General features: G+C 35.6%; 1 protein-coding gene and 2 long non-coding RNA genes across 3 annotated transcripts in view; all 3 read left to right on the forward strand.

The window, feature by feature from the left end:
- LOC18426465 (thionin-like protein) overlaps positions 1-142 on the forward strand; it is a 12,188-nt gene extending 12,046 nt beyond the window's left edge. Inside the window, exon 2 of the mRNA XM_088871155.1 lies at positions 1-142. This exon is cut by the window's left edge and continues 486 nt beyond it. The gene's annotated coding sequence lies outside the window, so the exon portion shown is untranslated.
- A 10,729-nt stretch (positions 143-10,871) lies between these two features.
- Positions 10,872-27,921, forward strand: LOC148781350 (uncharacterized). Its single transcript, XR_016058832.1, has 3 exons — positions 10,872-11,137; positions 26,356-26,521; positions 27,661-27,921. It is a non-coding gene; the product is annotated as an uncharacterized LOC148781350 (long non-coding RNA).
- A 4,738-nt stretch (positions 27,922-32,659) lies between these two features.
- LOC148781351 (uncharacterized) lies at positions 32,660-52,855 on the forward strand. The gene is made up of 2 exons (XR_016058833.1): positions 32,660-32,890; positions 52,052-52,855. It is a non-coding gene; the product is annotated as an uncharacterized LOC148781351 (long non-coding RNA).
- Positions 52,856-72,089: the final 19,234 nt, after the last annotated feature.

The raw sequence follows: 72,089 nt of genomic DNA on the forward strand, positions 1-72,089 counted from the left end.
GACCTTACTACCGAAAACATCATTAGGTTGAAAGACTCCCCAACCAGTGCGTAAAGGAAGGGCAATAATGGGTTCCATTGGCGAAGGTCTCTTGATGCTTTGAAATACCCACAAGCTTTCTTTTGTCAAAAAATAAAAAATAAAAAAACAAGGAAATTCCACAAGCATTGCCACTGATAAAAATTGAATAATGAACAAAGAAGAGGCAACCCTTAATCCATTTTCATAAAGAGCCAAAACCCATGAACGGTAATGTATCATCCAAAAAATCTCATTCCACTCTGTCATACGCCTTTTCAAGGTCAATTTTACACAGAATACCTTTACTTCCCTTAAGTCTAGTGGAATGGATCACCTCTTGCGCCACAAAGAATACGGTTCAGATAGCGCTTTGGACGAACACAAATGTCCCATTTCTTTTTTTTCCCAACTGGCTTCAATAATATTGATTCCTTTTTGTAAATCTTATCCAAAATCAATCAATTTTTTTGCTCCTACTTCCTCTCACCTGAAATTGGCTTCTCTTTCTCTCAAGTTTATCCACCAAATTAACTGCTTGACCTGGACTTGCTTGCCTATTGGCATGGAGCTTATCGTTGAACCATTGGTTTTGATTCGCATGAAGGAGAGAGTTAAAAGAGTATTAAATTATTGGTTTTGATTCGCATGCAAGAGAGAGAGAAAGTTGGAGAGAGAGGGGTAACCATTTCCATTTTCCTTCTTAAGAGGAGGGAGTTTATACTCTCTTTTTTTTTTTTTTGGAGAGAGAGAGGTTTTCTTTCTCATGCTTTTTGAAACAATAGTGGTATTTCATTCAAAACCATGGCACCAGAGATTCCTCCTTATTTATAATAAATTTGTTGAACATAGTTGTATTATTTTTGCAATCGTTGTATCATCCTCGAAAGCCCCATGACTTTTTGCAGACATGAAATCGTAAAGCTTTAACCCGCAAAGAAATTATGAAGAATTTGATGGGAATCCCCTTTAGGCTTTGGATGCACCACAAGGCAAGACAGCAAAAATAAATGGAAATTTTTCCTAGGAAATTCCGGCTCGTTTGGATCATAGGGTAAACAAAACATCGTTTGCAGCGTTGAACTAGGTTTTTTTACTTGTCATCTCAATACTCAGCCGCAGATAACCAGAGATAATCAGATGAAGAAAACCAGAGAGAGACCAGGTAGGTTTCAATGACCCCATTTTTTTTCTTTTCTATATTTGTGATGGAGAAATGATTCAGTGAAGTTAACTTCATTGGCTCTTATGTCCCCATGCTTTCTACGAAAATTGCATGCACTGCATGCTTTCTTTCTTTCGGGTAAATGATGCAATGCATGCTTTCAAAACCTCCACAAGACAAGTTTCACATCAAACTGATGGCCGAGTCCCCTCTTGAGAGAACTCCATTATCAACTTGCAGCGATTTTCATGTCTCATCAGAATAGATAAAAAATGAGCAAAGAGTCGCATGTAGGTGGTAATACAATAATAAAGTCTGGTGAGAAGATCATCTAGAAAAGCCAACAAAAGGACAATTGGGTCCACAGTGTACAAACTAATCTAAGAGTAATTTTACGTACAGATATAACTAAATAAATAAAGTATAAAATAGGTCAATTTTGGCAAAAAATTACGAGAAAGATCGTTTACCGTTAGACTTTTTTAATTTTTTCCCTAATGCCTCCCAAGCTAGGGATAGTATCCCCTGGCCGGTTTTAATTTTTTAATTTTTTATTTTTATTATAGTTTGTTTTGATTATCAGGGTCATTCTTATGTTTTAAGACAGTTGGCGACCGATCCAAGGTTTCCATCCATCGATTACCCAAATTATGGTGTTACATCACATTATAGGTAATACGAGGATGGAGATCTCGGATTGCTTCATTCTAGTTAGTAGTTTGGGGTCCCCATCCGCGGACCGCCCACACTATGGTATTCAACTACTGTATGTAATGTGTTGTAATACCACAATATGAGTCGGTCGAGGATTCGAACTTTAGACCGTTCACCAACTATCCCGAAATTAAAAATAAACAAAAAAAATTAAAACCGGTCAGAGGAGATGATCCCCAAACCAATGGGCATTATGAAAAAATTAAAAAACTTTATAGTAAATGACTTTTCTTGCAATTTTTGCCCAAAATTGACTCATTTTGTATTTTATTTATGAAATAAAGTTTATATAAAACCGAGGCTCTAAACAACCAAATTACAGTCTACCCCAAAAATTTCATTAGAAGAGGTTATTTTGATGCTCAAATGTCTTCAAATTGATCATCTCGACATCAAGATGTATGGACATGAGAAAAAAATGGATTTCAAGTTTTGAAAATAGTCCATCTTATAACTCATTTTTGGACAAGTCAATTTTCAAGATTTTTAAGTGTCCATAAATATGCTATATCTACATTACTTTTGAAGCTTTAAGTTTTATAATTAAAGATGAAAATATATTGTAAGGCTATCACAAAGATTTCCTGCATTGAAACTACATTTTTCGACATTATTTAAAAATACGCTTTACTTTGATTGTTTAGAGCCTCGGCTCTATACAAACCGCACCCTTTATTTATTTATCGTGTGTCCCTGGGTAAATTGCTCTTTGGTTTTTGTGGTTGAGATTTGTTGAAGAACACAGATGACACTTCGCTTTCTTTGTCACTTTTGGTACACCATTCAATTTGAATCGTACGGTCTTCTACTTTCATGATGGAAAGCACTAGAGTTGGAGACGATAGTTTGATGTTTGGGAAATTACGAGAAATGTATTTTAATTTTCAATTAATTGGAAAAAAAAATACCTATCAACTTTAATAGACTTTGTCTAATCATTTTTTCTCAATTTTGACATTTTTTTTTACTAAAATAATTTTTACGGTAGTCATATTACCATAATGACTATCAAATTACATTACTTAAAATACCGTAATGATAGAGCTTTCACGGTAATACGACTATCATGAAAGTTATTTTGATAAAAAAAATGTCAAAATTGAAAAAAAAAGGAGTGCAAACAAGATTTATGAAAATTGAAGTTTTTTTTTTTTTTTTTTCAATTAGACAAAAATTAAAGTATATTTCTGATAATTTGTCTTAATATTTTATGAGTGCATGAGATTTCTCAAAGGTTTGCAACTAGCAGTTCTAGATTGCTTTGATCTATCCTTTCATATTTGCAAGAAATCAAAGCGGTATGTAATAAATAGTTATGATCTGTTTGATGTTTACGAGTATCTAGAACTAAGAGTTTCAAGCTGCTTTGATTTCTTATAATGAGTGGCCCAAAACTTATAGCTCAAACTAAAACTAATAGTTTTAAATTGGGAATTTTTAAAGAAATAACAAAAAGGACCACAAAATGGCAGAGCATAAAATATAAAATACAAAAATATTTTTAAATACTACTAATTTATAAGTTATATTAAAAAATCAATAGAGTGGTTAAATAAAAAGTGATTTATGTATGGACTAAAAAATTGGTAAAATATGAAATGCTCCACTTATATGCAGAAATTACAAAGAAAGTTAGTCAACCCATTTTATTTTTTTTTCAAAATTGCCCATATATCAACCCGAATTTTGATTATTTTTTTAAAGTTGTTTTTAATTTTTTCGTTAGTAGTACATTGTCTTAAAGCTTAGGGCACTACCCTACTAATGAAAAAAACTAGAAACGAATTAAAAAAATCAAAATTCAAACTAATCGAAAAGCAGTTTTGAAAAAATAAATAAATAAAATTCAACCAATCTTCTTTATAATTTCCAATTATAAACGTATCATTTTATATTTTACTTCAAATTTTAAGATTAGTACGTAAGCCACTCAAAACCACCTCACATGTACCTATTTAAAAGATAAGGTTTGCATGACGAGTCAACGTTATACTAAGGAACCTCAAAAACCAAGCTTATAGAGAGAGAGAAATAAATAAAAAACCCTAAAATGTAGGACTTCAAAAAAATAAAAATAAACTATAAAAAAAGAAAAGTTAATAAAAGATCGACATTATATATATAAAGGTGCGCCTAGAAATCCATAGGAATGGTTTATTTAGACCTTGGAAAACTATCTAATTGATAATCTGGAAATAGATCTGTATGAACATTAAAAAAAAAAGATTTCAATTTCCAAAATAGCATATTTTGCCACATATTATCTGGACCGTTTATTTTTAAGATTTCATATGTTTATATATCTGCTTGATTTGAACCACTTTTAAAATTTAAAATTTCATAATTAGAGGTAAAAATAAATTATGAAACCATCCTTAAATTTTCAATACTAAAAGTTCGTCTTGTAGTAAATTTTGGAGGAGCGCCTTACTTTGATTATTTAAGGTTGCAACCTTGTGCAAACTACACTTTAAACTAGTCTTAGTCAAAAAAAACAAAAAGAAAAAAAATGAAATAAACTCTCCATGTATTAAAAAAAAAAAATCTCAACATTCAATAGAGATCATCCAATTTTTAAAAAGCCATCTTTAAGATTCACAAAACTCAAATATCAATTTTTTTTCTTCTTTTAAGAACAATATGGTAATTCTTACGCGGTTTCCCGAAATTTAGAATAAAATAATAGTCCTAAATAGAGTAGATACAGAATATGCTCCCATGGGAGCATACTATATGAGCTCATAAAATAAAGTAACTTCCCACAGATTTAATGAAAGAAAAGGACAAGACCTCTTTCCGTTCCCTCCCGGACAATCTCACCATAAATATCTCTCTCTCTCTAAAAAATCACATGGATCCAAGCAAGTCTCATGAGCATCACAAAAGGTTGAAGGCTGTTGTGAATTTGCAGGAGAAAATGATGATATAAAAGATGATCATAGTCCGAGAAAAGATCAATCTCTATAGCGAACTCAGAGCGAACTCAACAAGAACGTCGAGAAGCACATCAAGTCTCAAAAGCCCAAAGAAAAATTTGCTCCAAAAGTGCGAGTGTGATGGCTTGCCTCTTGCGATTACGAAGCAGAAGAAGGTCCATGCTTCCTCTTTATGGATCATTGATCAGATCGAGATATTGGAGAAGCTATTTCCAACATAGGCCCTTTTTTCACTCTCCTTTTCTTACTTATAAATATTTTGGTTAAGTTCTTTCTTTGTGTACATGGTTCTTTGTTTTGTCACTTGATGATAGCCCTGACATTTTCAAAAACTTCTGCCATGACAATTATGGAGAAGATGTCTTGCTCCACCTATGATCACTATGGGCCCTTCGACTACTCAAGAATTGATATAGTGGAAAAAGGGGCACTGAGATATTAAATTTAGTTTCTTTTTCTTGTAACTACCATAGACCTTTCAAGCAATAGTCTCTCAATTTAGTTTCTTTTTCTTGCAACTACCATAGACCTTTCAAGCAATAGTCTCTCAAGAAAGATTCTTGAATCACTGGTGAAGCTGATTGGCTTGTTTGTGTATAATTTATCCAGCAACCACTTGATCTGAGAGATTCTTCTGAATATTAATAGATTTAGAGATTTATAGTCTATGGATTTATCAAAAAATCCCTTTCCAGTAGCATGAGGGTTTGGGAGCTTTGAACTTGTCATACAGCAAATTATCAGGACCAATTCCCTGTGCTGGTCATATGAGTACATTCGAGGCTTCTAACATATTATGGAAACCAAGATCTTTGTGGTCCTTCTCTTCCTAAAAAGTGTGATGGTGATAACATAGTTCCAATCATAAATGGTGAAGGGCATTTGAGAAGTAGTTCGCGAAAGGTTTCATCATTTTGGATGGGTATGAGCTTGGGGTTTCGGATGGGATTTGGAGGCTTGTTTTCGGTTCTAGCAATTAAAAGGAAATGGAAAAATGCAGTCCTCAATAGTCATGGACCTCACAGCTGAGACTTTGATCACAAGATTGCAACGTTTGTTAGGCAGAAAAAAGCATTGATTAGGGAGGCGCGCTCTTGGGGCTACTTGTTGGAAGTAGGAGCTCAGAAGTTTTGTTTTGAAAAGACGAGGTTTTTGTGTATTTTTGTTTGGATCAATTGGTGCATGTATTGGCGAGGTTTTTAGGTTTGGTGTATTCTAGGAGTTAGGTTTGGTCAGTCTTGGATCTAGGGAGAACTCCTCCTGATTTTTTTCGTCTTGTACTTTTATATTTACGAGTTTTGCTCCACTATCTAATGAATATTACTCTTACCGTTTCAAAAAAAAGATTTGAATAATAATAGTGTTGGGTGAGAAATTTTATTGCGTGCTTGTTTGTTTGGAGGTAAGAAGCTTTACCCTCTAAACTCTACCATTTGAATCAATGGCAAAACAACCTCTCTCTCTCTATCTAGATGTGCAGTTGGAGTCGAAGTAGGCCATAACTGTTACGTTATTGCTTTGCGGAGCTCACATGTAATAGCCATGGTGTTCCATTATACTTTGACAACTTTGATATGTGAACAGGCATTATACGCGGGAAGGCATGAGCTGGCGGGGGCAGAGGAAGCCCCAAAAGATCAATATGGAATGAGTATTATCTTGAGGACGAACTTGTAAATGCCTGACTTTTATAGGTACTTTAGAAATTGTCACTAGTCCAATGTTTTTTTGTTTTTTGTCCAAAAATAAAATACAAGATATATTGACAAAAAAATAAAAATTACTTCGACAAGAAAAAAAAAGTTACTTTCACAAAAAAATAAAAGTCACGACAAAAAAATAAAAATTATCTTGACAAAAATATAAATTTTTGTCAAAAAAAAAAAAAAAAGGTTACCTTAACCAAAAAAAGTTACTTTGACAAAAAAAATAAAAATTAGGACAAAAAAATAAAAGTTACATGATCAGCACTTTCGTCTTATTTTTCTTGTCAATAAGAGGGATGTGCGCCCGACATTAACTTATATGATAAAAAAATTAAAAATAATAATTGGGTGATAGGGCCCACCACACATTTCTTTCATCAAAAAATTTAAATTTACTTATCAAAAAATCAAAATAAAGAGACTAATACTATTAGATTATTATTATTTCATAAGATTGTTTTATTATATGTTTAATATTAGACTATTAGCTAATTAGAATTAAAAAAAAATTTAGTACTAGCTCAAAAGATATTAATAAAAGCAAAAAATAATACTAATATTAGTTTATTAATATATATCACTTAAGAATTTATTTTTAAGTTAAAATTGCAAGAATGAATTTATTTATTTATTTTTTAACTTTATTAAAATATGATTGTAAATTTATATTTTTAAATTCTATATTTCTATTCACACTAATTATTATATATTAGATTTATTTATTTGTGAGGATCATACCCTTGTTTTTTGAATCACATTTATTATAATATTGTAATTAATAATTATACTAATTACAATGATAACCAAGTCTTATATTTTATTTATTAATTTATTTACATTATAAATTATGTAATGTATTATTTTTTGTTATAGTTGTAAATTAGATTTTTTTAAATTAGATGATACTATAAGATGAATTTCAAATTTATTCTTATTTGTATAATAAAATGAAGATAAAATAATAAAATAGAAACCAATAATTCTAATTTCAATTTATAATATTGTATTTAGTTAGGTTTTAATAGATGTTTGATGATAATCTTCATACAGGGAAAGAACATCTTAATATTCACATATTGATGCAAAAAAATAAAAGTTATTAATGTTGTACCCTCATTTGTTATTGGATTCCTAAAAAACAATATCTATAATGATTTTTAATAATTTTTTTGAATTTTTTTTAAAGCTGAATTCAACTGATTCAGTCGATTCCCGATCCAAAACGTCAACTGAACGATCCGGATGGGTCTTTGGGGTGCCCGATCCGGTTTTAAATCACTGGTTAAAACTATTAAAGTGTATTTTCTAGAAATCATATTAGCTTTGTTTTTCTTCTTTTGTTTTATTGCGTGTGATGAAGTGAGGTTATATTTGTAATCGTACAATGAGAAGTTCTGGAACTAATACGTGGTTAGTAGTTATTGTTGTAAATAGGCTATAATTAGTAGTTATTGTTGTAAGTGGATAGTTATTGTAGTAAATTTGATTGTAAAAACTTCTATTTAAAGAGAGGTATGTGGTGGTAAAGTGGGTTTCACGTATCAAGTTTTTACTTTTATGTACCTTTTCCTTTCAGCTCACCTTGATTATTATTCTTATATCTCTTTGATGGTGAGTCTTGGGTTAGTGTGACATTGTTAAACTAGTGCAGAAGTGGATTGTATCGGTATTGTAGCATTCATATTTCTCCACATGGTATCAAACTAACAAGGGTAGTGGTGATATTGTTTTGACGCCCTTGGTGAAAAAGATCGACTTTTTTATTTTTATTATTTAAAACGAATTCAGATGGAACCTTTGTAACAAGAATCTTTGTTCAAAGATCTCTCTTTTTTATTCAAAAAAGCTCATTTTTGAGGCACGAATGAAGTGACACACTATTCATTGGTTAAAGAGGTAGTGCATTCCCCATGTGAGTTATGCAGCCATTCTTGGTGGGATTTGAAAATCTTCTTAGTCAAATGTAGTGCATTCACAAGATTGTTTGGCCTATCAAATGGTTGGATTTTCAATTTCAGGACGTGATGGAGATAATCGCATTACACTTAAGAGCTAAGCTTGTTCTCACTTGCAGAAATCACTTTTAAGGAGGGAGTGTTAAAATGATTAAAGTGCATATTTTAGAAATCACATCGATAAGTAGGGATCTATTATTGTAATGACTATTACAATTTTGGGTTACAAAAAAATTATCTCTCTCCAAACATTAGCAAAAACATCATCATAAATCTGCTCTCTCGATTGAGCAAAACTAGCTATCAACCTCATCTTTTCCGTGGGTATATCATTACTGAAAAGAGAACCGTGAGCGCAATTAATAAACTTTCTCTCTCTAGAAGTAGAAACTATAAACCCAAAACTTTACTGGAAAACTGTTTTTCTCTCATAGGCCATATCAATCTCTTTTAGACACATCTCTCTTGGAGATCTCTTTTCATGCTATTAGAAAGCTAATCCGAAAAGAGCAGGTATTATGACTTTTTTGACCCCCTTATATAAAAATCCCTGAAGGCATTTTCACCAAAGACTATAATACTCTCAATCTTTTGAAGAAACATAGGATCACTGATTTTCGCTACTACCTAGTGTAACATTATGTGCTCCCTCTATAAAGGCCAAGGGAAATGACATTTTTCAAGTAATATTTATTTTTCAACAAATTTGCTTCAATTACACACCATGTCACTTTCAAAGGTCGACCCCAAAGAAATTGGAGGGAGCCTTCCAAGTCTTAAACATGAAGTTGCACTCCAAAGGCCCGGATAATTGTTGGGTTTATGTGGCCTTCAAAGGCTTTATGAGTGATTGTGAAGAGACATTTGATACAGTGGATTATGGACTCAGTGAGAGTGTGGTCCTTTATAGACCATACCATGCAAACAAGGTCTGCACATACCTGATTGTGCTTAACGGTCTAGGCCAGTAGGGTTGAAAAAACTCATATTGCGTGAGCATAGAAAATAAATCGAGAAGAGTTCTAGTGGGTTATCCCTTGATGAGGTCGGACTATACCTGGGTAAGAGAGCCGAGGGACTGTGTGACCCTTGTGTGTGATGGTGGCCTATGGATACGGGGGCTTAAGCCTCATCCTTGTACTATCACATGATATACATATTGATAGACCGTTCAAGAAAGCGAGCAAGCCACATTTTAAGGTGAAGCATATGCATGTGCAAGAGATACGCCTATGTGCCATAGAGCTGTGGTCGCATCAAGTCTATGTGATCTTGGCTCGTCTCTAGGGGAGAACCTGAAATCCACTGACTGGGATTGCAATCCCTTAGTTCATCGTCTAAACTTTGGTGACCCACTAATGAGCCCCTGCTTGGACTGTGGGTAATGGGCAACACTGGGTCAGCATGATAAAGCAAGCGTGATCTGTAGTCCACAGTTGAAGGTAGAGTGCCCCATTATTGATTTAATTCATTGACCATATGGATCATTTTCCTATCAAATTAATTTAATTATGTTTTTTTATGGCAGATATTATTTTAGAATTATTATTTGAATTTTTATAAATCCCTAGATATTTTATTTCTGAAATTTGGGTTTATAAAATTACAGATATTGTTTTTTTAATGATTGAAATATTAAAATAATATTTTAAAATTTATTATTTTTAAAGATATAAAATTTTATGGAGGCTCAGTGCATGTGGGCCCACTATATTTTAGAAGGTGAGGCCCATTGACACGCCACCTTTTGAGGGGAGGTTTATCCCATGGGTGGCACCTCCCCATCTTTATGGGATTTATTAATATATTTTATTTTAAATTGCTTTGAGTTGATAAAGTGTTTTATCTTTAAGAGATTTGAGTAAAATCTTCTAGAAGTGAGTAAAATCTTCTAGAAGGCCTGATAAAGCTTATGGATATATTTTAGATGAATACAATATTTTTAATTAATCAATTTTTATTTGATGGGATAGTGGTCAAAGGAAAAGAGAGATAATGGCTCATCACATTTTATAATATTGATGGCCCATCTATAAAATAAATGGCTCAGATTTCTCACCCCACAAGCTACACTTAATCGACAGTTCAGATAAAATCTTATGAGACAAGCAATGAAAAACTTGGACCCAATATTATCTTTTCTCTCACAAAATTTTCTCTCTCCTCCCTCTTATGAACCCTCTCTCGAAAAAAAATTCTCACGTAACTCTCTCTCTCTCCTCCCTCTCATGAAAAAAAGATCCTCACGACATTCTCTCTCTATCATTCTTTTCTCATGCAACTCTCTCTTTTTCCTCACCCAACTCCTTCTGTCTCCTACTTTCTCTTATCTTCTCTCCCTCTCTTATTTTATCTTCTCCACGCCCCATTATATAAAAGGGGGGCTCACGCCCCATTCTCAAACACCTTTCTTTCTCTAGTTTTTGGGGCTTTGATAAAAAAAATTAGAAAGGAGAATTTTTTCTTGAAGTAATTTTTGGGGATTGATCCTGAAGAGTTTTGGGTGAATATGAGGGTCCCATTGAAGAGCATTCGAAGAGCTTGGCTGAAATTAGCTTTCCCAGTTGAGATTGAAAGAAAACCGTCGATCCCGTGCCATCGAATGGTAGTGACTCGGTGTGGGATGTAATAAGCCCGGTTGAGGTAATATCTGGCATTCTCTTTTGATTCTTGCATATTTAATTCTATAGTCTTTCTATTCTCAAGCACAAGATTTGTGGTTATTTTATTTAGTTAAAGAATATTGGTTCAATAGTATCAAAGTTCTTAAGATTATGGGTTGGTAAATGTTTATTTTATTTGAAGCAAGAGTTACTGTAATAAGACTACTTGCAAGTGATATTTGCCAAAGAAAATAAAAGAAAAAGGGTGAGAAAAAAAAAATCCCCGTTAAAGATCACACTAGTCGAACTTTCATTAGTATCAGAGAAAGGTTGATATTTGATGTCATTAAATGTGTTTTTTCTTTATTGAGTCAAGATCAAACTTGGAAATGAGATATGAGAAAGCTAATAATCTTTGTGGTCAAGTAATATACCCCGGTTAAGAATTATTGAAATATTCAAAACACCAAAAAAGACACTCTGCAAAAAGGGTATTCTGTACTATTTTGGAGTAGTTATATGAATAAGATAATGACGTATTTCTCTATTATATACTTCAATGACTTTGTGTGTCTTTGAGAGTAGGATCTATCTACAAAATTTCAGTAGGAGATCCTAAGGGAATTGAGAGTTATGGACTCATGAATGAAGGGTGTCAGTTTTGTCCCTACAAAATCTAAGAACTATCTATTGAATTCCGTAATTTTTCCCGTCAATGATATGCTTTTGTTTCTTGCTGAAATTTTACTATGACTCATAAAATCAAGTGTTTTGTCTCATAAAATCAAGTGTACTTTCAAACAAAAAAGGTTTCATCAAGAAATTCCTTGTGGTTTAAAAGATATAATCGATTTATTAAAAGGTCCGCAAGTGCTATTTTTTGCAACAAAAATTATTTTCATAACTTGGAAGTCAAGATTTTATTTTTATGCTTAACATAATATTTTGTGGCTCACACTAAGTTTTTAGACTTCAATTTTGAGTCTAGTTTCTAATGAAATTTATTTGAGAGAGAAATATCTACGGGAAGAGGGGAATATTTATTTTGGATTGAAGAGAGGTCATCCTAAATTTTCTGCAATTATGGTATTCTCTTTATTGAGACTTAAATATAATTATCAAGTTTACTTAACAGAGTGATATGAAGCTTGTGGAAGTATATGTGCTACTATTATGTGTCTACTTTTAAACAAAATTTGTTTGAAAGGAAAACTCCAAAAGGGTAGAGAGAATATTGTAGACACCCCATTTTAAATCTAACAAATTTTATGATTTTCTGAACCCTGAGGACCACATTATCTTAGTAGACCCAATTTAATTATCCCAAAACTACCCAAATCCTATTCTAATTTGAAGTAGAGCCCAAGATCTTTCCAACGGTCTAAGAATCGTCTGAATCGGACTAACAGATAAAATGATATAACAAATGACAATTTAGTCCCAGTGAGACCTAACTGTCAGGCCTCGGGCCGGGCTGTAACGAGCCCTACAGGCCTAGGAGCTGGCTGATGACACAGTCAACGCATCTGTTGATGCAATAAACACGTTTTTTTTAATTAGATAATGTTATAACTTCAAGATAAATCCAAAAAATTCTAAAAAAACTCTAAAAAACTTAGAAAAAATCACCAATTGAATCTTATAAATACTCCATCTCCCTAACCCAACCTAAAAGGAGAGAAAAAAAAGAGACAAAAAAAACCTTAGAAATCCTCGAAATTAGAAATATAGCCAAAAAATTTCAAATATTAGAAAAATCCTTAAACAATTCCTAAAAATTTTGGAAAAATACTCAAAAATTTCAAAAAATTAGAGAAAATATCAGAAGTCATATTCAACCTCTAGAGATCCCAAAACCCTTAGAAATCTAAGGAAATTCTCCTCTAACCTCTGGAGATCCCAAAACCCTTAGAAAACTAAGGAAATTTTCTTCCAATCCCAAAAAAAGCTTAGGTAAACCCTAAAATTCTCAGTTTTTCCCTTTGCCTGAGGAACCCTAGATCTAGGTCAAAAGAACCTTAGATCTACCAATTCCAGCAAGCAAATGAATCCAAAAAAGGAGATGGTGGCGTAAATTAGAAGAGCGGCCAGATCCAAGCTCGAAACTCTAGGTTTTGGGTCTTTAGAGGTAAATATATCTTTCTTTGCTTAATTTAGTTTGTTTTTCATCATTTAATTATCTGCTTTACTTTATCTTTTCTGAAAACTAATTCATCCTTAGATTTAATTAAATTTAGAATCGTTTTTAGGTCAAATACGGATTTGGAGCTGACGCTGCCAGTGGACTCAGAAAAAGACCAGATCCGTATAGATCTGAGATTTTTCTGAGCCCATAATTAAAGAAACCTCACTTTCTCCACTTTTTAAAAAATAATACAGTTTTTGCTAAGATTTGAGTAGATCTCATCACAGAGATCGGCACAGATCGGAGTGTGAACAATTTGGCGCCCACCGTGGAGCTATTTCGAGCATGATCCAAGCTTCAAAATAAGATTTTTATTCACTATTTTTCACTGTTTTCAGTCACAAAAAGTCCCAAAAGTTGGCTGTTACCAGAATCTAGGGTTTCGGTGCTCCGAAACCCTACTTTTTCTAAAAGACACTCCCAGTGTCGCCCAAATTCAAAGGTCTCAGAAACCTTTGAAACTTTGTAGATCTGTTCTATGGACTCTTTTGTGACTGCACAAAAAATTTGAGATCAAAATAAATTTTTTAAAAATACAAAACAATTATTTTCAATTCAATCTGGGCTTTTCAATTTTACTTTTTTTTAATTTATTTCATTATAAATATTTTTATTTCTTGCTTCTTCCAAGATTAAAGTAGTCTTATTTCATCAAGATTAATAAGATAAAAAAATAAAAAAATAAAAAAAATAATGTTTTGGGCGACACCAGCCTTGTCACCCACCCTGCAAGGCCGACACCACTGGTGCTGCCTGGGCGCGACAGCACCCGTGTCGCCCAACTGCAAGTGTCCGAGAAATATTTTGGGACCCCACAGGACCATTCCAGGGACTTTTGGCTTCATGTTGACTAATTTTTTCCCTAAAATAAAATTTTAAAAAATATAAAAAAATATTTTGCTTCAGATAGATCTATTGCCCTTTTAATTTTATTTTAGTTCGTTAATTTTGACTGAAATCATATTTTCTTGCTTAGTTTAACTGTGTTTCATCAAAATTAAAAAGATAAAAAATAAAAAAATACATTAGGGTTGCTTACCCCTCCAAACTTAAACCCACTCTTGATCCGAGCCAAGACTTGTGCACCATCTAGTCTAGGTTCTAGCATAGGGCTAAGCTTAAGAGTTGCCTCTAGGGCTAGACTAAGCTTACTCTAGTTCAAGGTCTTAACCAAAATCCATTGAGTCTAGTAAGTCTAGGTTCTAGTCTAGTCTTAGCATAGGTCTTAGCTAAAGTTTTTGCCTCTAGTGTCAAGCTAGGTTTGCCTTAAGTCGTCGAGTTTAGATCTTACCTAAGTCTAGATTTTAGAATCTAGCCAAAAGGAATCACCATGTCAGTCACTCAAGGCAACCATGATGACTGCTCCACAGTCGACTCTAAGCCTAACCTGCCCCAACCTAGGGACCAATATGCTGCAATCCCTTGGAGTTATCAACAGACCTCAGGACAATCCATTAAACGCTTAAGTCTTCAATTAGAGGCAGAGTCTCATGCATCCACTCCTAATCCTGAGATTTGTATGACCCGAAAAGTCGGATCTGACAAAAAAACCTTGAATATTCAGGGAGTCCGACCAGGCGTCGTCCTACAAGGGATTTTAGGCAACCAAAGTAGAAGTCGAGTGAGGGAAGAAATTCATGCAACATCTAAAGCCAATTCTCGTAACTAGAACCAAGATAACTCTGAGGTGCAGCGATCTCAAAACCAAGACCCACCTAGGTCTAGGGGATCTAACCCAACCTCGAGCCACCATAGTACAACTTATGGTGTCCTGAACACTATATGAACCAGAGGTGTCGACTAAAATCGACCCTTAGGCGAGATAGGCGTCCAAACTGCCCTCAAAAGTCTAGTTGACCTAGGTTACACTGTTCATGCCCCAGCTTAAGGGTCAATCCTAAACCAAGTTAGTGGTATAGGTCAACCCTTAACACAACCAAGTCAGCTGATTCTTCAATCGGTCCATCTAGTTCATCCGATCCAGCAAACCGTGTAATTTCTGCAACCGATGGCAACACCTATGGGTCAGTACGCCCCTCAGGCACCAATGTATCAAACTTCCTCAGTGACTGCGGCTCATCAATCTCAGGCCCATGCAGGCCAACATATACACGTAGTTTCTACTTATCAGTCTACAATTGGGAACCCACCAACTAGTGGGCCTACTGCCATGCCAAATAATCCAAGAAGGCACATTAAAAGCAATGCAGGATTTTCTTGTAAGAATGGGCATGCATGAAATTCTACCCCCAAATGCCTATGTTCATGAAACCCTTGAAGGCATGAAAGACCTTCCCCTGGGATTTATCCTCCTAGAATTTAGAAACAAGTTCAATGGGAAGAGCGATCCAGATACTCAAGTCAACACGTACCTCCTCTTCGTTCGGGCTTTGCGAGACATGCCTAACCAATTGAAGGCCATCTTTTCACAAACATTGATTGGTGAGGCCTTGAACTGGCATCGAAGAATAATGTCCGTTCGACCACACATCACTTCAGACGAAATATTCAACCTATTCATCTCTCACTACTGCGGGGTCGACACCAAGACCTCTCTCCCTGGCCGAACTCAGTGCAACAAAACAAAACCCAAGAGAATCCTTCGAGGATTTCATCGGTCGATTCCGTGAGGTGGCAATACGGGTCATAGAATGTCCACTTACAAACCCAGCCAAGATCTCCATAGTCTTAGAGAATGCTGCCCCCGAGTACAGGACCTTCTTCAGCCAAGGTCTTATCCCCCACTCTTTCGACTCCATGATCAAGCGGGTGGTGCGACATGAAAGGGCCAGAGGCACACCCCTAAGCACCAAGCCCGACAACAAGCCAATAACAACTCCCCAAAATATGAACAAAAACAAGGGGAATGCTTAGGGTCTGGTTAATGAGATCGTCGTTAACGGATTGGCCCAAGGTTCAGCTGGTCAACGCAACAATTAGAATCAAAAGCGAAGGGGTTAGCCTAGAGCTAACGCTCAAAATAATAACCAAAGGCGAGAGGATAATTTCATCCCTATCAAAGACCCATTAGAAAAAGTGTTGAAATTACTCTTGGCTAAGAATATGGTTTATCTCCCACCACCATTTGAACCACCTTTTCAAGTCATAGATAAGAGCAGGTGGTGCAAATGGCATCAAAACCATGCTCATGATACTCAAAACTGCATATATTTGAAACGGATGATTCAAGGGTTAATCAATAGGGGGGACATCACTGTCGCACCAAAAAATCAACTTGTCGAAGTGCCTAATTAAAAGATGGGTATCTTCACAAATCCTTTCCCTAAAAATATGGTCACAACAGTCGAAAAGCCGGGAGCTCAAGACAAATAGAAAGAGAACGTTGTCATTCACAAGATTGAGTGTGAAGACGAAGAAGATGATTCCAGTCAGTTCATATTAGCTTGTGATCATCACATTCAAGAACCTGAAGAAGATCTTTTGAGCCTCCTAGGAGGAAGCCTTTCATATCCAAACCTCGATAACCTTCTCAAATGGGACCGATATGACGAAGATGACACACTAGAGATTGATATGGTCACGACCAATGAAAATGCGTCATCTTCCAAACAAGGAGCCAACACCCCAAAGTCTCCGATTACTCTTGCAAGGGCTGATCCTATTGAGCTTCAAGCTGGCGAGGTCGACTCTTTAATTTGAAGAGGCCGAGTGTTCAAACTCATTCAATTGATGGTCGATACTCTCGATGAAAAAATGAGAAATACCTCAAAAACCAAACAACCAGTGGGGGACGTAGATCACGAGCCGAACAATGAAATTCAAGGATCTGCAACCACCTACGATCTACCAGCTGATCTCGGGAAGATCCACGCTCAAATCTCCATCTTGGAGCTACTCGCCAATTCGCCAGCACATAGAGCCCAGATCGAGGAGGTCTTTGTCAAGACACACATCCCGAGCAAAACATCGCCGGATGCGTTGGGCAGAATGATCAACCAGCTGATGACACCAACACCAATCGCGTTCACAGACGATGACATCCCAGTTAACTTTAACCAATTTCATGTCCAACCTCTACACATCACCATCTTCATGCAAGGATATGAGATACGAAGAGTACTTGTTGATAATGGGGCATCATTAAACACATGCCCTATGAAAACAGTGAAGCAGATAGGCAAAAGCCCAGATGACTTCGAGCCATGTCAACTAACTATTGCTACATACGACGGAACCAAAAGACAAGTTGAAGGCATACTGCCTCTCACACTCAAGATCGGCCCTACCGTCCAAGTGATAAAGTTTTATGTCTTGGACATAAAACCTTCTTTCAACATGTTGTTAGGAAGACCGTGGCTGCATGAAAATCTCGTGGTCACCTCTACACTCCATCAATGCCTCAAATTTCCAACTAAAAACGGCGTCGCAAAGGTATGTGCTGACCCCCTGCTTTTCTTGGTCCTAGTATACATAACGGGAAGCTAGTTGTGAGAGTCGAGCTCGGAGAAATCTCTCTCGCTTCCTTCAAGCAAGCCGATTGTTCCACCTTACGCCTAGAGGCCGGCGACCCTGTCCCTCAAATTTTGCAAACTTCTGCATGGATGGATGACATTATCCAATATCAACATCGATACGGTTTTGGGTCCCTCAAATCTTGGCATATGCTCTTTTCCCAAGGCTTGGGTAGTCAAGGGCAAGGTGTGACAGAGGCAATTTTTGAATCATTCGAAGCCAAAACTTAAAACAGAGATCGAAGAGGTCTCAGGTGTTCTCTCACCTTATTGCAAAGCCGAATGAAGCCTTCAAGCTATCGAAGCTATATATCTGGAGGCATTCAAAGCCTCGATCCTCTCGATGCCCGTCCTTCAAAACGGCCTAAGGTGATCCTTGAATTCGCAACGGGGAATAACTCTTCTTCCACATCTCAGAACATACAAGAACTAGGAATTGAAAACCTTTTTGCTGACCTGGATTTGAAGGTATGCACAATCAACTCTATGCCCGTCCTTCAAAACGGCCTAAGGTGATCCTTGAATTTGCAACGGGGAATAACTCTTCTTCCACATCTTAGAACACACAAGAACTAGGAATTGAAAACCTTCTTGCTGACCTCGATTTGAAGGTATGCACAATCAGCTCTAACACAGCCAAGCGTACTCATCCATCGATTTAAACCCATGAACAAAATTGGTCAATCACTCCCCTATCTCAAGAATGGCTGAAAGCATACCAACGACACCTTCAAGTCCCGGTGCAAGAAAATGGATAGGCGTATGGTGGCCATCTAACCACCCTACATGTCCAGTCCTCAACATTTCTCTCGCGAGTTTCATAAGGGACACCTCTTGTGTTACTTCAAAAACCATTGAAAAATCAAAACATGAAAAAACTAATAATAATGGAAAATAACTTTCAGAAACGGTGAACACTCAAGATAGCCCGATAACGGCGCACAATACCCAAGATGACGAATTGGATGAACAAGACGAAGATCAAAAGAGCCAAGAGATTGAAGAAATCTCTCAACCTGAGGAACTCACTTCCCATGTTGAGCAATTCAAGAAGAGGTTCGATGGAGACCCAACGGATATCATTGAAAAAACGATCAACATAAACTTAAGAACTGAGAAAGACCCAATGTTAACCAAGATTGGAACCTCCCTATCTCCTGAGGAGCGAGAAAAAATGATTTCTTTAGTCGACAACGCTGCGAGGTACGAGATGTTGTCATTCATGGATGGCATTTCAGGTTACAACTATTTCTTCATGGCAGAAGAAGACCAGACTAAGACTTCGTTTATAACACAATAGGGAACTTACTGCTACAAAGTCATGCCCTTTGGCCTAAAAAATGCAGGGGCAACTTATCAGCGGGTAATGACTAGCATCTTCCACGACTTAATGCTCCCCATCATGGAAACTTCGTTTATAACACAATAGGGAACTTACTGCTACAAAGTCATGCCCTTTGGCCTAAAAAATGCAGGGGCAACTTATCAGCGGGTAATGACTAGCATCTTCCACGACTTAATGCTCCCCATCATGGAAAACTATGTCGACGACATTCTGGTCAAGTCAAAGACCTGGCCTGATCATCTCACCAACCTAAGAACCATTTTCAAAAGGCTCTGGAAACATCAACTCAAACTCAATCTGCAAAAATGTGCCGTTGCGGTTGAATCCGAAAAATTATTAGGCTTTATAGTAAGCCAAATAGGCATTGAGGTGGACCCATCCAAAATACGAGCCATCATTGAAATGCCCTCTCCCCGGAACATCAGAGAAATTCGTGGGCTGCAAGGTCGCATACAAGCCATAAGGCGTTTTATCTCACAACTAGCAGACAAATGCGCACCGTTTAATAGACTACTCAAGAAAGATACCCCATTCATTTGGCATAATGAGTGCCAAGGAAAGTTTGATCAAATCAAGGAGTACCTTACCAAATCTCCCATCCTTAGTACTCTTAATCCAGATAAACCCATGTTCTTATACATGTCAGTGAGAGATAAGACCATGGGGGCAATATTAGGACAATACGATGACCATAGAAAAGAACAAACGATATACTATATCAGCAAGACTATGGTGGACTATGTGACAAGATACACGGATGTGAAGAGCATTGCTTGACACTTATGTGGGTCATGTAGAAGTTAAGACACTATGTCTTATCTCATTCAGTTAAACTCATCTCAAAAATATACCCACTCAAGTACCTATTGGAGAGACCAGTCCTGAACGGAAGTTTGACGAAGTGGAAAATGCTATTGAGTGAGTTTGATATCGAATATGTTACTCAAAACTCGATCAAAGGACAAGTCATTGCTGATCACTTAGTTGAACACGTACTGCCAAATAACACTCCCGTCAACCCGGATCTCCCTAATGAGAACCTCTTATCAATTGAGGAATCAATTTCGGAGCTATACTTCTATGGTACAATGAATGAATACGGATCAGGTATAGGAGTCATACTATGCTCACTGGAGAAGATTTTAATTTCGACGGCCATTAAATTGAATTTCTCATGTGCCAATAACGTTGTTGAATATGAAGCCTTCATAGTCGGGCTCGAGAATGCCATGGGAATGAAAATCCAACAAATACGAGTGATTGGTGACTCCTTATTCGTCATAAACCAAGTTCAAGGGATTTGGAAGGTGAAAAAAGAAAATCTCAAGCCCTATCAAGAAAAGTTGGAAAAGATGATCTCATATTTCAAGAAAGTCACTTTTCAGCATGTAACTAGGGAAAATCATCGGTTCGTCGACGCCCTTGCGACCCTCGCTTCAATAGTTGATATTCCTCCAGAAATCACCACGGTGCCATTCTATATCAAGAACCAACATGATCCTTCCCTAGCAAGGATCGAAGAAGAAATAGAGCAAGAAAATGAGAACGATGGGGAAGTATCTCTCGTGGCTTCAAATGCGTTAGTTAAGGTAAAACCATAGTTCCACGATGTTTTGTCCTTGCTGAAAGATGGGTTATACCCTGAAGGAGTCACCAAAAAGGATAAAAAAAGCCCTTCGAAGGTTTTCTATGGGATTCTTAGTAAGAGGTGATCTCATGTTCAAAACGTCCTTTGATGACATCATTCTACTGTATCTTAATCAACCAGAAATTGACCAAGTACTGACAGAGTTACACAATGAAAGAGGTCATTCCGGCGCAGTTGCCTTAGCTCGAAAAATCAGGCACCAAGGCTATTACTGGAACATCATGGCTGAAGATTGTTGGAAGTTCGTAAAGAGGTGTCCCAAATGTCAGTTTTATGAAGACCTCTTCTATCCATCGTCCGTACCACTTAACTTAACACCGTCTCTATGGCCCTTGGCCATGTGGGGTCTTGATATCATCGAAATGATCTCACCGAAAGCCTCAAATAGCCACCGTTTTATATTAACGGCTACAGAGTACATCACTAATTGGGTGGCGCCCTCATGATTTGTCAAAATTGAGGGACAACATGTTGCCCATTTCATAAAGAACAATATTGTATTCAGGTTCGGTGTTCCTGAGTCAATCATTACTGACAATGGATCCAATCTCAAAAATGAAAAGGTCTCTAAGGTGTGTAAAAAATTTGGGATAACACAGAAATTCTCCACACCTTACTACCCTCAACGAAATTGACAAGCAGAGGCTACAAACAAAGGACTTATCAGAATTATAGACAGAATAATAGAAAGTGGAAAGATTGGCACGAAAAGCTAACTGACGCGCTATGGGCCTATCAGACAACCAAGAAGACTCCTACTAGCATGACCCCGTACTCATTGGTATATAGTAAACAAGCAGTGTTACCTATTAAAGTTGAGATATCGTCTCTCTGAGTGCTTATTCATAAATATTCTCAGATGAAGAACAAAAGAGTGAAGCACGAATCGTTGCTCTCGTTAATTTGGATGAAAGACGACTACGAGCAACACAAAATATTGTTGCCTACTCGCGTAGAATTGAGAGGGCATACCAAAGTAAAGTTGTTCCTCGACATGGTACTCAAGAAAATCTTCCACACTTCGGAAAATCCACACCCTTTAGTCAAGTTCAAACCTAATTGAGAGGGGTCATTCGTGGTCACCCGAGTGCACACAGGCAATTCGTACAAGATCAAGAATCAAGAGGGGTGAGAGCTCAACGACCCCATCAATGCGATGTATCTCAAAAAATACTACCCGTAATGAGCTCAAAAGAGTGGTGAAAACCTGAAAAAGTATCATTAAAAAAAAAAAAAAAGGACGTGGTGAAAACCTGAAAGGGCATCACAGGTAAAAATAAAAAATAAAAAAAATAAAAAAAGTAAAAAAATCCAAGAAAGAACTTCTAATTCAAAAACACTTAAAGTACAAACAAGTACTTACAAGTTCCAACAATACGGCACAAGCAGACCCTGAGGAAGAAGGCTCTTTTTAAACTCTGCAAGTTCCCAACATAACCAACTCAGAAAGATGTGGGAGCATGATATGAATAGAAAACTGAAGTGACTTCGACAAATCCTTGAAGAACATCGAGACCTCTCTAAGATGGAAGCTTAGCGAGAATCGAGAGAACTCTTCATGGACCGGTGAAGCAAAGGCTGAAAGCTCCAAAGGTAAAAAGACAACTTCGAGACTTTTGAGTTCTCACGATCCCACAAGAAAATCATGTCATCATCTTTAGGTAATATATAATAAAGAAAATGACCACCAAAGTGGCCACAAGTGGCAAAACTGTAAGGCCCGTCCCTTTTAAAAGCGTTTTTTCAATTTGATTATTAAAACCTTCCATTTCCAAAACCCTTTTAGAAAGGAGTTCCTCCATGACTACAAGAGGTTCAACTGTCAGTCGATCTGGCCTCGTTCTCGAAGCCAACTTCCTACGCTTGTTATGAAGGCTTGAAACTAGCCAAGTACTCCATGGTTGTATGAGTATAATTACCAAGTACCATATATCGGAGATGGATGAACCTCGCCAATAAAGATATTGGCTAGTCTCAGAGCATTTTTCTATGAACTAGATCTCTTGAGGCAAAATGAGGCAAGCTCATCCCTGTGTGTGCGTACGATGTCCCAAAGTCTAATTCATAAAATGTCAAACTCGTGTGATGTAACAGAGTCGAGATAGGATAAACGTCAAACTCGTGCGACGTAAAAGAGCCAAGACAGGATAAGCGTCAAGCTCGTGCGACGTTAAACAGCCGAGACAGGATAAACGTCAAACTCGTGTGACGTAAAAGAGCTAAGAAAGGATAAACATCAAACTCGTGTGATGTTAAAGAGTCGAGCAGGACAAACGTCAAACTCGTGTGACGTTAAAGAATCAAGACAGGAAAAACATCAAACTTGTGCGACGTAAAAGAGTTGATACAAGGACTGTCCAGCCTCGTATGAACTGAAAGGTTGGTGTATCCAGCGCACAACCACCATGTTCAATAGAAAAACGTCAACTCGTACAACGTAAAAGAGCCGAGACAGGGACCGTCTATCCCTGTATGATGTGAAAGGTCGGGTGTATCCAAGGCACAACCACCCTGTTCAATAGAAAAACGTCAAACTCGTGCGATGTAAAAGCGTCGAGACAGGTATTGTCTAGCCTTGTATGACGTGAAAGGTCGGGTGTATTCAGAGCACAACCACCCTGTTTCAATAGAAAAATATCAAATTCGTTTGACGTAAAAGAGCCGAGGCTGGTGCCTTCTATCCCTGTATGATGTGAAAGGTCGGGTTATCCAGAGCGCAACCACCATGTTCTATGGAAAAACATCAAACTCATGCGACGTAAAAGAGCCAAGGCAGACACCGTCTAGTCCCGTATGACACAAAAAGGTCAGGTGTATCTAGGGCACAACCACCCTATTCGATGGATTCCGTCTATCCTCATATTGACGTAAAAGGGTCGGGTGTATGATCCATCGCTGCATGACGCTAATCTTCTTAGAGGGCTCAATGGTTGCAGGAGTTAAAACTGCTCAATGGTTGCAGGAGTTAAAACTGCTAAACAACCTTGTTTTTTGAAATATCTCTCTCTTTTCAAACTTTTCACTATATGTCTTGTGTTTTCCAAAATATTTTATTTTCTTTGTAAAAATCGTAACATGTCTTTGCTCCGGGTTCTATTTCAAATCTCCCCCTCCTTTAAAAAATTCTAAAAAAAAAGTCTTAAAAAAACGAAGGAGCTTGGACACCTGTATATGATGATTACCGCGTTACCGCAATTGCCGCATTGCTGCCTCGTCTCTCACTTCAGATTCGATCAGACAAGTCTCTTCTTATAAAAAGCATTTTCTTATAGACAGCCTTAGGAAACCCTAAAGAGATCAAACAAAATGCCAAGGTTAAAAATTCAAACTACAAACCCTGAAGTTAGGTGGCATGGCTAGAAAATCTAACTCGTGTTTCAAGCTTGTGTAACTTACCGACATCTCATGCCGAAAACCCTAGAAGGAAAAATGTTCTAGGTGGGTGAGCTCGGTGAGCGCACTGATTTGGAAGAATAATTGATGTGCCCCCAGATCACGTGACCTCAAGAAGAAATTTAAAATGTATGTTTTATCTTTGACGTTCACCTGCCCCTCGAAGGATATGGAACGCCAAAATGTCTACTTCTTTGCCATTCACCTGTCCCTCGAAGGACAAGGAGTGTAAAAAATGAGCAACTGTAGACACCTCATTTTAAATCTGGCAAATTCTATGGTTTTCTAAACCCTTTAAATTACATAATCCTAGTATACCCAATTTAATTGCCCCAAAACTACCAAATCATATTCCAATTTGAAGTAGAGCCCAAGAGCTTTCTAATAGTCAAAGAATTGCCTGAATCAGACCTACGGATAAAAAGATATAACAAATGATAATTTAGTCCTTGTGAGACCCAACTGTCGGGCCGTGGGTCGGGCTATAATGGGCCCGACAGGCCCTGACATGGGTTGATGATGCAGTAAACTCATTTGATGATACAGTAAATGCGTTTTCTTTGATTAGATAAGGCTAAACTTCTAGATAAATCCAAGAATTTCCGAAAAAAACTCAAAAAAAATTTAAGAAAAATCACCAATTGAATCTTATAAATACCCCTCTCTCTAACCCAAACAGAGAGAGAAAAAAGAGACCAAAAAAACTTAAAAATTCTCCAAATTAGAAAAATAGCCCAAAAATACAAAAAATTGGAATAACCCTTAAAAAAATCCTAAAAATTTAGGAAAAATCCCAAAAAATTGGAAAAAATCGCAAAAGTCATATTCAACATCTAAAGATTCCAAAACCTTTAGAAAACAAAGGAAATTCTCCTCCAATCTTTGGAGATCCCAAAACTCTTAGAAAACTAAAAAAATTCTCCTTCAATCCCAAGAAAAGCCTTGGTAGACCCTAACTAAAATTCTCAGTTTTTCCCCTTACCTTAGGAACCCTAGATCTAGGTCAAAAGAACTTTAGATCTACCAATTCTAGCAAGCAAAGGAATCCAAAAAATGAGATGGTGACGTAAATCAGAACAGCGGTCCGATCCAAGCCCAAAACTCCGGGTTTCAGGTCCCTAGAGGTAAGTTTATCTTTCTTTGATTAATTTAGTTTGTTTTTCATCATTTAATTATCTGTTTTATTTTATTTTTTCTGGAAACTAATTCATCCTTAGATTTAATTAAATTTAGAAGCGTTTTTAGGTCAAATAGGGATTTGGAGATGACGCTGCTAGTGGACCAAAAAAAAGACCGGATTTATATAGATCTGGGATTTTTATGTGCCCATAATTTAAGTGACCGCACGTTCTCTACCTTTGAAAAAATAATATAATTTTTGCTAATATTTGAGCAGACCTCATCACAGAGATCGACGCAGATCGGAGTGTAAACAAACATACAATTTAGCTAGACAATATTCATCATGAAATTCTACAGTATAAGTTATTTTGTGATGTGTATGTCAACTTATTTATTTCTCTGAAAAAATATATTATTTGGGATTCACACCATGATATTAAGATTTGATTTTGAATCTAGTTTTCAACACAAGAGATTTTAGGTAGAAATTCTTTGAGATTTGAGGGAAACAATTTTTTTGTTGAGAGATGCTCTGCCTGATTTTCTGCTGAGAAAATTGCATTATGATGTAAAAGTCATTAAAAGGTAGACTCACTAAATGGTGTGATTTAAGGATGGAATTGAGCATTATTTTATATTATTGAGCCTATTTTAATACTCAAAAAGGATTTGGAGAGAAATTGAGAGATATCATATTTTTATCATAGGACACTCTTGTTCTATTCTGTAGTAAATCAAAAGATGTGGCATGTTAATGAACATCTTTGGATTCCTAGTAATGGAGACATTTTTAGGGCTGATTTAAAAGGGGTTTTATAGTGTGTCATGCATATGGTTTATTATAATAAAACTTCTGAGAGAGGTAATGCAGAGTTGAAAGGTACGACACTCTATATGAAGAATGAAGAATGTTCGATCTGAGAATAACAGAAAGAATGAGAAACACAATACCTACAAAAACATTTTGGTTTCTCTGAAATGAAGGGATATATAGAGAGGCTTGGGGGTAGTAAAGAAAAGTTAAAATATCAGTGGGAGAATCAAATTTGTGATATTTGAAATGATGGGATAAAAAATACGTTTTTCTTTACAGTGTGATACAAAGAAGAATCCAAGTGCCTTAGAGATGGACACATCGTGACATGTGAAAGTGAAGACCAATAGATTCTTCATCAGTTGTGTGCTCTTCCAAGATCGCCAAACGATTGTAAAAGTAACGGAGCAAGAAAGCTCAAGTACCACACTACATGGTTTTTGAGGTATGAAAGCTATCTCATATTACATGGTAAGGTCATATAGGGAAAGAGGATTCAGTAACTTTTTATATGCTTTGGCTAATGGTTTTATGAATATGTTTGAAGTATATGGATATTGAGTGAAAAGTGCTAACGAATTTGAAAGATCTTATTTATGAATAACATGTGTTATAGTGCCTCTTTTTACTAAGAGTACAAACTACTTAAGGTAGTCATATACATGGAGATGTTAAGTATGAGATACGAGATATGGATATAGCTCATTCAACTATGTAAGCATAAAACGAGTGTTCTGATAGAACTTGGTCTTAATAGCCATCCTCCCAATAATGTTCAATAATATGATGTGTTGCATGTAATGATGATCTCTTCATAAAGTCTCAATATTCGCCGAAAAGAAATTTTTGTCATGATTTTCATAACCATTCTTTAGTCATGCTTTGTTTTAGATAAAATTGTTATATGAACTTTACGGCTAGTTTTTGTAGCTATAAAACATGACTTGGTAGGTGAATGCGGTAAAATGATTTGTGAAGAGTAAACATATATTTTAATATTAAATTGGATATTTTGAGAAAAAAACCTAAGTCTATGAATATCGTTTTGAGAAAACCCCATAGTCATATTAGGTCCACTAAGCCTTTATGAAAAATCATTTTAAACCGTCATACTATTAACTAACCATTACTTGTGATATATATATCCCAAGTCAATTTTTTTTTAAAAGGGAGAAAATCATTATGCTTTCAAGGTATTTATAAAATTGGGAGAAAGTTTGTCATGCACAGGCTTTTTAAAATACCCATATGCCTTGATTCATGTTTGTAGTTATTTAGAATCATCTATTACCTAAGACCTTGAACTATAGGAAATGTTTCAGGAATGCCATCTTGCAAGGCTTCCTTTACATATATTATGGTAATTAAATAACTTGGTTTGTATGAATTTACCACCAAGATGACTAGTGTGGTTGAACTTTTTTTGTAGTTCATAATGATTTTACTTATTGTAAAACCAGTGGGTATTGAATTACACTTTGCATGAGACTTGCTATGCTACCTCATGATATAGGCATAAAATGTTGAGATTTGTATATATTATATGTGCAATAATTGAATGGGAGTTGTCCCATATTTTTTCAGCTTCTTGGATATTCAGATATACAGATGCAAACTATGTCAAGGATCCAGATGATGTGAAGTCTACATCTGGGTACGTTTTTGTGCTTGGAGGGAGAGCAACTTCTTGGAAATCAACATGATGCGATGGCATTGTCCATCATGTAAGCAGAATACATGACGTGCTATTTGGCAGCCAAGGAGGCCGTATGAATTAAGGAATATCTTAATCGACTTGACTTTTTTGCCCTTTATATAAGAATCCCTAGAGTCATTTTCACCAAAGGCTATAATACTCTCAATCTTTTGAAGAAACATAGGATCACTGATTTTGGCTATTACCTAGCGTAACATTTTGTGCTCCCTTTATAAAGGCCAAGGGAAATGACATTTTCAAGTAATATTTATTTTTCAAAAAATTTGCTTCAAGTACACACCATGTCACTTTCAAAGGTGGATCCCATAGAAATTGGAGGGAGCCTTCCAAGTCTTAAACATGAAGTTGCAATCCAAAGTCCCGGATAATTGTTGGGTTTATGTGGCCTTTAAAGGTCTTATGAGTGATTGTGAAAAAACATTTGATACAGTGGATCATGGCTCAGTGAGAGTGTGATCCCTTATAAGCTATATCATGCAAACAAGGTTTGCATATACCAGTCTATGTTTGACGGTCTAGGCCAGTCGATTGGGAAAAACCCATATTGCCTGAGCATAAAAAATAAACCGATAAGGGTTCTAGTGGGTTATCCCTTGATGATGTTGGAGTATGTCCGAATGAGAGAGCCAAGGGACTATGTGACCCTTGTGTGTGATGGTGACCTACGGAGACGGGAGCCAAAGCCTCATCCATATACCATCACACGACATGCATATTGATAGACCATTTGGGAAAGCGAGCAAGCTACCTTTGACGGTGAAGTGTATGCATGTACGAAAGATACCCATATGCTCTATAGAGTTGTGGTCGCATCAGGTCTAGGTGATATTGACTCGTCTCTAGGGGAGAACCTGAAATCCACAGACTATGATTGCGATCCCTTGCGCGTCGACTAGACTTTGGTGACCCACTAATGAGCCCCTACTTGGACTGTGGATCATGGGCAACGCTGGGTCGGCATGATAAAGCAAAGATGGCCTATAGTCCACAGTTGAAGGTGGAGTGCCCCATTATTGATTTAATTCCTTGACCATATAGATCATTTTGCTATCAAATTAATTTAATTATGTTTTTTTATGGTAGATATTATTTTAAAATTATTATTTGAATTTTTATAAATTCTTAAATATTTTATTTATGAAATTTGGATTTATAAAATTAAAAATATGGTTTTTTAATGATTTAAATATTCAAATAATATTTTAAATTTTATTATTTTAAAATATGTAAAATTTTATGAGGCCCATTGTGTACTTTGGCCCTCACCATATTCTAGAATGTGGGGCATAAGCCCCTATCTTAGGTGGCACGCCACCTTTTGAGGGGAGGTTTATCTTATGGGTGACACATCCTCCTCTTTATTGGATTTGTTGATATATTTTATTTAAAATTGGCTTGAGTTGATACACTGTTTTATCTTTAAGATATTTAAGTAAGATGTTCTAGAAGACATGATAAGGCTTATGGATATATTTTTGATAAACATTATTTTTAATTAATTGATTTTTATTTGATGGGATAATGGTGAAAGGGAAAAGACGATAATAGTTCACCACATTTCGTAATGTTGTGACTCATTTATAGAATGAAGGACTAAGATCTCTCATTCCACAAATTACTCTTGATCAATAGTTCAGATTCAATCTTATAAAAAAACTTAGACCTAATATTATCTTCTCTCCCAAAACTTTCTCTCCTCCATTTCATAAAGAAGAAAAAAAAAAAAAAAAAATTTCCTCACGTAACTCTGTTTCTCCTCCCACTCACGTCATTCTCTCTCTCCCCTTTTTTTCTCACGTAACTCTCACTCTTTTTCCTCACCCAACTCTCCTGCTTTATCTTGTCTTCTCTCCCTCTTAGTTTATCTCCTCTCTCTTTAAGATAAAGGGCGGGGGCCACGTGCCATTATATAAAGGGGGGCCACGCCCCATTCTCAACACACCTTTCCTTCTTTAGTTTCGGGGGTTTGAAATAAAAAAATTAGAAAGGAGGATTTTTTTTTTGAAGTAATTTTTGGGTATTGGTTCTCAAGAGTTCTCGAGGAGCATAAAAGTCACATTGAAGAGCTTCCATAGAATTTGGCCGAAATTAGTTTTTTTAGTTGAGATTGGAAGAAGACCGTCTATCTTGTGCCATCGGATGGTGGTGATTCAGTGTGAGGTGTAATAAACCCGGTTGAGTTAATCTCCCACATTATTTTTTTATTCTTGCATATTTAATTCTATAGTTTTTATATTCTCAAGCACAAGATTTGTGGTTTTTATTTTATTAAAAAAACTTGATTCAATAGCATCAAAGTTCTTAAGATCATGGATTGGTAAATTTTTATTTTATTTGAAGCAAGAGTTATTGTAATAAGACTACTTACAAGTGGTTCTTTCCAAAAAAAAAAAAAAAAAAAATCCCCGATAAAAATTACACTAGTCGAACTTTCAATAATCTTGTATCACCATACAAAACAAAAATGATAGACCTGCTCAATTCCACACTAAAACCACCTCCACCAGAATAAGCATTAGCGAAGGATTCTACCATTGATGTAATCAAAACCGTTAATGAGAATGGCAATACATTCCTTAGTAGGCCTTTTTAAGATCAAGAAGTTTTATTGACTTAAATCCCTTGATGAGATGGGATTATTTATGAGACAACAATTATATAGAGAGAACTTATTGAAAATATTTTTTAAAAGTTTTTTCTGTCTTAGAATCGCTCAAGTTGGACCGGTTCGAGAGGCTAACGTTTCCAAGTTGAAAAACCCCAGGATCGACTTAGTCAACCAGTTTTCTAGCATTTTTTTCAAGGTTTTAAAAAATTCCTATATGGATCAATATTGATAATTGGTGGGATTAGTCTAGTTCCCATCATACATCGGGAAGCAACATGTGCTTGTTAAGAACTGGCCGGTTCTCTCAAGGAGTTAGCCAGATTTTGATCTTTTTTTTAAATTTTTAAATAGTATTTGTTCTTTTTTTTTTTTTTTTCTTATATATATATATATATATATATATATATATATATATATATATATAGGATATTCTAAACTTCACAATTTGTCCTTGTTTAATGGTAAAGTTACCTATTTAAATAATTTTTAATAAAAAAATAATGATTAATTTTTTATAAATACACCCATCACAACCTCTTCTAATTTGAACTTTTGTATTTTGATGGGTTGTTAACTCTAGACAAACTATATATATATATATATATAGTTCCAGCTGGTTCATCACCCAGTTCATCACCCTCACCAACTAGAACCTTGGTACCCTATTCTCCAATTGACCCAAATAGTCTAGTATATCCTATATATTCAAGCCAACCACCTCCATCTTCTCCTCGAACATTTTTACAATCCTCTGTTCCCAAAAAACCAACAATCAAATCTCAATATGAAGCAACCGTTTTTATTGATGATATAATCATAGAAGATAATCATCTGGCTGAAGAGCCAAATATATTAGCCACACATTATCTCTGTAACAACTTAAACCCTTCTTTTGGTATAAAAACCAGAGAATGGTTTGAGATGATATTGTTAGAAATGGGTTCAGTTACTATAGCACACTATTACCAGAAAAATTCGAGAATAATATTATATTCAAAATTACAAATATGAAAAGTTCTACAATTCAGTGAATGGGGTTCAGACCCTTCAAGGGCAAAGAGATTAATATCCCCAGAATTCCCAAATAAGCATTTTAGATACTCCGAATATATTGAAGTCTGACAAAAAATCCTTACTGTTCAAAACCAATACTACTCTCATACATTGTTCTTATAATTCAAACTACCAGTTACAAACCCATTCCCAAACTGGTTCAAGGACTGGTTCATGGTTTGGGGTTCCAGAACCCAAATAATGCCCGCAACCTTACAAATATCTGAAGACAAGTTTATTGAATTTAATGGGAGCAATCCCAATGTTCATTATCATTTGTACTTTGTAGCATTATATCAAATACCATGGATATTGAAATGGACATATGCTATATCTCCCAATATAACACATAATTATCAATATGTTCCATGCTTGGGAAAGCAAATCTCAGTAAAATGGTGGGACGTCTTTGTCTGCCACCAACTTGAGCCTGAAAATATTTTGCTCAAATAAATACCTTTAGATCATATATCAGTTCCACATGAAACCCAAATAGTTTATCAGAATATATATCTATAATGAAAAAGAAAAACCCTCAAGCCACCAAAGCAAAATTGGAAAAAGATATACTGAAAATATTTTCTGAAGAAGCTGAGACTGCCCAAATACATCATGAAGGATCAGCATCAGGGGATCCTGAAGATCCTGAAAATATTGAAGATCAGTCGGCCCATGGATGTTCGCAGAAACAAACACTCTACTGACCCGACCCGATCTAAATCAGCAATCACATCAGTAATAAAGATTCCCTTACCTAATAAGATGTCATATCAAAATAAAGCAATTTATCGTGTACCCTCCACCTTTATCATGAAAAGACATAAAAAAGATTCCCCCGTCAATATCAACCGACATAAAGCAAAATCATATGTCACTTGTCACCTTTAAAAGATTCCTTCATCATCCGTATAAGACCACCTGTTCACCATAAATAGGAAAAAGAAGATTCCTTGACCACCTGTCCACCATCCACAGGAAAAAGCAGATTCCCTGTCTGCCATTTACTCAACAGGTCTCTTCAACTTTTATTCCTTACCATCACGACCGTCCGCGTATCTCCTTCTTTAGCACCGACAAATCTCAGCCGATCAAGTGGCATCCAGATGGCGCACACCGATTGGTTCCCTCAAAAGCCAATAAATCCCAATGTAATAAGTTTGAAGTCCGACGCTTATAAATAGAAGGCCCCTCAACACTTGAGAAGCAGGCAGTGATCAATCGAATTGTCTTCTAAGCCTCCTTCTTCCTTCTTCCTTGGTCATTCTGTCAGACAACGAAGACTCTCTCTCTCTCTCTCTCTCTCTCTCTCTCTCTCTTCATTCTCTTCTATTCTCGTTTGTGAAATGGTAGCTTATGTATGACTGTAATTGGAATACCCTTTTAAGTTATTGTCCTGAACAGTGGAAAGCCTTTTATAGTTACTGCCGGTGCAGATTGTAAGTACTTCCAGTCTTTCATACAGTTTGTTAGTTTGTAACAGTCAATATATCTTGAAATAAATTTCAGTTTTTGACTAGTTATGCAATTTAGAATTGTTTTTAGTGTCAAAGTTTAGGAATCTTCATATACTACTTGGTTGTTGATCGATATAGCTCCTTTCTCATTAATCTTAGTTATTATTTTATGCTTATACTTAGGTTATTTTAGGCTGATAGTTTAGCAGGGATGATCTTGGTTTGATTTGGTATCAGAGCCAATCCCTAAATTTTCTAAGTATTTATTCTAAGAAAATTATTACTTTGAGAAATACTCTATTAGGCAGAAACCTAAGTAAATTTACCATTAGAGAAAGTTGGTTCGAGAGTTGAGGCTAAAGAGCACCCAGTCGAGAGACCGTTAATGCCAGGAGAGCCGCTGAGGTCAAAAAGACGTAAGAGGTAGCCAATAAAGCACTCATCCTCAACCTAATAATGGAAAATTTCATTAGGAATCTATCTAATAAAGCGTTACCTCAAAATAATAATATTCTTAAAATAAAAAACAAGGAAGAAATTCTTATAGATAATATAGAAAACCAATTACAAAATTGGTCGATACCTAAGGTACCCATTTCAAATATATACCAAGTAAGATCTTTTGATTTAAAACTAGGTTATGCTATTAAGACTGTAGAACAATCTATATCAATAACTAGTACTAAAGAAAACTGTCAATTATTATCAGATAAAATTATACAAGTACATAAAAATAAAAATTATAACTATCTACATATAGGACTCATCCAAGTAGCAATTAAACCATTAACAAGATTAGGACTTAATAATTCAATATTAGTGTCTTTGCGATACTAGACATAATCAATTTAATGATTCATTACTAGGTATGGTTGAATCTAGTCTATGCAATAGACCTATGTATTTTAACTGTTTCCCTAATTACTCAGTCTCTTTAAATGATCCAAACATTCTAAATATCTTAACATTAAATGTAAAAACCCAAGGATTTGATATGATCCCAGAATCACAGAATTTAGCAATTATTTATAGAATTTATTATAAAGTTATGAATACTTTAAGCCCTAAAGTAGTTCAAATGGATACTAAAGGAAGAACAATTTTATTTCAAACCAATATAGAAAAATCCAACACAATTATCCCAAAAACAATAAAATGGTTAGAAATTACTCTACCAGAATCTTGGTCAATCCAGAATGACAATATTCATCATCAAATTCCAACAAATAATATTCCTGATAAAATTATTCAACATGTAGATGGTAATATAGAAATAAAGTTTGCAAAATCAAATAAAATTTTAAAATCAAAAAATGAAGATGAGATAGAAACTTCTAAACATAGAATTGAACCATCTAGATATTCCCTTTCTTCTCCATCTAGTTCATCTAGACCTCAAATTCAAGGATTAATACGAACAAGAGATAATATTGTCATACCTCATTATAAACCAATACAAAAAGAAGCCAGAAATGATTCAGAATTCTCTGATTCAGAAATGGAAATTCATGTAATGGTCTTAGAAGAACGAAAAATAGATAAAGCATATATAGAAACAGATTATTTATCAAATAAAAATAAAGAGATAAGAAAATTGGTATCGTAAAAGATTTGAACCAAGACTAGCAGAATTGTTTCATAAAAAATATAATAAATCTTTAAAACAAGAAAAACACAATAAAGGATTTTTTACATGATTAAGAGAATTATTAAAAGAAAGAAATATTCCAATCCCTAATTTTGAAAAAATAAATACATTAGAAAGTCAATATAAAACTTATGATACAGAAAATGGAAACAAAATTACTAGTGTACATCCCTCAGAGAAAAGTATAATTATAAAAGGAAAAGAAACAGAAAACACTCCCGTATTAGAAACAAAAGCCACTCCTTATAAAATGACTTTTGAAGAAATAGTTCATAGGACAGAATTAATCCCACATATTATAGAACAAAACAATTTTACAAATTTACATATGCAATCTATTGGAAAACAAACTCTCAGAATAGAAAATATGCTAAGACCAGAACCAATACAAGAAACACATAAATCTGTATTATTCAAACCACCTCCTACACTAAATAAAGAAAAATTTCATATAGGAGATAATTATAAGACTTTAATGGATCAATTAATATCTAAGCTAGCTAAACTTGAAATTACCGAACCAGATAAAAAAGGTAAAGGTAAAATAACAATTACAGAATCTGAAACACTAATATTAGAAGCCAAAGAACCTGAAATACCTGATACTATAGAAAATATAGAAACTGCTTTCACTGAAAGCCAAAATAATAACCAATCTATTCAAAGAATAACATATGGAAGAAATTGAAAACCTGCTACAGCTAGATCTTATCATCATAGACCAACCCCAGTTGACATCTAATTTGAAGAAGATCTTATATCTCATACAACCTCCTACTCAAGAAGGACCATAGTCAATTGGAATATAGATGGCAAGTCAGAACATCAAATACTTGATACAATGAAGCATATGACTATGTATGCCTCTGCCTGTAAAATGGTCGGTAACCATGACCAAGAAGTCTCCAAAGCTATTGTTCGTGGATTCACTGGCTGGCTTCGTGGTTGGTGGGATTTTCATCTCCCTAAGAATACAAAAAACCAAATATTAAATACTACCAGACAATGGACAGTGAAAAATGAACAGAATCAAGATAACTTATACTCTGAAAGTGATGCGGTTAAAACCCTTATTTATACGATTACTCTTCATTTCATCGGGAGTACAGCCCTCTTTGAAGCAAGAATTGAAGACCTTTTATCCAATCTTAAATGTCCAACCCTATCACATTATATATGGTATAAGGACGTATTTTTCTTAAAATTATTAACTAGGGAAGATAGACAACTAGATCATTGGAAAGAAAAATTTATAGCTGGATTACCATATTTATTTGCTGAGAAAGTAAAAACTCGATTAAAAAATAAACATGGAGGTATTATACCATATTCATCATATACCATAGGAAAACTCTCTGCAGAAATATATGCCGAAGGATTAGCTCTATGCACAGATATGAAACTCAAAAAACAATTAGACAAACAAAAGATTATGGGTAGAAAAGAACTAGGAGACTTCTGTAAACAATTTGGTTATGACATTGAAAATACAAAAGATAAAAGCTATAAAAAGAAAAAATATAAATATAAAAGAAAAGAAAGAAAACCATATAAAAAACATAAGAGAGAAAAATTCATGAAAAGGTTTACACCAAAACAAAAATATAAAAAGGCAAGAAAAAATTACCAGCATGTTACAAGTGTGGAAAAGTAGGTCATTATAAAAGTAATTGTAAAGTTAAAAAGAAAATAGTTAAAAAGAAAATAGATTCATTAATATTAGATGAATCAATCAGACATAAAATATATGATATCATACAAATATATCACGAAGATAGTTCTGAATTAAGTAACTCAGATAGTTCTAGTGAAAATTCACTAATAAGAAATATAGAAGATGAAAACCTCATATGGGAATGTTCTGAAGAATCTGATTAAGAAATGCAAGATTGCTCTTGCAATATGCTATCCAAAGAAGAGACTTTAATCTTAGATCTAATTGAGAAAATCACAGATCCAAATGAAAAAATAGAAACTATCACCCAATTTATAAATATTATAAAAAATAAGAATAAACCTCCTCCTTTGTTAAAAACTCCAGATGAATATAATTTTGCTGAAATTATTAAAAGAATAAACAAAAAGATCTAGTTCAAAAAGAACCAACAATAGGAGAATTACAAATGGAAATAAATGAAGTTTAACTAGAAATCCAACAATTAAAAGATAGGATTAAAATATTGGAATTACAAAGTGAAGTTTCAGGAAATATAACTGATACAGTTGAAGTAGAATTTGAACAACTACTCAATCACACAGAAAAGCTTGAATCCTTAGGAATAAAATTAGAAGAACTAGAAAATAATAAATCAGTAAATCTAATAGGTAGAATTATTACTCAAAAATAGTTTATATTAGTCAAAATCATAATCAATAACGATTACACTTTTCAAACCTTAGCATTAGTAGATTCTGGAGCAGATTTAAACTGCATTAATGAAGGATTAGTACCCACAAAGTATTTTGATAAAACCAAACAAATCTTAAATACTGCTGATGGTAGTAGATTATTAATAAAATATAAGTTATGTAATGCTATTGTATGCAATAATGCACATTGTTTTTCTATTCCTTGCATTATGGTAAAAGGATTAAGCCAAGCAGTCATTCTTGGTGTTCCTTTCCTTACTTTATTATATCCAATTATAATTACAAATAAAGGAATTGAATCAACTAGATCAGGAAAAACGATCATATTTGAATTTGTAGATAAACCAAAATTAAAGGAGATTAATAGAGTAAAAGATAATATAAAACAAAAAGAAAAGTTTATTTGCTCTCTTAAAGAAGAAATTAAGTATAAAACAATAGAAGAAAAACTACAAACAGATGAGGTAAAAGAACAAATAAAAATTCTTACTCAACAAATAGAAATGAGTATATGTAGTGAAATTCCTAATGCATTTTGAGAATGACAAAACATATATTAAATCTACCATATGAAGCTGGTTTTCATGAATCCAAAATACCAACAAAAGCAAGACCTATACAAATGAATACACAATTATTAGAATCCTGTAAATAAGAAATAGATGGATTATTAAAGAAAAAATTATTCAGCCTAAGTACTTCTCCTTGGAGTTGTACTGCTTTTTATGTTAATAAAAATGCTGAAAAAAAACGAGGAATACCTAGGTTAGTTATAAACTATAAACCATTAAATAAAGCTTTACAATAGATTAGATATCCAATACCTAATAAAAAAGATCTATTAGATAGATTATTAAATGCTTACATTTTTTCAAAATTTGATTTAAAATCTGGTTATTGGCAGATTCAAATGCAGAAAATCTGGTTATTGAAAATATACCCCAACACAGAAAACATATTCTTGCTTTTATAAATGCAGTAAAACATGCAGGACTAGCTACATCTGCAAGAAAGATGAGTTTATTTCAAACAAAAATAAGATTTTTAGGATATAAAATATCTCAAGGAACCATCATACCAATAAATACATCTATTCAATTTGCTGATAAACTTTCAGATATTATCTTAGATAAGAAAGAATTACAAAGATTCTTAGAATGTCTCAATTACATTTTAAATTTCTATAAAAATTTAACAATAGATGCAAAACCTTTATATGACAGATTAAAAAAGAATCCTCCTAAATGGACTGATATCCATACTGAAGCAGTAAAGAAACTCAAACTTAAATCTAAAGAATTACCCTGCCTTTCTCTTTTTGATCCAGAAGCTTTTAAGATTATTGAATGTGATGCATCAGAATTAGGATTCGGTGGAATACTTAAAAAAAGAGTAAATTCTATTGAACAATTAGTTCGATAAACCTCTAAAGAATGGAATTCTACTCAACAAAATTACTCTACAGTTAAAAAAGAAATTTTAGCTGTAGTACATTGTGTTACTAAATTTCAAGGTGATATTCTTAATTCCACATTTCTCATTCGAACTGATTGCGAGGCAGCTAAAGATATACTCGCTAAAGATGTGAAAAATTTAGTGTCAAAACAGATCTTCGCTCGCTGGCAAGCTATCATCTCTGCGTTCGATTTTACTATTGAGCATCTTAGTGGTACTTCTAACCATTTACCTGATTATTTGACATGTGAAGTTTTACAGGGGGGACAGAGCATATCACTCTGACCCTGAAGAATTATCTTTAGGACTCATATTGTTTAATACAAATATGAATAATAATACCAATCGTGGAAAAATGCCAATGGATATAGTTCCAGCCGGTTCATCACCCTCACCAACTAAAACCTTGGTACCCTATTCTCCAACTGACCCAAATAGTCCAGTATATCCTATATGTTCAAGCCAACCACCTCCATCTTCTCCTCGAACACCATTATTTTTACAATCCTCTGTTCCCAAAAAACCAACAGTCAAATCTCAATATGAAGCAACCGCTTTTATTGATGATATAATCATAGAAGATAATCAAAATGGCTGAAGGCCCAAATATATTAGCCAGACATTATCTTTGTAACAACTTAAACCCTTCTTTTGGCATAAAAACCAGAGAATGGTTTGAGATGATATTGTTAGAAACGGGTTCAGTTACTATAGCACACTATTACCAGAAAAATTCGAGAATAATATTACATTCAAAATTACAAATACGAAAAGTTCTACAATTCAGTGAATGACGTTCAGACCCTTCAAGGGCAAAGAGATTAATATCCCCAGAATTCCCAAATAAGCATTTTAGAAACTCCGAATATATTAAAGCCTGGCACAAAATCCTTACTGTTCAAAACCAATACTACTCTCATACATTGTTCTTATAATTCAAACTGCCAGTTACAAACCCATTCCCAAACTGGTTCAAGGACTGGTTCATGGTTTGGGTTTCCAGAACCCAAATAATGCCCGCAGCCTTACAAATATCTGAAGGCACGTTTATTGAATTTAATGGGAGCAATCCCAATGTTCATTATCATTTGTACTTTGTAGCATTATATCAAATACCATGGATATTAAAGTGGACATATACTATATCTCCCAATATAACACATAATTATCAATATGTTCCATGCTTGGGAATCAAATCTCAGTAAAATGGTGGGACATTTTTGTCTGCCACCAACTTGAGCCTGATAATATTTTGCTCAAACAAATACCTCTAGATCATATATCAGTTCCACATGAAAACCCAAATAGTTTATCAGAATATATATCTATAATGAAAAAGAAAAACCCTCAAGCCACCAAAGCAAAATTGGAAAAAGAATTACTGAAAATATTTTCAGAAGAAGCTGAGACTGCCTAAATACATCATGAAGGATCAGCATCAGGGGACCCTGAAGACCCTGAAAATATCGAAGATCAGTCTGGCCATGGATGTTTGCATAAACAAACACTCTATTGACCCAACCCGATCTAAATCAGCAATCACATCAGTAATAAAGATTCCCTTAGCTGATAAGATGTCATATCAAAATAAAGCAATTTGTCGTGTACCTACCACCTTTATCATGATAAGAGATAAAGAAGATTCCCTCGTCAATATCAACCGACATAAAGCAAAAGCAGATGTCACCTGTCACCTTTAAAAGATTCCCTCATCATCTGTACAAGACCACCTGTCCACCACGAACAAGAAAAAGACGATTCCCTGACCACCTGTCCCCCATCCACAGGAAAAAGCAGAAAAAGCAGATTCCCTGTCTGCCATTCACTCAACAGGTCTCTTCAACCTTTATTCCTTACCATCACGACCGTCCACCTATCTCCTTCTTTAGCACAGACAAATCTTTGTCGATCAAGAGGCATCCAGATGGCGCATGCCGAATGGTTCCCTCAAAAGCCAATAAATCCCAATGTAATAAGTTTGAAGTCCGACGCTTATAAATAGAAGGCCCCTCAGCACTTGAGAAGCAGGGAGTGATCAATCGAATTGTCTTCTAAGCCTCCTTCTTCCTTCTTCCTTGGTCATTCTGTCAAATAGCGAAGACTCTCTCTCTCTCCTCATTCATTTCTATTCTCTCTCTCTCTTCATTCTCTTCTATTTTCTTTTTTGAAATAGTAGCTTATGTGTTACTGTAATTGGAATAACCTTCCAAGTAATTGTCCTGAATAGTGGAAATCCTTTTGTAGTTACTGCTAGTGTAGATTGTAAGTACTTCTAGTCTTTCATACAATTTGTTAGTTTGTAATACAGTCTGTTATTAGTTTGCTGTAACAGTCCATAAGTCTGTAACAGTCAATATATCTTGAAATAAATTTCAGTTTATGACTAGTTATGCAATTTAGAATTGTTTTTAGTATCAAAGTTTATGAATCTTCATATACTACTTGATTGTTGATCGATATAGCTCATTTCTCATTAATCTTAGTTATTATTTTATGCTTATACTTAGGTTATTTTAGGCTGATAGTTTGGCAGGGATGATTTTGGTATACCAAATAAAACCAAGATCATCCCTGCTAAACTATCAGAATAAAATAACCTAAGTATAAGCATAAAATAATAACTAAGATTATTGAGAAAGGAGCTATATCGATCAACAACCAAGTAGTCATAAACTAAAATTTATTTCAGGATATATTTACTGTTACAGACTTATGGATTGTTACAGCAAACTAATAACAGACTGTATACAAACTAACAAACTATATGAAAGACAGGAAGTACTTCAAATCTGCACTGGCAGTAACTACAAAAGGCTTTCCACTGTTCAGGACAATAACTTGGAAGGTTATTCCAATTACAATCACACATAAGTTACTATTTCACAAAAGAGAATAGAAGAGAATGAAGAGAGAGAGAGAGAGTCTTCGCTCTCTGACAGAATGACCAAGGAAGAAGGAAGAAGGAGGCTTAGAAGACAATTCGATTGATCACTCCCTGCTTCTCAAGTGCTGAGGGGCCTTCTATTTATAAGCGTCGGACTTCAAACTTATTACATTGGGATTTATTGGTTTTTGAGGGAACCATTCGGTGTGCGCCATCTGGATGCCACTTGATCCGCTGAGATTTGTCGGTGCTAAGGAAGGGGATACGTGGACGGTCGTGATGGTAAGGAATAAAAGTTGAAGAGACCTGTTGAGTGAATGGCAGACAGGGAATATGCTTTTTCTGCTTTTTCCTGAGGATGGTGGACAGGTGGTCAGGGAATCTTCTTTTTCCTGTTCAAAGTGGATAGGTGGTCTTGTACGGATGATGAGGGAATCTTTTAAAGGTGGCAGGTGACATCTGCTTTTGCTTTATGTCGGTTGATATTGACGAGGGAATCTTTTTTATGTCTTATTATGATAAAGGTGGCAGGTACACGACAAATTGCTTTATTTTGATATGACGTCTTATCAGGTAAGAGAATCTTTATTACTGATGTGATTGCTGATTTAGATCGGGTCGGGTCAGTAGAGTGTTTGTTTCTGCGAACATCCATAGGCCTGATCTTCGATATTTTCAGGGACTTCAGGGTCCCCTGATGCTGATCCTTCATGATATATTTAGGCAGTCTCAGCTTCTTCTGAAAATATTTTGAGTAATTCTTTTTCCAATTCTGCTTTGGTGGCTTGAGGGTTTTTCTTTTTCATTGTAGATATATATTCTGATAAACTATTTGGGTTTTCATGTGGAATGGATATATGATCTAAAGGTATTTGTTTGAGCTAAATATTATCAGGCTCAAGTTGGTGGCAGACAAAGACGTCGCACCATTTTACTGAGATTTGCTTTTCCAAGCATGAAACATATTGATAATTATGTGTTCTATTGGGAGATATAGCATATGTCCATTTCAATATCCATGGTATTTGATATATTGCTACAAAGTACAAATGATAATGAACATTGGGATTGCTCCCATTAAATTCAATAATCTTGTCTTCATATATTTGTAAGGCTGCAGGCATTATTTAGATTCTGGAACCCCAAACCATGAACCAATCCTTGAACCTGTTTTGGAATGGGTTTGTAACTAGCAGTTTGAATTGTAAGAACCAGGTATGAGAGTAGTAATGGTTTTGAACAGTAGGGATTTTGTGCCAGGCTTCAATAAATTCGGAGTATTTAAAATGCTTATTTGAGAATTCTTGGGATATTAATCTCTTTTCCCTTTGAAGGGTCTGAACCCCATTCACTGAAATGTATAACTTTTCGTATTTGTAATTTTGAATATGATATTATTCTCGAATTTTTCTGGTAATAGTGTGCTATAGTAACTGAACCCGTTTCTAACAATATCATCTCAAACCATTCTCTGGTTTTTATGCCAAAAGAAGGGTTTAAGTTGTTACAGAGATAATGTGTGGCTAATATATTTGGGTCTTCAGCCAATTGATTATCTTCTATGATTATATCATCAATAAAAGCGGTTGCTTCATATTGAGATTTGACTGTTGGTTTTCTGGGAACAGAGCATTATAAAAATAATGGTGTTCGAGGAGAAGATGGAGTGGTTGGCTTGAATATATAGGATATACTGGACTATTTGTGTCGGTTGGAGAATAGAGTACCAAGGTTCTAGTTGGTGAGGGTGATGAACTGGGTGATGAACCGGCTGGAACTATATCCATTGGCATTTTGCCACGATTGGTATTAGTAGTCATATTTTTATTAAACAATATGAGTCCTAAAGATAATTCTTCAAGGTCAAAGTGATCTGTTGTCCCCCCCTGCAAAAATTCACGTGTCAAAAAATCAAGTAAATGGTTAGACGTACCACTAAGATGCTCAATAGTAAAATTGAACGCAGAGAGAATAGCTTGCCAGCGAGCGAATATCTGTTTAGACACTAAGGTTTGCACATCTTTAGCAAGTATATCGTTAGCTGCCTTGCAATCAGTTCGAATGAGAAATGTGGAACTAAGAATATCACCTTGAAATTTAGTAACACAATGTACTATAACTAAAATTTATTTTTTAACTGTAGAGTAATTTTGTTGAGTAGAATTCCATGCTTTAGAGGTGTATCTAACTAATTGTTCAATGGAATATACTCTTTGTTTAAGTATTCCACCTAATCCTAATTCTGATGCATCACATTCAATAATCTTAAAAGCTTATGGATCAGAAAGAGAAAGGCAGGGTAATTCTTTAGATTTAAGTTTGAGTTTCTTTACTGCTTCAGTATGGATGTCAGTCCATTTAGGAGGATTCTTTTTAAATCTGTCATATAAAGGTTTTGCATCTATTGCTAAATTTTTATAGAAATCTACAATGTAATTGAGACGTCCTATGAATCTTTGTAATTCTTTCTTATCTAAGATAATAGCTGGAAATTTATCAGCAAATTGAATAGATCTATATATTGGTATGATAGTTCCTTGAGATATATTATGTCCTAAAAATCTTATTTTTGTTTGAAATAAACTCATCTTTCTTACAGATATAGCTAGTCCTGCATGTTTTACTGCATTTATAAAGCATGAATATGTTTTATGTGTTAGGGTATATTTTTAGAAAAGATTAGAACAACTGTGATCCTGGGATCATATCAAATCCTTGGGTTTTTACATTTAATGTTAAGACATTTAGAATGTTTGGATCATTTAAAGAGACTGAGTAATTAGGGAAACAGTTAAAATACATAGGACCAATGCATAGACTAGATTCAACCATACCTAGTAATGAATCATTAAATTGATTATGTCTAGTATCGCGAAGACACACGAATATTGAATTGTTAAGTCCTAATCTTGTTAATGGTTTAATTGCTACTTGGATGAGTCATATATGTAGATAGTTTTAATTTTTATTTTTATGTACTTGTATAATTTTATCTGATAATAATTGAAAGTTTTCTTGAGTACTAGTTATTGATATAGATTGTTCTACAGTCTTAATAGCATAACCTAGTTTTAAATCAAAAGATCCTACTTGGAATATATTTGAAATGGGTACCTTACGTATCGACCAATTTTGTAATTGGTTTTCTATATTATCTAGTGTACATCCCCTAGAGAAAAGTATAATTATAAATGGGAAAAAAACAAAAAACACTCTCGTATTAGAAAAAAAAGCCACTCCTTATAAAATGACTTCTAGAGAAATAGTTCATAAGACCGAATTAATCCCACATATTATAGAACAAGACAATTATACAAATTTATATATGCAATCTATTGGAAAACAAACCTTAAGAATCGAAAATATGCTAAGACCAGCACCAATACAAGAAACACAGAAATCTGTATTATTTAAACCACTTCCTACTTTAAATAAAGAAAAAATCCATGTTGGAGACAATAATAAGACCTTAATGGATCAATTAATATCCAAACTAGCTAAACTTGATATTACTGAACCAGATAAAAAAGGTAAAGGTAAAATAACAATTACAGAATCAGAAACACTAAAGTTAGAAGCCGAAGAACCTGAAATACCTGATACTATAGAAAATATAGAAACTTCTTTTATTGAAAGCCAAAATAATAACCATTCTATTCAAAGAATAGCATATGGAAGAAATTGGAAACCTGCTACAGCTAGACCTTATCATCATAGACCAACCCCAATTGACATTCAATTTGAAGAAGATCTTATATCTCATACAACCTCCTACTCAGAAAGGACCATAGTCAATTGGAATATAGATGACATGTCAGAACATCAAATACTTGATATAATGAAGCATATGACTATGTATGCCTCTACCTGTAAAAAGGTTGGTAACCATGACCAAGAAGTCGCCAAAGCTATTGTTTGTGGATTCACTGACTGGCTTCGTAGTTGGTGGGATCTTCATCTCCTTGAGAATACAAAAAACCAAATATTAAATACTACCAGACAATGGACAGTGAAAAATGAACAAAATCAAAATATCTTATACTCTGAAAGTGATGCGCTTAATACCCTTATTTATACGATTACTCTTCATTTTGTGGGGAGTACAGCCCTCCTTGAAGCAAGAACTGAAGACCTTTTATCCAATCTTAAATATCCAACCCTATCACATTATAAATGGTATAAGGACGTATTTTTCTCAAAAATATTAACTAGGGAAGATAGCCAATTAGATCATTGGAAAGAAAAATTTATAGCTGGATTACCATATTTATTTGCTGAGAAAGTAAAAAATAGATTAAAAAATAAACATGGAGGTATTATACCATATTCATTATAAACAATAGGAGAACTCTCCGCAGAAATATGTGCCGAAGGATTAGCTTTATGCACAGATATGAAACTCAAAAAACAATTAGACAAACAGAAGATTACGGGTAGAAAAGAACTAGGAGACTTCTGTGAACAATTTGGTTATAACATTGAAAATACTAAAGATAAAAGCTATAAAAAGAAAAAATATAAATATGAAAGAAAAGAGAGAAAACCATATAAAAAACATAAGAGAGAAAAATTCATGAAAAGGTTTATACCAAAACAAACATATAAAAAAGGCAAGAAAAAATTACTAGTATGTTATAAGTGTGGAAAAGTAGGTCATTATAAAAGTAATTGTAAAGTTAAAAAAGAAATAGATTCATTAATATTAGATGAATCAATCAAACAAAATATATGACATCATACAAATATATCACGAAGATAGTTCTGAATTAAGTAACTCAGATAGTTCTAGTGAAAATTCATTAATAGGAAATATAGAAGATGAAAACCTCATATGGGAAAGTTCTGAAGAATCTGATCAAGAAATGCAAGATTGCTTTTGCAATATGCTATCCAAAAAAGATACTCTAATCTTAGATCTAATTGAGAAAATCACAGATCCAGATGAAAAAGAGAAACTATCACCCAATTTATAAATATTACCAAAAATAAGAATAAGCTTCCACCTTTGTTAAAAACTCCAGATGAATATAATTTTGCTGAAATTATTAAAAGAATAAACAAAAAAGATCTAGTTCAAAAAGAACAAACAATAGGAGAATTACAAAAGGAAATAAATGAAGTTAAACTAGAAATTCAACAATTAAAAGATAGGATTAAAATATTAGAATTACAAAGTGAAGTTTCAAAAAATATAACTGATACAGATGAAGTAGAATTTGAACAACTACTCAATCACACAGAAAAACCTGAATCCTCAGGAATAAAATTAGAAGAACTAGAAAATAATAAATCAGTAAATCTAATAAATAGAATTATTACTCAAAAATGGTTTATATTAGTCAAAATCATAATCAATAACAATTACACTTTTCAAACCTTAGCATTAGTAGATTCTGGAGCAGATTTAAATTGCATTAATGAAGGATTAGTACCCACAATAAAATATAAGTTATCTAATGCTATTGTATGCAATAATGCACATTGTTTTCCTATTCCTTGCATAATGGTAAAAGGATTAAGCCAAGCAGTTATTCTTGGTGTTCCTTTCCTTACTTTATTATATCCAATTATAATTACAAATAAAGGAATTGAATCAACTAGATCAAGAAAAACGATCATATTTGAATTTGTAGATAAACCAAAATTAAAGGAGATTAATAGAGTAAAAGATAATATAAAACAAAAAGAAAAGTTTATTTGCTCTCTTAAAGAAGAAATTAAGTATAAAATAATAGAAGAAAAACTACAAATAGATAAGGTAAAAGAACAAATAAAAATTCTTACTCAACAAATAGAAATGAGTACATGCAGTGAAATTCCTAATGCATTTTGAGAAATGACAAAACATATATTAAATCTACCATATGAAGCTGGTTTTCATGAATCCAAAATACCAACAAAAGCAAGACCTATACAAATGAATATACAATTATTAGAATTCTGTAAATAAGAAATAGATGGATTATTAAAGAAAAAATTATTCAGCCTAAGTACTTCTCTTTGGAGTTGTACTGCTTTTTATGTTAATAAAAATACTGAAAAAAAACGAGGAATACCTAGGTTAGTTATAAACTATAAACCATTAAATAAAGCTTTACAATGGATTAGATATCCAATACCTAATAAAAAAGATCTATTAGATAGATTATTAAATGCTTATATTTTGTCAAATTTTGATTTAAAATCTAGTTATAGACAGATTCAAATAAAAGAAGAAGATAGATATAAAACTGTTTAATGTCCCGTTTGGACAATATGAATGGAATGTCATGCCCTTTAGATTAAAGAATGCTTCATCAGAATTCCAAATAAGAGTTTATATAGAGCCGAGGCTCTACACAATCAAATAAGAGCCTACCTCAAAATTTTCACTAGAAGGGGTTGTTTTGATGCCCAAATATCCTCAAATCGATCATCTCGACATCAAGTTGCATGGACACGAGAGAAAAATGGATTTCAAGTTTTGAAAATAGTGAATTTTGTAACGCATTTGTGGATCGTCAATTTTCAAGATTTTCAAGTTCTCATAGATATGTTGATCTACACTTTTGAAGCTTTAAACTTTACAAATAAAGATGAAAATACATTTTAAGGCTATCACAAAGATTTCCAATATTGAAACCACATTTCTCAAAACTATTGGAAGGTAGGCTCTAATTTAATTGTTCAGAGCCTAGGCTCTATACAAACCGCTCCCTATATATATTGGCCACTTCACTCGGCTGTATTGTCAATCCGGAATGCTGATCTACCGATTTAGGTTGTTTTTCCATATGAGCGATTTGGGTTACCAATCCGTTTTTTTCTTTTTTTAAATAGTGCTTTTTATCTATCGCTTGATCCAAATTGAACTCGAATAGGACTAGGTGAGTCATGCCTTCGAATTGAAGCCATTAAAACCCTTAGCACATCAAAGAATTTTTCTTTCTTCTTACAAATGAGGTTTTCATAAGAACTCCATAAATTGGCTTACGGTTCCCACAATAGAAGAGATATTTGGCCTATGAATTGGCCATCAACTTATGATTTGTTTTGGAGAAATTGAGATGGGTTTGCAATTTTCCATACCAAATCTTTTAAACGAATTCAATATTTCTTTTGTTAAGAAACAAATTGTTACTACTACTTTAATTTCAAAACCTAAGAAAATAAGAACTCATAAATTAAATAAAGGGATTATATATAAAGAGACCATTTACTTTTTGTACAAGGTGATCATAATCATTCACGTCTTTTAGATTTGAAAATGAGTGGTTGTAAGGGTGTCTTAATTAGACACAAAGTTTTAAAAAAAAAAATTCGAACTTTGTGACTCATCCCAAGTCATCCAATTTGACATTTAATGAGTATGAACAGTTGTGACCTCTTTATACAAAAAGTAAATGACTTTTTTGTAGACAATCCCTTAAATAAAGGACCAAAAGTTTCACCAAATTCTATACAAATAAACCTAGATACTACTCTATTCACCATAAAAATTTGACAAGCCAAATTTTGCAAAAAAAAGAAAAAAAAGGCACATTGAGAATCCATATAATAGAGCATTAGACAAATAAAAGATTAAACATAAAAATAATAAACTCAAGCTATTTCCCACTTTAGAAAACCATGAAAACACATCAAGACACTATATATAAATATACATATATATAAAATACAATCGGAGGGCTGTCGACCTCTCAATTTCAAGGCATGGTGAAAATTTTAATAAAAACATTTATTCATTGTGATATTCACATAATTTAGTGAGTTGGGCCAAATCTTTGGGTCAGCAAAATGAGCAAACTATGTGACTAAAATAACTCGTTTTCTTATACTTGACAATGCTATAACTCGATTTTTTATACTTGACAACGCTGTAAGTTTTCATAATTATGTTTTTATATATCTATTTGATTACGATAAGTTGCATTTTAAGCTTTATTTTGACTAATGAATGTAATGATCAACAAATACTTAGAAATGAAGCACGTTCTCAGTATTTACGTATTTTAATTAAAATAATAGAAACACATAATGCGACTATTCGGAGTTAAAATGATCAAGGGTTCTAGAGAGCGCGAAACTCGAGATTTCCACCAGTCCAACCATGCGTAATTTTGAAGACTTGATTTCCAATCCACCAATGCTCACTTCTAAACCGTCAAAAGAATGCCATTTCAAATTCCCAATAATATACTTTTTCTCTCTAAATTTTAAGATTTGAGATAGTTTTTCTCTCTAAAATTTTAGTACGGTCTCTCTAAAATTTTAAATTTGAGATAGTTTTTCTCTCTAAAAAATTTTGTATACTTGTTCTCTTTAAATTTGATATAGTTTTTCTCTCTAAAATTTTAATATGTTTTCTTTTTCTAAAATTTGATATAGTTTTCCTCTATAAAATTTTGATATTTTTTTGTTCTTCAGCAACAAAATGGGTAATTTCCATGAAATGTCAATTCCACCTATTTTATGGAATTGAGATTTTCAAAATTTAGATAGCATTCAGCAATCCCATAGAAATATCAATTCCACCATAAATATCAATTATAAGCTAACTACACGATTTGCCCAGCTTTTTCAAAAAAAGTGACTCCGAAAAATCTAAATCCAATGAACCAAACAGGTCATAAAGCTTAAAGTGTTAAGCAATTTATTGTTCGGTTTTAAACTTTATGGATGTAGTAGGAATGCGTAGGGACAACAAAACCAGGTCAAACTTTCAAGTGCTCGAAAAAAAAAAGAAGGAAAAGTTTAGATAGAGCCAAGGTTCTAAACAACCACCTCAAAAATTTTACTAGTTGTTTTGATTCCCAAATATCTTCAAACTGATCATCTCAACGTTAAGATACAGGGAAATGAGAAAAAAATGGATTTCAAGTTTGGAAAATAGTGTATTTTATAACGCATTTTTGAACCGTCAAATTTCAAGATTTTCAAATTTTCATAGATATGTCAATCTACACTATTTTTGAAGCTTTAAACTTTATAAAAAAAAGACGAAAAATATATTATAAAGCTATCACAAAGATTTCCAGTATTGAAACCATATTTTTTGATACTATTTGAAAATAAGTTCTAATTTGATTGTTTAGAGCCCGAGTTTATATAGACCGAACCCCTAAAAAAACACATTATCCCTTGTGGTTTATATAAGGTCGAGGGTTTATGAAAAAACGTAAGGCTGCACCTCTACACCCCGAAGAAAAATATAGCTCCGGCAACATAAACCTCAATGATAACCTAAATATCCTAGGAGCAGTTGTTTAACACTACCTATTTTCAACAATTCAAACTTATGGTCATGTGTGTTTTGATGGGCCTTTTTTAAATTAAATGAAAAATCGGTAAATGTTAAATGGTTTATATCGTATATATAATTTAATAATTTTTCAGAAATATTTTAATTAAAAATTTTAAAGCTCTATTTTGTTTTTAGATTTCACGGATCTAAGAATTATTGAAAATTGATTTTGCACATAATGTGTTACAACATTCACCATTTTTTGGGCTTCGATTTCACGGTCAATTATAGACTTTTTCTTGGAGAAAACCTTGCCCTTCTCCATTTCCCATCAGCTACTCATTTGTTGTTTTTCATTGTTGTAGGCCATGATGTTGATTACACTAATCCTATCGCTAATCCTTGTCGTATTAGAATTTTTTGTCGAGAAATATGGATGCCTCGATACTAAAACAATCTGCTTTTCAATTACTGTAAATCACACTAGCCCAAGACTCACCATAGAACAACCATCAAGATTAGGTGATTAAAAATATTTTTTTATTTAAAAAAATGAAGTACACAAAATCATTACAAAATTGATATATAAGACTTACTTTTGGACTCAATTTTCCCACCACACACATCTCTTTAAATAAAGGTTTTTACAATCTAATTTACTACAGTAACTACCCACTTACAACAATAACTACCTATTTACAGCGATAACTATTAATTACCTATTAGGTCCATAATTTCCTATTGTACAATTACAAATATAATCAACATCACTCAAAATAAAATAAACCAATATGATTTCTAAAAAATGCACTTTAATCATTTTAACACCCCCCCTAAAAACTCTTGCATGTCAATGAGGAAAAATATTTATATTTAAGTGAATGAAATAACTAGTGATTGAAAACTTGGTCGAGTCCGGGAACCAGCTTGGTCGAGTTCGGGAAAGGTATTTCTATTTTTAGGGTCTTTGTACATTCTTTGGGACTCGGCCGAGCTACAAAGTTCGCAATAGGGACGTGTTTGAGGCCAAAGCCGACTTTAAAAGACAATGAAAATAACAAAATTCGAAGCAACAAAAATATTCACTCTTCCATTTGAACTTAGATCAGCTATTTTTCCCAATTTCCTCTTTTGGGTCCAATGTTGTTGAATCCCCTTCATGAAAAAGCCATGGTAATGGCCTTAGCAACATTTGATTCATTCGTGCTCTCTCTGGAGACCCTGTGTCCAGGCTTTGGAGAGTTCTCTGTTTTTAATCTCACAGAGAGGAAAATATTTCCACATTGAGCTTGCAAAGCTCCAAATGTGATTACTTCCAACATGAAGGGGTATTGGAATCTTAAATTTTCATGACTTATAACTTCTGTAGTCCATGAATTATCATGTTCTATGCTATCCTCCTTGTGCAAGGATTCCATAGCACCAAATCTTAGACATGTTACTATCATTTTGTACATAGATGAAATGTTAGCACAGCACCAAAATCTTATACATGTTACTATCAGTAGTACATAGATGAAATGTTCAGGCAATGAAATAAAAGTAGTGTACCTGTGTTTACAGAACCCTACCCGCGGGCACGGATACACACACATCCAAAGAGAGAGAGAGAGAGATCCAACTTGCAAAATTAAGGAGCTCCTACAAAGAAATGAAACAGGGGCCATTAACATTCTTGTATTAAAAAACTCGAGGATGGAATGTACTATCGAAGCTAGTTTGGTGATTCGATACAATTGGTGAGAGTTACATTCACTTGAAAGATATGCGTGCACCTGGAATCGCGATCGTCTTCGATCAGCAGGCTATAGGCCATCAACCCTTCATTTTGCCACTTCAAAATCCTGCCTTTCGGACCACTCTCTTCGTACTTCTTGATGAAATCTGATTCAGTCTCACCCTCTTTCTCCTCGATGAAGCCGGATTTAGTCTCACTTTCTCCCTGGTTCTCGAATAATTCGGTTAGGGAAGAGAGATGATGCTTTGGTTTCCCACTCTAATCCTTCCCACCATTCTTTATAAAAATATCTTGGCTTTCTACTCTGCTAAAACCTGGAGGGAGCTTTTTTTCTCCATACCCATCACCTCTAATGATGGTCAGTTCAAGAAATGGTCACATGTATCATAAAATTTGGGGAGGCATTGTAGCTCTATATTTCTTAATCCATGTCATCTCATCTCCATATTTTCAACATCTCCTCCATACCCTATTCCAACAATCTAGTTTTCTTTCTTTTTAAGGAGTTTTTGCGAAATCACCCATAAAAAGTCATGTATTAACTAACATACAATGTTGTATGCTCTAGGCTTCCTCTAAGGAAATTAAGCCTTTGCTTAATTCCAAATGTCTCCAAGGCACAATTAACGCACTTTGAAATCTATTAAACAACAAATCACACGGTTTGAAATCTAATAGTGGGTAATTGTGACCTTGTTGCCAATAATACAGGTATATGATGGTAGAAAAAGGGGCGAAAAAAAAAAAAAAAAAAAAAAAAAAAAGAAGAAGAAGAAAGAAGGTCATAGTGAGGGTGACAATAAACCCAAGACCTGAAGGGTATGGGTATGGGTCCAAAAAATGGACCCAACGGGTCGGGTCCAAAACCTGAACCCAAATCTATTCGGGTCTGGGTCCGAGTCCTGCTGGACTCGACCCGTTGCCAACCCTAATTTCTAGTAGGTTACTTAATGTTCTACATCTATGTCTTTTATTTTGTGTTTTTTTTTAGATTTTTTTAAAAGATATGTATTTCGAAACTATTAGTTCCGAAATACTCACTTAATTTTAGTGAGGGGTTTGCAACCAGTAGTTCTAGATTACTTTGATCTATCCTTTCATCTTTGCAAGAAATCAAAGCGGTCCATAATAAATAGTTATGATCCACTTTAATGTTTTACAACGAGTATCTAGAACTAAGAGTTTGGGGCTGCTTTGATTCTTTATAATGAGTGGTCCAGAACTTGTAGCTCTGTATAACTTTAATTATTTACAATAAATAGTGTGAAACTAAATGTTTTGAATTGGGGTTATTAAAAAAAGAAAAACCAAAAAGTGACATAACACAAAATATAAAATACAAAAATATTTTTAAATACTACTAATTCATAAGGTATATTAGAAAAATCAATAGCGTGGTTAAATAAATATTTCTTTTATATACAAATACTTTCCAAAAAAGATGTGAGAGCCCAGGCTCTAAACAATCAAATTAGAGCCTACTTTCAAATAGTGTCGAGAAATGTGATTTCAATGCTAAAAATCTTTTTGATAGACTCAAAATATATTTTCATCTTTATTTATAAAGTTTAAAGCTTCAAAATAGTGTAGATAGACAGATCTATGAAAACATGAAATCTTGAAAATTGACGGTCTAAAAATGCGTTACAAAATACACTATTTCCAAATCTTGAAAATTGACGGTCCAAAAATGCTTTACAAAATATACTATTTCCAAAACTTGAAATCCATTTTTTTCTCATGTCCATACATCTTGATGTCGAGAAAATTAATTTGAAGATATTTGAGCATCAAAACAACATCTTCTAGTGACATTTTTAAGGTAGGCCCCAATTTGATGGTTTAGAACCTCGGCTTTGTGTGAACTTTTCCCTTCCAAAAGCTCCTTTCATCGAGATACGTAAATTATGCATGTCCAAGATTGTAACCCTCTCTTGTTAAGGCAATTGTCATTCGATCCACTTAGATGCTTAACTAAATGACACAAACACCCTCATTATTTCTTTTTTCAAATTTCAAATCCAAAAAATGTTTTCTTATTAAAAAAATTATTGTTGGGATTTAAAAATCAGAATAGTCAAAGAAATTTTAGTAATTTGGCATTGTTAAATTTTCTCGAATCAAGATATATAATTATTGTTCATTGTTATGATTTTCAAACAATAAGTTTTAGTTTTAGTTTGGAACTCTTTTTTGGGTAAATCAATGAAGTAGAAGGCCCTCTGCCCTAAATTTACTCGAACCAAAATACATAAATATTGTTCGTTGTTATGATTTTCAAACTTATGATAATTTTTTGTTTTAGTTTCAGAACTGTTTTTTTTTTTTGGGGTAAATCAGCGAGGGAGAAGGCCCTCTACCATTTTTCATTAATAAAAGATAGAAAAAATTACATCGTACTATTTTATAACCCTACAATAGGGTAATTACATCACATCATGAAGTAAATAAAGATTAAGAAAATCTGGAAGCCTAGAGTAAAATGGTGGCCTTTACAAAAATTATAGCCTTTTTGGCAAGAACATCGGCCACCATATTAGCCTCACGGAAAACATGGCAAATGGACCATGAATGATTATCAAATATAGACTTGCAATTAGTAGCTATGATATGAAGAGCCCATAGAGCTTTACACCTGCCCTGTTTGATCTGGACAAGTAAAGAAGAATCACTCTCACTTTGTAGGCGAAAGCATTCCATTTGAGTCACTAAATCAACACTCGCTTGTAAACCTCGAAATTCTGCATAATTATTGGAAGCCATTCCAAGAGGAACCGAGAAAACAACAACAAATGATCCATTATCTCGTCTCAAGATGCCCCCACAACCAGCTTGACCTGGATTCTGAATAGAAGACCCATCAATATTTAGCTTAAAATGTTGTGAATGTGGAAAAACCCATGCCACTGTTATGGGTAACTTAATCATTTGCTGCCGCCGCATAAGTCGTAAATTCTCAGTAATTGCCTTTTTTGAGATGTGGTAAGTCTATGCTTTAGCATCCGCCAAATCACGAACATGGTAGATGATCCTTCGAATCAACTTCACAAGAGTGAGTGAGTGTCCTTCCTTGAAACATACGGTGGTTCCACTCCTCCCAAATCATCCATATAGTTGTGAAGAAGAGAGAATGGCAAATGTTGATAATACCATGAGACTTAAACCTAAGTGCCAACCATTTTCGCAGTGTAGCTGCAATAGAACAATCTGTAATAAAGTGTTTTCCACATTGCAGAGGGATTGAAGCAACATCCACTTCCTTTCAAATTTTGATCCATTGATTCCAGGTTTTAAGAACTTATCTTGGTACAGGGGTAGGGAAACACTAGGATTGTGGAGAAGCATTTAAGTAGTCTACAACCCTAGGCTTGGTAAAACTTCCCAAGTCCTTTCGAATACAAGAGCCATAAGATTCCAAAATGGATTTTTTTGATAACCTTGGATCTAACCCATCAAACATTGTGGCACAAGAGAGACAACCCTATTTGAATGCCCTTCCATGCATAGAAGCAGGACTTCTTGTCAACTTCCCAGAATGAATAATTTGTGAAGTACCTGTGCCTAAAGAAGCGAGCTATAAGATAATACTGCTTAGCTAAAATCCTCCATGCCAACTTCATCATGCCTATATTATTAAAGTCAATAATATCACAAATTCCAAGTCCCCCCTCTTCCATTTGCAAGCATACATTTTTCCACTTTACCAGGTGAACCCCTTTCTTATGAGTTGTACTGGCCCATAGAAACTTTCTTCGAAGTTGCTCTAACATACTACATGTGCTCTTTGGCAATATAAATGATAGAACCCAAACCATGGTGCACCAATCTCAACAATTGTAACCAACCTGAATAAGAGAGGGATAAAGCCTACCATCTTCCTATCTTGCTAATGAATTTCCCCACGAGATTCTGGCAATTATAGTGCTTCAGGGTACCATGGAACAGAGGCATTCCCAAATATCTTACTAAACGAGAATCCTCACCAAACCCCAATTCCTTCAAGATCAAATGTTTCGCATTTATGGAGACTCCAAACAAAAAAGCCTAACTTACATTCAATTTTTGCCCTGTGGTATTTCCAAAAATACAAAGAATAGAATTCATCTGTTTTGCAGCAGCTAAAGAAGCCTCACATAAAATAACCGCATCATCGGCATAAAATAGATACGATACCCTATAGTCACAACCAGAAGGAAAAGCCACAGGAAGAGTAACTTGTAGTATTGCATAATCCAACTGTCTACACATGTAATCCATTATCAACAAGAAAAGATACATAGATAAAGGGGCCCCCTTGCCGTAAGCCTCTTTTTCCTCTGAAATATCCCATTGGGAAACCATTATGAAGCATCGAGAATGAGGGAGTAGTAATACAATGGCGAATCCAAGAAGCAAAAAGATCTGGGAAACCCAAAGCATGCAACCTCGCAATAACAAAATCCCGAGAAATCCGATCATAGGCACTACTTAGATCCAACTGTAAATACATCTTAGGATTGATTGAGTATTTATGACATAGTGAAATAAGCTCATTAACCATCAATATGTTATCTGTGACCAATCTCCCGTTTAAAAAAGCAGCTTGTTTGGAATCAATCAAAGTATGTAACACCTCCCTTGATCTATTCGAAATGAGTTTGCTAATGATTTTGTAAAAAACATTACACAAACCAATTGGCCTAGAGTCCTTCATAAGACTATGGGAATTGACTTTCGAGATAAGGCAAATCAATGTGGAATTTATCTGCTCAAGAAAATTACGTTTCTTGAAAACGTTATGCAATGGCAAAAACAAAACCTTCTTGATCACTTCCCAACTGAACTTATAAAATTCCACCGTAAAACCATATCAGTTTGGCACACTCACTCTTCATTTCAATACAAGCTTTTACTTCCTCTATAGACACATCCTTTATAAGTTCCATTTGCCGATCTTCATTAAGAATTGAAGAAGGAAGAAAATTATCAACCAGACTAAGATCAAAATAACCAATCATGTGAGTTTAGATTTCTGCTTCAGAAGTCAAAGAACCCATTTTGATTTTTGAGGAGGTTGAGCCTGTCATTTCTTCTTCTTGTGATGGTGGACAAATGGAAGAAATGGGTATTTGAATCCCTATCCTTTAATCAAGTATGTCGAGATTTGTCTCTGCATACTCTCCTCATGTGAAAGTAATTATTGTAAGGTATGTACATGTTTTTTCTTCCATCATCATATTCTCATTGGAAAGATCCCAACTTAAATCATCATGCATAATCAATAATTGTCATCAAATATTAGATATTTGATTCCCCACATGAACAAAAGAGCATCTATTCCAATCTCTTAGGACGCTTCTTAGCCTTTTCAGCTTTGTCACAAAATGGAACATAAGTGTGCCCTCGGATCTAAGTTACCATGAATCAGAGATAACATCCATAAACCCCGAGGATTGTTGCCAAGTTGTGAAGTATTTGAATAGTTTCGGTTCGACTGGAATCCAGGTTGATAAAGTTACCAAAAAAGAGCAATGATCAAAATTACCCTTGAGAAGTAACGTTGCCTTGAATTTTGGATAAGATAAAACTCATTCTATATTTATTAGGGCCCGATCTAGATGTTCTTTGATACATCTTCTCCTAAGTTGGCTCATAGACAAAGAGAACTACCCCCTTGTTGAGCCTAAGTCAGTTAACGTACAGTCAGCCAAAGTATGTGATAAGTCCCCAGAATCCTGTGGTAGTGAATTCATGCCACCCACTTTTCAAAATTGTCCAATATCGTATTGAAATCACTCAAAACTATCCAAATACCCCTGGTAGCTGCACATATATCTCTCATCTGATCCCAAAGAGATGCTCTTTGAACAACCGAGTTAAAGGCATCGACAACCGAAACAGTTAAGGTGTTCAACACATTGACTGAAAATATGCATGGATTCTACAAAACCATGATTCATGATCTATCTTCTACTTCATTTGCCGCTACATTATCATAAAAATCAAGTTTTCTGGCACAACTCACAACCAATTCGGAAGGGAGTTTAGTTTCCAAAAGAAAGAAGCCCAACATTATGATTTTTCACTAACCCAAGAATATCTTATATCTTAGCAAGGCCTCTCAAGCCCTGAACATTCCAGGAACTAATAGACATAAAATAAAAAACTAAAAAACTAATGATTGGAGAATTTACCTACGGAGGAGAACTTCCCTCCACCAGATTGCACCCCTTCCTTCAAGATGCATTCCTTCAAGATGCATTGTGCCTTTATTGATGCATTTTTGTTCCTAATGGACCTCCTAGCTCCACCAACATCAGTAGTGTCTGGATTCTGAGTATCTATTGACGCCACATCATTCATAGAAGCCTTTGAGAGCATCACATCAGCAGCAGTAACACCCTTAGCCTAAGGCAAATTCGCATCCTGAGTAGGAACATTTGAGTGTCTCACATCAGTAATAGCAGTGCCCTTAGCTTGAGGCAACTTTGCAACATCAGCCAGCACTTGAAATTGCGCATCAACTGCAAGACCTTCGAGATTCCCTCTGTCATGTTTCAGCATAAGATCACTTTGCGTCAACGTAGCATCTAACTCCACTTTCAAAGAGAGAGAAACTCTCATAGCAGAATCGGTATCTTCTTGTGTCACCATTGAGGGAGACGTTGACATTACATGCATGCCCTTCTTCATTTCATTAGATTTGCATGAGTCGTCCATGGGTTTCAAAATACGAACTTCCTCTTTACCCAAGTCCTTAATAGTAGTGTAGACACCCTATTTTAAATCTGACAAATTCTATGGTTTTCTGACCCCTTAGGATCACATTATCCTAGTGGACCCAATTTAATTACCCCAAAACTATCCAAATCCTATCTCAATTTGAATTAGAACCCAAGATCTGTCCAACGGTCTAATAATCACCTGAATAGGACCTACGGATAGAAAGATATAATAAATGATAATTTAGTCCTTGTGAGACCCAACTGTCAGGCCGAAGGTCGGGCTGTAACGGGCCCGACAGGCCCAGACGAGGGCTGATGATGCATTCAATGCATCTGATGATGCAGTAAATAGGTTTTCTTTAATTAGATAAGGCTAAAACTTCAAGATAAATCCAAAAAAATCCGAAAAAAACTCATTTAGATAAAATCACCATTTGAATCTTATAAATACCCCTCAAAAAGAGACAAAAAAAATAGAATTTTTTGAAATTAAGAAAATTACTCAAAAAATACCAAAAATAGGAAAAACCCTCAAAACATTCCTAAAGCAAATTAGAAAAAATCCCCAAAAATTAGAGAAAATCTCATAATTCATATTCAACCTCTGAAGATCACAAAACTCTTAGAAAACTAAAGAAATTCTCCTCCAAACCCCAAGAAAGACCGACAGCTTTAGAAAAATCTAGATTGAAAACCTTAGAGAAGATAGAAACCCTAACCTACTAAAGTCCTAACCCCTAAGACTGAGAAAACCTAGATCTAGGGTACAAAAGCCCTAGATCAAAACTAGAATTAGGGTTCAATAACCCTAGATCAAAGCCTTTATACTAGAGATATGCTGGTCAACATCCGAATCAGAGAGGCAAAGATGACTGATTCTGATACGAGTGAGCCTTCGAAGGCTCGAGAATATCGGGCCATCCGGCCCGGTTTGGTATTATTTATTCCTCTCTCTTTCTTCTTCTTTTTACTATTTTTCTTCTTTTATTTATTTTTGATCTGTTAACTTGTCTTAAAAATCATATTTTAATGCTCTGGATCATGCTGGCTCTACCATAGATCTGAGAGTAGATATGCTCATTTCAGAGCAAATCTGGCCTCAGATCTGATTTCAATCAATCCCACTTTCTCTACCACTTTATTTACATATTTTTAATTATTTTAAGTTATTAAAATTCAAGAGATCTTCACCGGAAGATCTGTCAAATTTTCATCGTAAACAGTTTAGCGCCCACCGAGGGGCTATATCGAGCTTGAGAAAAACTTCAAAGCTTCAAAATACGATTTTTATTCACTTTTTTTCACTGTTTTCAGTCACAAAAGGTCCCAAAAGTCAGTTGTGACCAGAATCCCTGCTTTTTCTAGGCGACACTCCCAGTATCGCCCAAATTCAAAGGTCTCAGAAACCTCTGAAACTTTATGGATATGTTATAAAAACTAATTTGTGTGTGCAAAAAGAAATTTCGGATCAAAATAAAATTTTTAAAAATACAAAAAAAATATTTTTCAGTTCAATTTGGGCTTTTCTATTTTGCTTTATTTTAATTTATTTTATCATAAATATTTTTATTTTCTATTTCTTCCAATTTTAAAGTAGTCTTATTTCATCAATATTAATAGGATAAAAATATAAATAAAAATATAAAAAATTAATATTTTTGAGCAACACCAGCCGTGTCGCCCAACTGCAAGTGTCCCGACTTTTGGCTCCAAGTTGACCAGTTTTTAACCTAAAATAAAATTTTTAAAAATATAAAAAAAATATTTTGCTTCAGATATATCTGTTTTGTTTCAGCCCTTTTGATTTTATTTTAGTTTGTTAATTTTCACTGAAATCATATTTTCTCTACTTTCACCATGCTTAGCTTAACTGTGTTTCATCAAAATTAAACAGATAAAAAAATAAAAAAATAAAAAAAATACATTAGGGTTACTTACCCCTCCAAACCTAGACCCACTCTTGGTCGGAGCCGAGACTCGTGCACCATCTAGTCTAGATCTTAGGTTCTAGCATAGGTCTAAGCTTAAGAGTTGCCTCTAGAGCTAGACTAGGCTTACCCTAGTTCAGGGACTTAACCAAAATCCATTGAGTCTAGTAAGTCTAGGTTCTAGTCTAGACTTAGCCTAGGTCTTAGCTAAAGTTTTTGCCCCTAGTGTCAGGCTAGGTTTGCCCTAAGTCGTCCAGTTTAGATCTTACCTAAGTCTAGATTTTAGAACCTAGCCAAAAGCAATCACCATGTCAGTCATTCAAGGCGACCATGATGACTGCTCCACGGCCGACTCTAAGCCTAACCTGCCCAAACCTAGGGACCAATATGCTGCAATCCCTTAGAGTTATCGACAAACTTTAGGACAATCCATTATCCAATGCTTAAGTCTTCAATTAGAGGCAGAGTCCCAAGCATCCACTCTTAATCCTAAGATCTGTGTGGCTCAAAAAGCTGGCTCCGCTGGAAAAACCTTGAATAGTCGAGGAGTCTGGCCAAGCATTGTCGTACAGGGGATTTTAGGCAACCAAAGTAAAAGTCGAGGGAGGGAAGAAATTTATGCAACATCTAAAGCCAATTCCATTAACTCGAACCAAGATAACTCTGAGATGCAACGATCCTAAAACCAAGACCCACCTAGGTCTAGGGGATCTAACCCAACGTCGAGCCACCATAGTACAATTCATGATGTCCTGAACACTGTACGAAGCAAAGGTGTTGACTCAAACTGACCCGTAGGTGAGATAGGCATCCAAGCTGCCCTCAAAAGTCTAATTGACCTAGGTTACACTGTTCATGCCCCAGCTTACGAGTCGATCTCAAACCAAGTTAGTGGTATAGGTCAACCCTTAGTACAGCCGAGTCAGCAGATTCTTCAATCAGTCCCTGTAGTTCATCCGGTCCAACAAACCGTGCAATTTCCGCAACCGGTGGTGACACCTATGGGTTAGTACACCCCTCAGCCATCAATTCATCAAACCGCCCCGATGACTGCGGCTCATCAATCTCATGCCCATGCAGGCCAACATATACTACAAGTTTCAACTTATCAATCTATGCTTGGGAACCCACCAACCAGTGGGCCGACTGTCATGCTAAATATTCATCAAGAAGGCACCTTAAAAGCAATGTAGGATATGCTTGTAAGTATGGGCACGCATGAAATTCTACCTCTGAAGGCCTATGTTTATGAAACCCTTGGAGGCATGAAAGACCTTCCTCTGGGATTTGTCATCTCAGAATTCAAAACAAGTTCAATGGGAAGAGCGATCCAAATACTCACGTCAACGCGTACCTCCTCTCTGTTCGAGCTTTGCAAGATAGGCCTAACCAACTGAAGGCCATCTTTTCACAAACATTGACCTGTGAGGCCTTGAACTGGCATCGGAGAACAATGTCCACTCAACCACACATCACTCTAGACGAAATATTCAACCAATTCATTTCTCACTACTGCGGGTCGACACCAAGACCTCTCTCCCTGAGCGAACTCAGTGCAATAAAACAAAACCCAGGAGAATCCTTCGAGGATTTCATCGATCGATTCCGTGAGCCAAGAATGCGGGTCATAAAATGTCCACTTACTGACCAAGCCAAGATCTCCATAGTCTTAGAGAATGCTGCTCCTGAGTACAAGACCTTCTTCAGCCATGGTCTTATCCCCTACTCTTTCGACTTCATGATCGAGTAGGTTGCACAATATGAAAGGGCCAAAGGGACACCCCTTAGCACCAAGCCGATAACAACTCCCCAAAATAAGAGTAAAAAAGAGAGGAATGCTTCCGATCAGGTTAATGAGATCATTGTTAACGGATCGGCCTAAGGTTCAGTTGCTTAACGCAGTAATCATAATCAAATCCGAAGGGGTCAGCGTAGATCCAATGCTCAAAATGATAACCAAAAGCGAGAGGATAATTTCACCCCTCTAAAAGACCCATTAGAAAAAATGTTGGAATTACTTTTGACTAAGAATATGATTTATCTACCGCTACCATCCAAACTACCATTTTAAGTCACAGATAAGAGCAAGAGGTGCAAATGGCATCAAAACTATGCTCATGATACTCAAAACTACATACATTTGAAACAGGTGATTCAAGAGTTAATCAATAGGGGGGACATCATTGTCGCACCTAGAATTCAACCTATCGAAGAGCCTAATCAAAAGATGGGTATCTTCACAAATCATCTCCCTAAAAATATGGTCACAACGACCGAAAAGCCGAGAGCTCAAGACAACTCGAAAGAAAACGTTATCATTTATATGATTGAGCGTGCAGACAAATAAGAGGATCTCAGTCAGTTCATATTGGCTTATGCTCATCACTTTCAAGAACCTGAAGAAGATCTTTTGAGCCTCCTAAGAGGAAGCTCTTCATCTCCAAACCTCGATAATATTCCCAAATAGGACTGATATGATGAAGATAACACACTAGATATTGATATGGTCAGAACCGATGAAAAGGTGTCATCTTCCAAACAAGGGGCCAACATCCCAAAGTTTCCCATTACTCTTGCTAGGGCTGATCCTATCGAGCTTCAGATTGGCGAGGTCGACTCCTTAGCCCGAAGAGGCCGAGTGTTCTCAAACTCATTCAATCGATGGTCGATACTCTCGATGAAAGAATGGAAAATACCTAAAAAACCAAACAACCAGCAGGGGTCGTAGATCACGAGCCGAACAAGGAAATTCAAGGATCTACAACCACCTACGATGTACCGGCTCATCTTAGGAATATCCAGGCTCAAATCTCCATCTTAGAGCTACTCGTCAATTCATCAGCACATAGAGCCCAGATCGAGAAGGTCCTTGCCAAGACACACATCCCGAACAACACACAGATGGATGAGTTGTGCGGAATGATCAACGAGCTGATGTTACCAACACTAATTGTATTCACAGACAATGACATCCTAGCCAGCTTCAGCCGATTTCACATCCAACCCCTGCACATCACCGTCTTCATACAAGGATATGAGATACAAAGAGTGCTTGTTGATAATGGGGCATCCTTAAACATATACCCTATGAAAACAGTGGAGCAGATCTGCAAAAGCCTAGATGACTTCGAGCCGTGTCAACTAACTATCGCTGCATATCATGGAACCAAAAGACAAGCTGAAGGCATACTGCCTCTCACACTCAAGTTCGGTCCTACCGTCCAAGTGATAAAGTTTTATGTCTTGGATATAAAACCTTCTTTCAACATGCTGTTAGGAAGATCGTGGCTGCATGAAAATCTCGTGGCCCCCACTACACTCCATCAATGCCTTAAATTTCCAACTAAAAATGGCTTTGCAAAGGTATGTGTTGAAACGCTTGATTTTCTCGATCCAAGTATACATAACAGGAAGCTAGTTGTAGGAGTCGAGCTCGAAGCAATCCCGCTCGCTTCCTTTGAGCAAGCCAATTGTACCACCTTACGCCTAGAGGCCAGCGACCCTGTTCCTCAAATTTTGCAGACTTCTGCCTCGATGGACGACATTATCCAATGTAAACATCGATACAATTTCGGGTCCCTCGAAGCTCGGCACATGCTCTTCTCCCAAGGCTTCCAACCAGGTCGTCCTTCAAAATGGCCTCTCGATGAAGCCCTCAAGCTATCTGGGCTTTGTATCTGGAGGCATTCAAATCCTCGATCCTCTCGATGCCCGTCCTTCAAAACGGCCTAAGGTGATCCTCGAATCCCCGATGGGGAATAACTCTTCTTCCACATCTCAGCACACACAAGAACTGGGAATTGAAGACCTTTTTGCTGACCTAGATTTGAGGGTATGCACAATTGGATCTAACACAACCAAGCATGCTCATCCACCGATTCAAACCCTGAAACGAAATTGGTCGATAACTCCCCTATCTCGATAATTGCTAGAACCATACCAACGGTACCAAAAAACGGATAGGCGCAGGGTGGCCATCTAACCACCCTGCATGTCCAATCCCCAACATTTCTCTCCTGAGTCCCATAAAGGACACCTCTTGTGTTATTTCAAAAACCGTTGAAAAATCAAAACATGACAAAACTGATAATAATGATAAAGAAATTTAAAAAATGGTGAACACTCAAGATAGCCCTATAACGGTACACAATACCCAAGATGACGAATTGGATGATCAAGACGAAGATCAAGAGAGCCAAGAGTCTGAAGAAATTGTTCAACCTGAGGAACTCACTTCCCATGTTGAGCAATTCAAGAAGAGGATCGATGGTTACCCAACGGCTATCATCAAAGAGACGATTGACATAAACCTAGGAATAGAGAAGGACCCAATGTTAACCAAGATTGGAACCTCCCTATCACCTGAGGAGAGAGAAAATATGATTTCCTTTCTCAAAGAATATCGCGATGTCTTCGCCTGGTCAAACGATGATATGCTAGGGCTAGATCCCACATTGGTGCAACATCACCTAATATTCAATGAAGGGGTCAAACCTGCAAAGTAGAAACTCCGACATCAAAAGACCCACTTTGAGCTCAAAATTAAAGACGAAATCGACAAGCTGGTCAAAGCGAAGTTCATTACTCCCGTCGATTTCTCAAAATGGCTGCCCAACATAGTGGTTGTATCTAAGAAAAACGGGAGGATCCGAGTGCGTGTTTACAAAGACGTCAGCAAGGCATGCCCAAAGGACAATTTCCCATTACCAAACATAGATGCCTTGATCAACAACACTGCGGGGCACGAGAATGTTGTCATTCATGGACGACTTCTCAGGTTACAACCAGATCTTCATGGCAGAAGAAGACCAGACCAAGACTTCGTTCATAATGCAATGAGGAACTTACTGCTACAAAGTCATGCCCTTCGGCCTCAAAAATGCATGGGCAACTTATCAATAGGCAATGACTAGCATCTTCCATGACTTAATACACACCATCTTCCATGACTTAATACACACCATCATGGAAGACTATGTCGACGACATTCTAGTCAAGTCGAAGAGCAGGCCTGATCATCTCACTAACCTAAGAATCATTTTCGAAAGGCTCTGGAAACATCAACTCAAACTCAATCTACAAAAATGTGTCTTTGGGTTTGAATGCGGCAAATTATAGGCTTTATAGTAAGCCAAAGAGGCATTGAGGTGGACCCATCCAAAAAATGAGCCATCACTGAAATGCCCTCTCCCTGGAACATCAGACAAATTTGTGGGCTGCAATGTCGCATACAAGCAATAAGGCGTTTCATCTCAAAACTAGCAGATAAGTATACGTCGTTTAATAAACTACTCAAGAAAGATACCCCATTCATATGGGATAATGAGTGCCAATAAGCCTTTGATCAAATCAAAGAGTACCTCACCAAACCTCCCTTCTTAGTCCTCGTAGTCCAGACAAACCCTTGTTCCTATACATGTCAGTTAGAGACAAGACCACAACGGCAATGTTAGGATAATACGATGACCATGAAAAAGAACAAATGATCTACTACATTAGCAAAACTATGGTGGACTATGAGACAAGATACACGGATGTGAGAGAAGCAATGCTTGACGCTTGTGTGGGCCATGCAGAAGTCAAGACACTATGTCTTATCTCATTCAGTCAAGCTCATCTAAAACATAGACCCACTCAAGTAACTATTGAAGAGACCAGTCTTTAATAGACGTTTGGAGAAGTGGAGAATGTTATGGAGCGAGTTCGAGATCGAATATGTCACTCAAAAATCGATCAAAGGACAAGCCATTGATGACCACTTAGCTGAACACACACTGCCAGATAATACTTCCGTCAACACGGATCTCCCTGAAGAGAACCTCTTCACAATCAATGAATCAATTTAGGAGCTATACTTCGATGGTGCAAGGAATGAATACGGGTCAAGTATAGGAGTCATACTATGCTCACCCGAGAAGAGTTTAATTCCAACAGTCATCAGATTAAATTTCCCATATACCAATAACGTTGCTGAATATGAAGCCTTGATAGTCGAGCTCGAGAACGCCATGGGAATGAAAATCCAACAAATACGAGTGATTGATAACTCCTTACTCGTTATAAACCAAGTTCAAGGGATTTGGAAGGTGAAAGAAGAAAATCTCAAGCGCTATCAAGAAAAAATGGAAAAGATGATTACATATTTTAAGAAAATCACCTTTCACCATGTAACTAAGAAAAATAATCGGTTCGCCGACGCCCTTGCGACCATTGCTTCAATGGTTGATATTCCACCAGAAATCACCATGCTGTCATTCTATATAATGAACAAACATGATCCTTCCCCACCAAGGATCGAAGAAGAAATAGAGCAAGAAAATAGGAACGATGGGGAGGTGTCTCTTGTGGCTTCAGATGCGCTCGTTAAGGCAAAACCATGGTTCCACGATGCTCTGTCCTTTTTGAAAGATGGGTTATACCCTGAAGGATCCACCAAAAAGGAAAAAGAAGTCCTTCGAAGGTTTTTTATGGGATTATTAGTAAGAGGTGATCTCCTATTCAAAAAGTCCTTCGATGGCATCATTCTATGGTGTCTTGATCAGCTAGACATCAATCAAGTACTGACAGAGTTACACAATGAAGGAGGTCATTCTGGTGCAGCCGCCTTAGCTCAGAAAATCAGGCGCCAAGGCTATTACTGGACCACCAAGGCTGAAGATTGTTGGAAGTTCGTAAAGAGGTGTCTCAAATGTCTGCTTTATGGATACCTCATCCATGCACCGTCCGTACCACTCAACGCAACACCACCTGTATGACCCTTTGCCATGTGGGGTCTGGATATCATCAGAATGATCTCACTGAAAGCCTCAAACGGCCATCATTTTATATTAACATCCAAAAATACTTCACCAAATGGATAAAGGCTACATTATTTATCATAATTGAGGGACAACATGTTGCCCGTTTCATAAAGAACAATATTGTATTTAGGCTCGATGTTCCTAAGTCAATCATTACTGACAATGGATCCAATCTCAAAAATGAAAAGGTCTCTAAGGTGGGCAAAAGGTTTGGGATAACACAAATTCTCAACACCTTACTACTCTTAAGGAATTGGACAAGTAGAGGCTACAAACAAAGGACTTCTCGGAATTATAGAAAGAATTATAGGTGGCAAAGATTGACACCGAAAGCTAAATGACACGTTATGGACCTACCGGACAACTGAGAAGACACCTACTGACATGACCCCGTACTCATTGGTGTATGATATGGAAGCAGTTTTATCCATTGAAGTTGAGATATCATCTCTTATAGTGCTTATTCATAAAGATTCAAATGAGGAACAAAAGAACGAAACACGAACCATTGCCCTCATTAATTTGAATGAAAGACGGCTACGAGCAACACAAAATATTGTTGCTTACCAGTGTAGAATCGAGAGGGCATAACAAAGTAAAGTTGTTCCTCGTCAGTTCAGGGAAGGGGACATGGTACTCAAGAAAATCTTCCATATTCCTGCAAACCCACACCCTTTAGGCAAGTTCAAAATCAAGAATCAGGAGGGGTGTGAGCTCAACAACCCCATCAATGCGATGTATCTTAGAAAATACTACCCGTAACTGGCTCAAAAGAGTGGTGAAAACCTGAAAAGGTATCACAAAAAAAAAAAAAAGGACGTGGTGAAAACATGAAAGGGCATCACGGGTTAAAAAAAAAAAAAAAAAACTCCAATAATGAGCTTCTTATTTAAAAACACTCAAGTACAAACAAGTACTTGCAAGTTCTAACAATATGGTACTAGAAGACCCTAAGGATGACGACTCCTCCTAAACCCTGCAAGTTTCCAACATAACCAACTCAGAAAGATGCGGGAGCATGATATGAATGGAAAACCGAAGTGACTTCGATGAATCCTGAAAGAACATTGGGGCCTCTCCAAGATGGAAGCTTAGCAAGAATCTAGAGAACTCTTCATGGACTCACGAAGCACAGGATGAAAGCTTCAAAGGTAAAGAGACAACTTTGAAACTTTTGAGTTCTTACGATCCCACAAGGATATTCTTTCATCATCTTTGGGTAAAGTATAATAAAGAAAATGACCACCAAAGGGGCTACAGGTGGCAAAACTATAAGGCTTGTCCCTGTTAAAAGAGCTTTTCCAATCTGAGAGTTAAAACCCTCCATTTCCAAAACCTTTTTAGAAAGGACTTTCTTTATCACTACAAGAAGTTAATCTGTTAGTCGATCTGGCTTTGTTCTCGAAGCCAACTTTCTACACCTGTTATGAAGGCTTGAAACTAGCTAGGCACTCCATGGTTGTATGAATAAAACTACCAACTACCACATATCGGAGATGGGTGAACCTCGTCAATGACGATATTGGCTAGTCTTGGAGAGTTTTTTTCTCGACTGGATCCCCTAAAGCAAAATGAGGCAACCTCATTCCCGTGTGTGTGTACGATGTCCCAAAGTCCAAGTCCAATTTGGATAGGCGTCAAACTCGTGCGACGTTAAAGAGTCAAGACAAGATAAACATCAAACTCGTGCGACGTTAAAAAGTCGAGACAAGAAAAACATCAAACTCGTGCAACGTTAAAGAACCGAGGCATGAAAAACATCAAACTCGTGCGACATAAAAGAGCCGAGACAGGGACCGTCCAGCCCCGTATGACGTGAAGGTCAGGTGTATCTATAGCACAACCATCCTGTTTCAATGGAAAGACGTCAAACTCGTGCGACGTAAAAAAGCCGAGGCCAGTACCATCTATCCCAGTATGATGTGAAAGGTCGGGTGTATTTAGGGCACAACCACCTTGTTTAATGAAAAACGTCAAACTCCTGCAACGTAAAAGAGCCGAGACATGTATTGTCTAGCCTCATATGACGTGAAAGGTCGGGTGTATTCAGGGCACAACCACCCTGTTTCACAAAAAAAAAGTCAAACTCATACGACGTAAAAGAGCCGCGGCAGGTACCGTCTATCCTCGTATGACATGAAAGGTTAAGTGTATCCAGCGCACAACAATGGAAAAACGTCAAACTCGTGCGACGTAAAAGAGCCGAGGCAGGTATCGTCTAGCCCCGTACAACGCAAAAAGGTCGGGTGTATCCAAGGCACAACCACCCTATTCGATGGATTACGTCTATCCCTATATTGACATAAAAGTGTCGGGTGTATGGTCCATCACTGCATGACACTAAACTGCTTAGAGGGCTCTATGGTTGCAGGAGTTAAAATTGATAACCAATCTTGTTTTTTGAAATATCTTTCTCTTTTCAAAATTTTCACTATATGTCTTGTGTTTTCCAAAAACTGTAATTTCTTTGTTAAAATCATAACATGTCCTTGCTCCGGGTTCTATTTCAAATCTCCCCCTACTTTCAAAATTTCTAAAAAAAAGTCTTAAAAAAATGAAGGAGTTGGGACACCCGTATATGATGATTACCGTGTTGCCACGTTACTGCCTCGTCTCTCACTTTGGATTAGGCCAGACAAGTCTCTTCCTATAAAAAACATTTTCCTATAAAAGGCCTTAGGAAACCCTAAGGAGATCAAAGAAAATGCCAGGGTTAAAAATTCAAACTACAAAAACCCCTGAAGTTAAGTGACATGGCTAGAATATACAACTCGAGTTTCAAGCTTGTGTAACTGACCAACATCTCACGTCGAAAACCCTAGGAGAAAAAATGACCTAGGTGGGTAAGCTCGGTGAACGCAATGACTTAGAGGGATAGTTGGTCTACCCCCTGACTATGTGACCTCAGGAAAAAATTTAAAATGTTGACTTTATCTTTGACGTTCACCTGCCCTTTGAAGGACAGGGAACGCCAAAGTATCTAGTTTTTTGCCACTCACCTGTCCCTCGAAGGACAAAGAGTGCCAAAGATGGGCAACTATAGACACCCCATTTTATATCTGATAAATTCTATAATTTTTTTAACCCTTAGGACCACATTATCCTAGTATACCCAATTTAATTGGCCCAAAACTACCCAAATCCTATCCCAATTTGAACTAGAGCCCAATAGCGTTTCAATGGTCCAAGAATCGCTTGAATTGGACCTATGGATAAACAGATATAATAAATGACAATTTAGTGTCTGTGAGACCCAACTGTCTGACAGAGGGCAGGGCTGTAACGGGCCAGACATGCCCAGACGCGGACTGATGATGCAATAAATTTGTTTTCCTTAATTAGATAAGGTTAAAACTTCAAGATAAATCCAAAAAAATCAGAAAAAACTCCAAAACTTTTAGAAAAAAACACCAATTAAATCTTATAAATACCCCATCTCCCTAGCCCAAAAAGAGACAAAAAAAAAAAAAACATTAGAAATTCTTGAAAATAGGAAAATTACCCAAAAATACTAAAAATAGGAAAAACCCCTAAAAAATTCTTAAAAATAATTAGGAAAAATCCCAAAAAATCCCAAAAAGTATCAAAATTCATATTTAACATTTGGAGATCACAAAACCCTTAGAAAACTAAGAAAATTCTCCTCCAGACCCCGAGAAAGACCGACAGCTTTAGAAAAATCTCTAGATTGAAAACCTTATAGAAGATAGAAACCCTAGCCTCCTGAAGTCCTAACCCCCAAGACTAAGAAAACCTAGACCTAGGGCACAAAAACTCTAGATCAAAACTAGAATTAGGGCACAACAACCCTACATCTAGCCCTTTACATTAGAGATTTGCTGGTCAACATCCGAATAAGAGAGGCAAAGAGGACCAGTTCTGATATGGGCGAGCCCTCGAAGGCTCGGGAATCCCAGGCTATTTGGCCCAGTTTGGTATTATTTCTTCCTCTTCTTCTTCGTTTTACTGTTTTGCTTCTTTTATTTATTTTTGAACTGTTAACTTGTATTAAAAACCGTATTTTAATGCTTTGGATCATGCTGGCTCTGCCAAAGATCTGAGAGTAGATCTGCTCGTTTTCGAGCAAATCTGGTCTCAGATCTAAATTCGATATGTCCCACTTTCTCTACCACTTTATTTACATCTTTTTAATTAGTTTAAAGTGTTAAAATTCGAGAGATCTTCACTAGAAGATCTGTCAAATTTTCATCGTAAACACGTAGGTGCCATATTTTTTGATATTTCAAACTGTACCGAATTGGAAAGTGATAGATTTTCCTCAATTCCATCTCCCATTGTATTAGAAGGCGGTAGAGAGTCCATTTTCGGGTGACCATCTACCACCACAGAAGATGTCGTACATGCTAGATTGCCCTTGTTCTGATGTGGCGTAACAACACCAACCAACCAATCCTGTGGTGGACAGGTCCG

The sequence above is a fragment of the Amborella trichopoda genome, chromosome 7 (genome assembly GCF_054954075.1).
Source record: "Amborella trichopoda isolate Santa Cruz 75 chromosome 7, AtrichopodaSantaCruz75HAP2 v2.0, whole genome shotgun sequence".
Taxonomy (NCBI): Eukaryota; Viridiplantae; Streptophyta; class Magnoliopsida; order Amborellales; family Amborellaceae; genus Amborella; species Amborella trichopoda.